This window comes from Pinus tabuliformis, chromosome 9, assembly GCF_031772625.1.
Source record: "Pinus tabuliformis cultivar Carrire ecotype Pingquan chromosome 9, CPIR1, whole genome shotgun sequence".
Taxonomy (NCBI): Eukaryota; Viridiplantae; Streptophyta; class Pinopsida; order Pinales; family Pinaceae; genus Pinus; species Pinus tabuliformis.
This window is the reverse complement of record NC_142307.1, coordinates 42943094-43015182: the sequence shown is the minus strand read 5'-3', so window position 1 is coordinate 43015182 and position 72089 is coordinate 42943094.

Here is a 72089-nt window from a genome sequence, read left to right as displayed (position 1 = left end):
TCTGGTAAGGTTATAATAGGAGAAGAATTCTTTGAGGATTTCTTCTTTCTTTTAGTATTTACTGTACCAATCATGCCATCAGCGGCATGAGACCCCGAAGGAGTAGCAGCGATTTGATTTGACTTAGGAAGATCTGGGATCTTTTCGTGTAACGTACCTGACTGAGTGTAAACTAAGTCAAGGTACTGCGCTTGAGCAATCACTTGCTCCTCAGTAACTACTCCGACCTTAGCTACGTCTTCAGTAATCTTCGGTAACAATGATTTAACAAACCATTCAGCTAAGATTTGGTCTGGGATAAAAACTTTCACTAATCGCCTTCGACGTCTCCATTCATGAATATGATCAGAAATATAAGTGGACATCGATTGTTTTAATGAAGTTAGTAACTCCGTGCCATTATCATATCTGACCGGAAACTGAAAATGAGTTAAGAACGAGGTAGCTAACTGGCTAAAATTAAAAAAAGAGGCCCGTGGTAACTCAATATACCACTTGGCCGCGAGACCAATGAGAGTACGCTGGAAAAGACGTAAGCGGATCGAATCATCCGAGATAGAATTAGAGGCACACCAGAGGTGATAAGTCATCACATGATTCGACGGGTCCTCTCCAGACTTACCTTCGAACTTGGGTATGTCACTGGGCAACTTATTTGGCATTAGCAGCCAAAACGGAAGATAATTTATTGGATCGTTCGTTAGGCGCAACAAGTCTGGTAAATCCAAAGTTGCGATAAACGGTAATTGCCGATTAGGATCCCTAAAACTCTGCGTCACAAGACCAGTCCCAGGAGGAGGATATCCGGGATAACTTGGAATAGGAATCGCATTCGGGATATTGTATCCTCCCGAAAAACCAGGATTAACCGAACCGTACTGGGGTTGCTGAGGTTGTTGATAAGTGTACCCAGGATACGGTTGATACTGGTAAACTGGCTGCTGGACAACAGGCCCATATTGGTACTGCCCCTGGTACGATTGATAAGTGAATTGTGGTTGACTAGTGACAACCGTACTTAAACCAGGTTGTCCTACAGGCATCTGAACCGTAGTTTGAATCGTGGATCCAGACAATGGTAAAGATGTCTGAGGCGTAGTTACAGAGGCAGTAGAAACCGGAGCTGTCGATACTCTAGAAGTAAGTGTGGTAGATTGAAAAGATGTTGCGGTAGTCGCAGCAGTCGTTTGAGATGGAGTACTAGGGGAAATAGGCCCAGACTGAGAAACTACCGAAGGTACAGAAGTTTGAACATTAGACTGGACTAGTTGCTGGGGTGAACCAGAAACTAAGGGTTGTCCAGTTTGAGATGACAACTGTACACTTGGCTACAATACCTGTTGAACTTGCGATGGATCCCACACTATGTTCATTCCGGGGTATTGACCCACAACAGGTTGAGGATATTGAGATCCATAACCGGATTGAGGGTAGGATTGATAATTGAAAGGTACATTTCCCGTACCTTGAACATAAGATTGACCTTGGGGTGGTTGATAACCTTGACTCGAGTACTGACCTTGGGGTAGATAACCTTGAGGTAAGTACTGATACTGGGGTTGACCTTGAGGTATAAATTGATACTGAGGTTGACCTTGGGGTACATATTGAGGCTGGGGTTGACCTTGAGGAATGTATTGCACCACAGGTACATACTATCCTTGAGGTTGCCCCCCAGACGCAATTTGTGTACCTTGAGGTTGCCCCCCAGGCGTTAATTGAGGCTAGCCCCCAGGCGGTAACTGACCACCTTGAGGTTGAGAATTGGGAATTGAACCTGACATCATGTAAATGTCTCCTACACCCAACGGTTTATTACCATTGTTTCCAGTTAATAACCCATGTTCAATGGGTTGAGGAGATGCTCCCACAAAAGTACCAGAAAGTGACTGATACCCAGAGGGAACAGAAGGACCACCGTACAAGAAAGATTCAGGAGATTGAGTAAACATAGACGACTGACCAGACATATTTACAGGAGTATAAATACCTCCAGGTGGATAAGGAGTACGAGGTGGAGAAAAACTTGGCCCTGAGTTGTCCAAATAATTAGTTAACGAAAGATACCAAGTAGTACTTCTAGGTGGACTGTAAAAAATGGATTCACGCTCCCTTAGATCAATAGTAGGTTGATCTTCAGGGATAGGGACGCCTATTTCTTCTTCTGGAGCAAGTTCTTCAATAGCTATCAAACCATAAGGAAGATTTTCAGTGATGACTCTTTCTACCCTAGCTGAATCAGGAGCACTAGAAGTTGGAGTAACAGGTTCAGAGATTTCAGGTTCTTCACCTATATCACTAGTATATGAAAAACTACCAGCAAGCTCGGAAACTGCAATAGCTTCGGGATTATAACATGTTTCTAGACCTTGGTAATCTGGATGGACTACCAACGACGACTCTCCTTCTTCAGGTGAACCTAATTTACTGCCACTAGGATTTACAAGGACTTTCAAACCTTCGTAATGACCCGGGACGTCTTCAGGAGGTTGGCCCCGAAGTCTACGGGACTTCCTCAACAAATCGGCCACGGTTACAATCTCAGGTGACTGGCCCCGAAGTCTACGGGACTGTCTCGGTAATTCAGCCACAGTTAAAAACTTTTAACTATTGCACACGCAAACAAAGTAAAATCTCAAAACAAACCGCCTAAAGTATCTAAAGAACCAAACAAATTCGAATCACACGCCTAAAGAATCTAGGGCGTCAAACCATACACAAAAAGTAGCCTTCCGGACCGAAAACACTAGTTGGTGATGAAGCCCAACATCGTCGAATTCAGTACAGAAGTGGCAGGTGGAACAGTTACCCCGACAACCTGCTTAATGAATAGACCGGCGCAAGTTCCTCCACTTTAACCGTCTCGAGTGAAGTGAACCCCCCGGAAAATCCAAGTGAGTCTAGCCGACGTCTGCTCCAGGTACAGTGGGATCTTCCCTCCACCGTCACCTTGGGTAGAACCCTAAAGATAATGGTCACTAAAGTCACCAACAGCAACAAATACACCTGGGGGAACAGTCTACGACCCGATAGCACGCAAGGGCAGAGTAACAAGCTCAATCCCCTTGTCGGCTCCTTGACAATAATCCAAGGTTTACCGACAAGTGATCCCAGGCTCCTCGACAATAATCCGAGGTTTACCGTTTGTAGTACGTGTGTATCTGGCGTCTTTCCCAATGAAGGAGGATTGATCCCCTCACTGGTTCGGACACGGTCTCGTGCTTCTCCTTTAAGAGGAGCTTTCCCAGAGCATAAATGTAACAGTTGGATTTATCCTACCACAAAAGATGAGCTACTTGTTTGGTTTTGCTGTCTTGGAGAGTTAATTACTCTCCTACTCCAAGACACTAGCCTGATCTATATTGGTGTTTCAGAGCCCTAGTAAATAAAAAGTTACTAAGTAGATTTTACTTTAAGCGTTAATTTTTATGGATTTTATTTAGGACAAAAGGTAGTGGAGATGAAACTGGTGGTGTGTAGACTCGACTCAAATCCACTAAAAAAATGCACCTAAGATGATTTATACTATTTTTCTCTTTTCAATGAATTCCCTAGCTAAGAGAGTTGGAGAATGCAAAATTGATATAAAGACAACTTTCTTGGCAATGAAAATCAAAGAAACAAACTCTTTATCTTTCCCAAAGCATACAACACATGACCACTAATTATTTCACGAAAATTCCTTTCTCTTTTCAAAGACTTCAAATGCTACTAAAACAAACTTTTCTTCAAAAGAGATTTTTGTATTTTTCTTTATATTAACAAAGCATGTAAAACTAAGTTAACAAAAATCAAGTGTAAAAAATCTATGACAATCAAATCAACTCAATTTCACCCAAAAGCAAATCTAAGAGAAATTCACCTAAAAGTAAATCTAATGAGGCAAAATCCTACCAAGTATAATTCCAGGATGTTTTACTCAGTTACAATTCAACCAAGGACTCGTTCATGCAGAATCAAAAACTAGTCCTACTCCTAAGAAGACTGAAAAGACCAGGGAGATCCAAGGTTTTACAACTTCTAAAGCCAAAGTCACTACAAGACCAATGCAAAAATCAAACCCTAAGGCTAGAACTTCTATGAATTTCACTGAAACCCTTGATACTAATGAAACAAGTTTAGATGAAGACTTCTGACAGGTAACCAGTGGATCTGGGCAGCAAAAACAAATTAAAAACAAAATCTAAGAGGAATAAAAGGAAAAATTGAAAATTTCTCAACTTTTGACAGGGTACGCAGGCAGCCTGTTTGCACAGGTGCGTGTACGCTCTGTGTACAATGCTGCAGTGCGTACAAGTACGCACTGTGCTTAACGCAGAGGCTGCGTACTTCTAGCAAAAACCAAGAAAAGTAAAATCTAACTTAACCCTAAGCTATTCCACCCAAATTCACAGTTAATCAGTCACAAACCAAAAAGAAAACGACTTTTCTCAAATCAAAGTATCAATCAAAAGAGAAATCAATCAAATCCATGGATTCCCCAGCGGAGTCACCATTTTGTCATGCGGAAAGAGTCAATTTTGCGGACAAAACCGACCTCCCTAGAAGCTAAGGCTTTCTAGTGACAAACAAGACAATTAAACACTATCTTTCCCTAAATATGTGTTTAGAATACAAGCAATCAGGTGTTTATAACATACCTTTAGTCCAACGCTTTGTAGTAGTCCAGCCTCGCTGATCCGGATGAGCTCCTCCTTCTCTTCGAAACCTGCATTCACTAACAAGAAAACGATTACATAGCACCTGAATAACTCATAAAATAAAACATATTCATCATACAGACCAAGGAGTATATGAAACAAATCATGTATAACAACCTGTTGAGAAAAATGAGCTTAATTGTATTAAGTGGAAACAAAAGAAACCATTACAACCTGTGCCTTGGTGTTGTGCAGGTCCCTCCCAAGGTCCAGCAAGAGTTCTCCTTTACTCTGATCAGCTCACCCACTTCCAAATGAAGCTAAGAAAGGATGGGAATCTCTCCTCTCAAGCTCTATAAGGGAGTCCTAATTCCAGCAGCATCTACCCTTAGGAATGTTCAGCTTTCAACCTCCCCTCCCTCTGGCCCAATGCCTATATTTATAGTGCTTTGGAGGAAGTTAATCAGGTCCACCATCAATGGGATAAGCCCCTCTTTGAATGGGATAGCTCCCCTCTTGATGGGATAAGTTCCTCTTTCATAGGGATACATGAACCATCTGGAGGTGCTCAATACACATCAAACAAACTTCTAGAATGCTCTAGAATCGACCACAAGTAACTTTTTTGAAGTAAAACTCGCGCCTTTTGACCTTTACAGGGGTACGCACCCACCCCTTTACAGACAGAGCATACAAGTACACAGGGAATGTGAACTTGAGGTGCGTACACACAGGTAAGGCTAAGAGAAACTACGTACCCAGAGTTATATAGATTTTTAAAGACTTTCTCTCTTTCTTGGAGTTTGACATGAAGAGCATAGGTATAAGACTTGCCAAGGAGGATAGTATGACAGTTGATGGAGCCATACTAACTGCAAATAGTCATGGTGACAAATTTTAGTGTAACAGGCCTTATGTTATTAAGGAGATTACCGATGGAGGAGGGGTACAACTAGTCAAGTTAAATGGAGAACCCTTCCCAGGAAAGGTGAATGGAAGTCGCTTGAATCCATACACCGGCAGTCTAGCTAGGTGACTAAATGAAAGTATCGCAGTCTTAGCACTCCAGGCAGCTGAAAGAAGGCGCAGGACTATAAACTACACTACCCAAGTTGTGGGGCTACGCGATTGGAAGATGGTGCGAAGCAAGGACATGTCACTGGGTTTGTGACAACACAAAGGGAGTTGTGCTACCCAGGGAGAAATTGCGTAGGTCAACTGGAAAGTGATTGTTAAAATCACTGTTCATGAAAAGATGGCAGAAGTGAGGCCAAATGGAGCGGGCGACCAACATTTAAGATGAAATTTATGGCTTAGATCCTTGAAAATGTGTCGCCATTTCAACATTAATGAACTGATTTTGGGGGGAACGATCGAATTTGAATTCAAATTGTTCTATAAATTACAAGTGGATATCTAGCACGAAACACTTGGCATTTGTAGTATTCAGTTGTTGAGCTCTCAGATGCCTATGGACCTAGAGTTTTTTGCCACTCTCAAACAAACCCTTGCATTTGTGAACTTGCCTGAGACATTGCGAGTACTTATAGAGAGTGTTATGTCATCACCCCCAGAAGTTATCAATACACAACAAGTGGTAGAAGAGCCAGCACAAGAGATGGAGAAATAGGCCGAAGAAGCTGCCCCAGAAGTAGCCAAGAATTGTCAGAGGTCCCTGAATATCTGAGAACGCTGAGACTGAAGCCAACCCCAACCAAGGAGACCATGAAAGATAAGAAGGGCAAGAAGCCTGCCATCCCAGTGTGCGTGTCACTGAGACAAAACCCAACCAAGCCCACTGCCCAGGAGAAAGGCAAGGCTATAAACCTAGAGGCAGAAGAGGAGGATATCGAAGACATCCCCATGGATGATGAGGATGTGGGAGTGGAAATAGAGGAGGTTGAAGCCCAGGGTGCAGACCCTATTACACGGTTTCCGGAGTATGTCCCTCTGTGCAAGCCTAAGTCCAAGGTCCCCAAGGACATTGATGAAAGTAAGACTCCCCTGCAAACCCCATTGCTACCAGATGAGATCACTTTTGATGGTCTGTGTTTGGCACAGGTGCCGATTTTGAAGCTCGAAGACTGGGACTTGGCAGACCATGAGAAGTTCCCGCACCTGATGGCCAAACAGTTGACGCACCGTGTCATAGACACACAAACAGGAATGACTGCACTCGAGCTGCGGAAGTGGCTCAGAGGATTAGAGAAGGCAGGATTACTCAAATTTCTCTAGGTGCCACACTATAAGTGCACCCCTGTGACAGTTTTATTCATCAAGCAATTGTTTTTCTTGGTGCATGATGGGTGTCTTTGGCTAGAGGAGCCAATACCCATCACTGATATGTTGATTCACCACATCACATGCCTGTCATATACAGGAAAAAATCCAACAATGATTTTTGGTGGCAAGGGTGGTGAGCTAGCGCTTGCAAAATCGATGAAAGAGAAGTTTAAATTAGTGAACAAGTCATGCGAGTATGCAATCTCCAGTATTAGCGACCTCCTTGTGAAAGTGGCAACGCAGATCCTTGCAGGAAAGGTGGTGCATAAGTGCCGCGCCGACAAGGTACCGACGCCTATCGTCAGGCTTGCACAACAATGCACGGAAGGGGTTCAATTTAACTGGGGTGGATTACCTTTGCGGCGAGTTCCTGGCCAACTATCGTGAGGTGCAGGAGTAGAGCAAGATGTTTCACTATGCATGGCTCTTACTATTGATTTTTCTTGTAGCGTGGGAGCTACTGGAAGAGAGCCAATTCCCATCGGTCACACTGAACCTTCCTGAAGTAGCGAAGTATGCTTCGCTCTGGGTGACCAAGGACATGGACCGCGTGGGAGACAGCAAGATCTTTTGGATCTTGATGGAAATGAACATCAGGGTGGCTATCAATCGCAAGTTTCCTTTGTCACCAACAGTATATGCTAACCTGCAGAGCTATGTCGAATTCAAAGTAGACTTCCATCGGATCCCATTCAGGGCACGGAGGGACCCTGCGCAAAAGTGGTATGATTTTTTGTACCTAGCCATGGATGATGCCATCAATGCAGTGTTGGATAAATAGCTGGTGGAGTGGCGAACCTCCACGGACTAGGCAGTGGGTGGAAGCAAGTCCGTCACACAAAATAAGAAGGACGAGGCCAAGCTGAAGATGGCATAGTTAGTCGAGAAGAGAAAGAAGGAGGCCGTTGAGAAGGCCATGGTAGAGCAGACATGAAAGGAGGCAGGAAAAAAATAGGAGGCATAGATCAGGGCTCTGACAAAGGCACACAGTTTCCTTCACCTACAACCGAAGAAGAGGACACATAGCAGCACGACGCGGACCCTTGAGAGATGTTTGACCGTATCAAGTGCCTAAGAGAGCCGGAAAATGGAGGGTCTAGAAAGAAGTCCAAGCTGACCAAGACCTCACTGGACCCCATCACACTAACAAAGGGAGACTTATACGACATCGGTGACATAGTCAGAGATGTCACCGCGGAGGCCCTACAACAATTTAAAAAGCAGCAGTAGATTTTCCTAGGGGCCATCCAGATTGGACTGCAAGAATTTTAGGCCCGTGCATCGCAAGTTGATACTTCATCTACTAGCTTAGCTATCGGTACATCAGAGGCTACCAATATGTTGCACATGAAGGCTTCCAGTGCACTAGTGCTATCGGACGAAGCACTGACAACAGAAAATGAGGCTGACAAGCTCACTGTCAGTGCCTTGAATGGAGTAGGTTGAATGGCAGTGCTCCTACGCAAAGCAAGCCACTCCTTGCAAGATGGATTAATTGTCGAGCTAAGGGCCCGCAAGCACAATGTCTGCCAAGTGATCAATGAGTAGATAATAAACAATGAGCATATGGCCTTACAGAGGAATACTTCCATGATCGCCGAGGCTGAGGTGACTAGCCAAAGTAAGAAGATCATAAGGTCGTAGAGGAGGCCTGCAGAATGGTCCCAAAGTTGGCCATTCCAAAGGAGGAGCTAGTCAAGGTCTGCATCCATAAATTGGCCACAAGAGTGCGTGACACTCAGACAGAGATGGCACGGGTTCAGTTGGAGCTGAACTTGTAGATTATAGAGCTCCAGTCGAGGGCTCAGCCTTCAACACCACCGAAAGTAAAGGAAAAACAAGTGGCTTCTGTCATAGAAGCAATCATGGTAGTGGAAAGTACAGTGGTAGACTGCACACAGTTGTTTAAACAGTCATTTGAGGTTCTGACCAGCTTGCAAGAGGACCCAAACATCCAGAGCCTCTAGACGGAAGCGCGTGAACTCCAACAATGCTATGATGAAGTTAAGGTCACAACGCAAACCGTCGCGTTGACACAGAGGTTAGCCAAGCTGCAGGATGCCAAGCAACTGAAAGAACGAGTGGACACAACACTGCATAAGGAAGTAGTGTTGAAGGTGTGACTAAAGTCCTGGCTGGAGGAAGCTTATGTGGCTACAGGGAACATTGAAGGCAGTCTTACGACTCTGCAAGTGAGACAACAACAGCTTCAGGCTGACAATACAGGGGTAGTAACTGAGAAGACTGTCAAAGATGTGAAGTAGGAAGCATCTCAGTTCACAGCCAAAGTTGCGGTCATTAGGGTTGAGCTAGATGAGCTTCGCGCAAAGATCTTCACACCTGCCAAGTGACTCGAGGGCAAGTCACAATGTTCGTGTTGGGGGCCTCTTGGGAGCGGAATCCCCCAAGGGCAGTTTTGGGGCTAAAAGCCCATGTTTTAGTCAAGTGTTTGTAATATTATTGTAAAAACTTCACATTTTGTGGTCGCGGAGCACGAAGATATTATTTGTTGTTGGGTTGTGTTATATTCTTTCCACAACTAGCCCACATAGTTAACCAAGGGGTTAGAGGGGGGGTGTAGCCCCCCCTTCATTGCGCTGATTGTGCAACGGGGGGGTTTGAAGGGGGCGGGTAGCCCCCCTCTACGGGGTCTGGGGCAACACCCCGAGAATTTTTTTTTTGGATGCTATATTAGGTTGGGGGGACCTACCTATGGTTTTGTGCATGGTTTTTGCACACAGTTTTGGACATGATGGTTTTTTGTCCATGGTTTTGGACGTGATGGTTTTCGATCCATGGTATTGGATGCTTTGGCATGTATAAATATGTATTGTAACATTGAAAGAAATATAATGAAAAATCAAGCTGGTATTCTCGGTTTTTGGACCCATGGGAAATTATCTATGTATATGTGTTTTATGTGTTATGCTCTCGCATTGTTTATTTTCTGTTCTTAGAATTCGTATGCAGGTAATTTCTATACGGGGTTAAAACCTACATTTGGTATCAGAGTTGTTTTGGCTTCAAGGGGACGCCTTTTTTGCTGAGGGGTTTCGCTCGGGCTTATGGTAGACCCTGTTCAGTGGGAGATCTATAGGATCGTTTCTGGTGGTGAAAGAAGATGGCGAGCAGTGGAAAGATAGAGATCAAGAAATTTAATGGTTAGAGTTTTGAGTTGTGGAACTCAAGATGGACGATTTGTTGGTGGATAAAGATCAGTGGATCGCGGTAGATCCAGGTACTAAACCGATGGGAGTGTCTGATGAAGAATGGAAAAAGTTGGATCAGAATGCAATGAGCACAATACAATTTTCTGTCTCAGATTCAGTATTGTTGAATATATCAAGGGAAGCTACGATAAAGGCTTTGTGGGACAAGTTAGGGACTTTATACCAATCTAAGTCTCTGGTGAAGAAACTATTCCTATGGAAAAAGCTGTATAACCTGAGCATGAAAGATGGAGACTTAGTGACAGAGCATCTAAATACATCTAATACTGTGGTAAGTCAGTTATTGTCTGTTGATATTAAAATTTCAAATGAAGATAAGTGAATTAGTTTGTTGTGTTCTCTATGAGATTCGTTGGATAGTCTGGTTATTGCAATAGGTAGCAATGCAACTGCCTTGCAGTTTGATGAAATAGTCTCATCCTTGCTAACATAGGAGATGAGACAGAAAAATGTGGAGAGCCAGAATGGTGATGCATTGTCTGTACGAGGACGGTCCCAGAACAGAAACAAAAATAAGTCATCGAGTGGGAGATCTAAATCTAGATGGAGACCTAAATCTCGAGGAAAACCTATAAAGGTGGTGTGCTGGAAATGCGGAAAGGAAGGGCACTAGAAAAGGGACTGTAAATCTAAAGCTCTTGACAAAGGAAAGGGATCTGATGATGCTCCTTCTGTAGAGGTGAAAACCACCTCAGATGAAGGTGGGGATGTGTACTTTGTAGGTTTTAACCTCGTACATAAATTACCTACATACGAATTCTAAAACACAGAAAATAAACAATGCAAGAGCGTAAGACATAAAATACATATATACAGAGATTTCCCCTGGATCCCAAAACTGGGACTACCAGCTTGATTTTTCATTATATTCCTTTCAATGTTACAATACATATTTATACATGTCAAATCATCCAATACCATGGACTGAAAACCAGCGCGTCCAAAACCATGGCCCCTGCTATGACCCCCCTGCTACACAATCGGCACAATGAAGGGGGGGCTCTGCCCCCCCCTCTAACCCCCCGGTTAACAACGTGGGCTAGTCGTGGAAAGAATATAACACAACCCAACATTCTCCCACTTGTTGTTTTCTTTCCACAAGAGGCCACAAGAGAGATTAGTCATTTATCCAGCCCTGCAATGCCCATTGTTTCTCTACACCAAGAGAACTTCTCAGAGCTCACAGATTTTTTTCAATGCATCTGCAGTATTCTTGCCAGCAACACCTTTTTGTCTTCTATCATATCCCTCACAAAGTGATACTGAACATCAATGTGCTTTGTCTTTGAATGATATGCAAGGTTATTTGCCAAGAAAATTTCACTTTGGCTGTCACAGTCTATCCTTATAGCTCCCTGTACTAACCCCATACTTGAACACAATATCTACAACCAAACTGCTTCCTTGCTTTCATGAGTGTTTGCCATGTATTCTACCTCTGTAGTTGATAGTGCCACTACAGATTGTTTCTTACTCATCCAACTGACTGCACCTCCAAATAGGTTAAACACATACCCACTTGTAGATCTTCTCTGATCCAGATCTCCAAACCAATCTGCATCAACAAATCCATGAATATCCAAAACTCTGTCCAATCTTGGTCTTCATTGGTAGCACAAACCATAATCACTAGTGCCATGCAAATACTTGAAAACCCGCTTCATTGTTGTCCAATGCTCCTTCCCTGGTTTTGACATAAACCTACTCAATACTCCCACTGCATGTGCAATGTCTGGTCTAGTACAGACCATCACATACATCAAGCTACTGAATGCACTTGCATATGGAACACAGGACATATCCTCTTCCTCTTCTTGTGTCTTGGGACACTGTTCAGCAGATAACTTTACACCTACATGAATAGGAACCTTCACCAGTTTACTATCCTGCATATTAAACCTTTGCAATATTGTCTCGACATACTTCCTCTGGTTTAACCAGAGCTTCCTCTTTGTCCGATCTCTTTTAGTTTCCATGTCCAAAATATAGTTTGCAGCACCAATATCTTTCATGTCGAATTTGGAGGACAAATGGGGCTTCAAATGCTAGATAATTTCTTTGTCATTTCCAACCAGCAACATGTCATCCACATACATGACCAAATAAATAACACAGTCACCAACTAATTTAAAACACACACAGTGATCTGCTTTGCTTCTGGTGAAGCCAAGTCCCCGTATAAATGTATCAAATTTTTGATACCACATCCTTGGTGACTGTTTTAACCCATACAAAGACTTCTTTAACTTGCATACCAGTGCTTTCTTACCCTTCACCGCAAAGCCTTCAGGTTGCTTCATGTAAATCTCCTCTTCCAGATCCCCATGAAGAAATGTTGTCTTCACATCCATATGTTCTACCTCAAAATCAAAAGCAGCAGCAACAGATAAAAGTAATCTAATAGAAGTTACCTTGGTAACAGGAGAAAAAATATCACCAAAATCAATTCCCGACACCTGGGAATAACCTTTTGCTACCAACTGAGCTTTATATTTCTCCACCTTTCCTTCTGCATTTGTATTCTTCTTGAACACCCATTTGTTGCCAATGGGTTTCCTTCCAGCCGGCAACTCCACCAGATCCCAAGCCTCATTTTTTTGCAAAGATGCCATTTCATCAACCATAGCCTCTCTCCAGAGATTTCCATCCTCTGAATCTATTGCTTCCTTCACAGTTCGAAGATCATCATCAGTAATATATAAAGCAAAATTTGAATAGAAAGTAGATGGACTATACCTTTCTGGCTGCCTTCTTTCTCGAACTGATCTTCTCACACCCGGAGTTTGTGGATCTTCTGATTCATCCTCTACTGTAGAGTCTGATTCTTCCTCCTTTAGCTCAAGCTCTATCTTCTCAGGTTCCTTTGGTTGGACTTCATGTTTAATAACATCTTTCACCTTTCTGAACACCACATCTCGGCTGTACACAACCTTCCTTGTTACTGGGTTCCAAAGCTTATAACCCTTTAAACCATCCTTATACCCAATAAAGATGCACTTTTCAGATTTACCATCCAACTTGGTTCTTTTCTCCTTTGGAACATGTACATATGCATCACATCCAAATACCCTTAGATGTGAAAGAGAGGGTTTCTTACTAGTCCATACCTCTTTTGGAGTCTTATCCTCCAATGCTAATGAAGGTGATCTATTAACTAGGTAACATGTTGTCTCCACTGCCTCTCCCCAGAATTCTTGTCCTAACCCAGCACCACTGAGCATGCTTCTTTCCCTTTCCATCAACGTGTTGTTCATTCTTTCTGCAACTCCATTGTGCTGAGGTGTATATGGAATAGTCTTCTTCCATGCTATACCAGACTTCTTACAAAATTCTTCAAATTCCTTACTACAAAACTCTCCACCGTTATCTATCCTCATCACCTTTATCTTCTTCTCTATCTGGTTTTCCACCAGAGCCTTAAATTCTTTAAACCTGTCAAAGACTTCAGATTTCTTCTTAAGGAAATACATCCATGTATTCCTTGAGAAGTCATATATAAATGATACATAGTACATAGACTTACCCAGTGATGGAACCTTCACAGGTTCAAACACATCACTATGCACAAGCTCTAATAATTGTTTCGCCCTCTTACCACTAGAGGGGAAACTTACTTGATTTTGCTTCCCAAATACACAATTTTCATAGAAATCAAAATCTAGAGAGCTATTACTCATACCTTCTACCATACCTTTACCATGAAGTATTCAAAGGCCCTTCTCTCCAATATGTCCAAGCCTTTGATGCCACAGCATGGTCTTCTCTCCAGAGACCACTAGGTTTTCTGCTCCACTTTCAGGAACCACAGAACTGTTGTACCCATCAACAACAGTGCTACCTTGCAGCTTATATAGAGTTCCAATTCGAACTCCCTACATCAATACCAGTGCCCCCCGAACCATCTTGCAGGTATCCTTCTCGAACACTATTTTTACACCTCCATCATCTAGCTTACTTACAGAAATCATATTTCTTTCTAATGCAGGAATATGTAAAACACCTGGAAGTGTTCTAACCCTTCCACCTTGCAACTTCAACTTACTTTTCCACGACCAACGATTCTAGCCTTCCTATCATCCCCCAAGAAGACATCACCACCATTATATTTCTCATACTCGCAGAACCACTCTCTATGGGGAGTGAAGTGAAAGGATGCACCTGAGTCAATCAACCATGCCTCATGATCTACATGTGTACTAGAAGAAGCCAAGTACACATCCCCACCTTCATATGAGGTGGTTTTCACCTCTGGAGAAGGAGCATCATCAGATCCCTTTCCTTTATTAGGAGATTTAGATTTACAGCCCCTTTTGTAGTGCCCTTCCTTTTCGCATTTCCAGCACACCACCTTTACAGGTTTTCCTGAAGATTTAGATCTCCCTCTAGATTTAGATCTCCCACTCGATGACTTACTTTTGTTTTTGTTCTAGGACCATCCTCGTACAGACAAGGCATCACCATTATGACTCTCCATATTTTTCCATCTCATCTCCTCCATCAGCAAGGATGATACTATTTCATCAAACTGCAAGGCAGTTGCATTACTACCTATTGCAATAACCAGACTATCCCACGAATCTGGCAGAGAGCACAACAAACTGATGCACTTATCTTCATCTGAAATTTTAGTATCAACAGATGCTAATTGACTTACCACAGTATTAAATGTGTTCAGATGCTCTGTCACTGAGTCTCCATCTTTCATCCTCAGGTTATACAACATTTTCCGCAGGAATAGTTTATTCACCAGAAACTTAGATTGGTACAAAGTCCCTAACTTGTCCCACAAAGCCTTCGCCATAGCTTCCCCTAATACATACTGAATCTAAGACACACAATCGTATTGTGCTCTTTACCTTCCGGTCCAATTTCTTCCATTCTTCAGCAGACACTACCATTGGTTTAGTACCTGGATCTACTGCGATCCATTGATCTTGATCCACCAACATATCCTCAATCTTGAGCTTCCACAACTCAAAACTCTGACCATCAAATTTCTCGATCTCTATCTTTCCACTGCTCACCATCTTCTTTCACTACTAGAACTGATCTCGCAGATCTCCAACTGAACAGGGTCTACCACAGGCCCAAACGAAACCCCACAGCAACAAAGGCGTCCCCTTGAAGCCAAAATAGCTCTAATACCAAATGTAGGTTTTAACCCCATACATAAATTACCTGCACACAAATTATAAAACATAGAAAATAAACAATGCGAGATCATAACACATAAAACACATATACACAGAGATTTTCCCCTGGATCCCAAAACTGGGACTACCAGCTTCATTTTTCATTATATTCCTTTCAACGTTACAATACATATTTATACATGCTGAAGCATCCAATACCATGGACCGAAAACCATCGCGTCCAAAACCATGGACCGAAAACCATCGCGTGCAAAACCATGTGCAAAAAACATGCAGAAAACCATAGGTAGATCCACCCAACCTAACATAGGGTCCAAAAGAAAAAATGTCCTAGGTGCTACCCTGGACCACATAGATTGGGGTTACCTATACCCCTCAAACCCCTTGTGACCCCCTCGCTACACAATCCGCGCAAAAAAGGGGGGGCTCCGCCCCCCCTCTAACCCCCTGGTTAACTATGTGAGCTAGTCGTGGAAAGAATATAACACAACCCAACATACTTGGCTTCTTCAAGTACACATGTAGATCATGAGGCATGGTCGATTGACTCAAGTGCATCCTTTCACTTCACTCCCCATAGAGAGTGGTTCTGCGAGTATGAGAAATATGATGGTGGTGATGTCTTCTTAGGGGATGATAGGAAGGATAGAATCATTGGTCATGGAAAAGTAAAGTTGAAGTTGCAAGGTGGAAGGTGGAAGGGTTAGAACACTCCCGAGTGTTTTGGATATTCCTACGTTAGCTAGAAATATGATTTTTGTAAGCAAGCTGGATGATGCAGCTATAAAAATGGTGTTCAAGAAGGATACCTACAAGATGGTTCAGGGATCACTCGTATTGATGTAGGGAGTTCGGATTGGAACTCTATACAAGCTACAAGATAGCACTGTTTTTGATGGGTGCAACAGTCTCGTGGTTCCTGAAAGTGGAGTAGAAAATCTAGTGGTCTCTGGAGAGAAGACCATGTTGTGGCATCAAAGGCTTGGACATATTGGAGAGAAGGGCTGTTGGGTCCCTATAATACTAGTGATTACCACATTACTATTGTAGTTATACCCCTTATTCATATTTTTGCGCCTCTATTGCCCTCATATTGTTATTACTCTGCCCCATAGAATCCCTCTATTGTTATTTTTGTGGCTTTATATTATTATTGATAGGTCGGTTGGATTATATTGTGACTCCTTAGACTCCTATATATAGAAAGGAGGTTTTGTCATTTGAATCATCCAAGAATTGTTCATTTATGTAATGTAAAGGAGGTTCCCCCCTCGAAGAGGCTGAATTCTAAGGCGTTGATCTATCATTTCTATCTTTTCTTGAGCTGGTTTCGAATACTTCACTGTAAAGGTATGGTAAAAGGTATGAGTAATAGCTCTCTAGATTTTGATTTCTATAAAAATTGTGTATATGAGAAGCAGAATCGGGTGATTTTCCCCTCTGATGCTAAGAGGGCGAAACAGATATTAGAGATTGTGCACAGTGATGTGTTTGGAACTGTGAAGGTTCCATCACTGGGTAAGTCTGTGTACTATGTATCATTTATAGATGACTTCTCAAGGAATACATGGATATATTTCCTTAAGTAGAAATCTGAAGTCTTTGACAGGTTTAAAGAATTTAAGGCTCTGGTGAAAAACCAGATAGAGAAGAAGATAAAGGTGTTGAGGACAGATAATGGTGGAGAGTTTTGCAGTAAGGAATTTGAAGAATTCTGTAAGAAGTGTGGTATAGCACAATAGAACATTACTCCATACACACCCAAGAAAAATGGAGTTGCAGAAATAATGAACAAGACATTGATGGAAAGGGCAAGAAGGATGCTCAGTGGTGCCGGGTTAGGATAGGAATTCTGGGTAGAGGCGATGGAGACAACATGTTACTTGGTCAACAAATCACCTTCATCGGCGTTGGAGGATAAGACTCCACAAGAGGTATGGACTGGTGAGAAACCCTCTCTTTCACATCTGAGGGTATTTGGATGTGATGCATATGTACATGTTCCAAAGGAGAAAAGAACCAAGTTGGATAGTAAATCTTAAAAATGCATCTTTATTGGGTATACGGATGGTTAAAGGGTTATAAGATTTGGAACCCAGTAACAAGGAAGGTTGTGGACAATCGATATGTGGTGTTCAGAGAGGTGAAAGGCGTTATTAAACATGAAGTCCAACCAAAGGAACCTAGGAAGATAGAGTTTGAGCTTAAGGAGGAAGAATCAGACTCTACAGCAGAGGAGGAATCAAAAGATGAAGAGCCACAAACTCCGGGTGTGAGAAGATCAGTTCAAGAAGGAAGGCAACCAGAAAGGTATAGTCCATCTACTTTTTGTTCAAATTTTGCTTTATCTATTACTAATGCTGATCCCAAAACTGTGAAGAAAGTAGTAGGTTCAGAGGATGGAAAACTCTGGAAAGAGGCCATGGTTGATGAAATGGCATCTTTGCACAAAAATGAGGCATGGTATCTAGTGGAGTTGCCGGCTGGGAGGAAACCCATTGGCAACAAATGAGTGTTCAAGAAGAACACAAATGCAAAAGGAAAGGGGGAGAAATAAAAAGCTCGTTTGGTAGAAAAAGGTTATTCCTAGGTGTTGGGAATTGATTTTGGTGATATTTTTTCTCCTATTGCCAAGGTAGCTTCTATTAGATTACTTTTATCTGTTGTTGCTTCTTTTTATTTTGAGGTAGAACAGATCGATGTGAAGACAACATTTCTTCACAGGGATCTGGAAGAGGAGATCTACATGAAGCAACCTGAGGGCTTTGCGATGAACGGTAAGAAAGAACTGGTATGCAAGTTAAAGAAGTCTCTGTATGGGTAAAAACAGTCACCAAGGATGTGGTATTAGAAATTTGATACATTTATACGGGGACTTGGCTTCACCAAAAGCAAAGCAGATCATTTTGTGTATTTTAAATTAATTGGTGACCATGTTATTTTTCTGGTCTTGTATGTGTATGATATGTTGCTGGTTGGAAATGAAAAAGAAATTATCCAAGATTTGAAGACGCAATTGTCCTCCAAATTCGACATGAAAGACCTTGGTTTTGCAAACTATATTTTGGGCATGGATATTAAAAGAGATTGGGCAAGGAGGAAGCTTTGGTTAAACCAGAGGAAGTATGTCGAGACAATATTACAGAGGTTTAAAATGCAGGATAGTAAACCGGTGAAGGTTCCTATTCCTGTAGGTGTAAATTTATCTGTTGAACAGTGTCCCAAGACACAAGAAGAGGAAAAGGACATGTCCCGTGTTCCAAATTCAAGTGTAGTCGGTATTCTGATGTATGCAATGGTATATACTAGACCATACATTGAACATGCAATGAGAGTATTGAGTAGGTTTATGTCAAAACCAGGGAAGGAGTATTGGACAGTAGTGAAGCAGGTTTTCAGGTATTTGCGTGGCACTAGTGATTATGGTTTGTGCCACCAAGGAAGACCAGGATTAGATAGAGTGTTGGATATTCATGGCTTTGTTGATGTAGAATGGGATGGAGATTTGGATCAGAGAAGATCTACAAGTGGGTATGTGTTTAACCTATTTGGAGGTGAAGTCAGTTGAAGGACTAAGAAACAATCTGTAGTGGCACTATCAACTACAGAGGCAGAATACATGGCAGCCACTCATGCAAGCAAGGAAGCAGTTTGGTTACAAAGATTGTGTTCAAGTATGGGATTAGTACAGGGAGCTATAAGGATAGATTGTGACAGCCAAAGTGCAATTTTCTTAGCAAAGAACCCTACTTAAAGACAAAGCACATTGATGTTCAGTATCACTTTGTGAGGGATATGCTAGAAGACAAAAAGGTGTTTCTGGTAAGTGTGAACACTTTGAAGAATACTATAGATGCATTGACAAAAACTGTGGGCTATGATAAGTTCTCTTGGTGTAGAGAAACAATGGTCTTTGGAAGGTTGGATAAATGACTAATCTCTCATGTGGAAAGAAAACAATTATGGGAGAATGTTAGGTTGTGTTATATTCTTTCCATGACTAGCCCATGTAGTTAACCAAGGGGTTAGAGGGGGACGGAGGCCCCCCTGTCTGGGTGGTTTGAAGGGGGTGGGTAGTCCCCCTCTACGGGATCCGGGGCAGCGCCCCAAGAAATTTTTTTTTGGACCCTATATTAGGTTGGGCAGACCTACCTATGGTTTTGTGCATTGTTTTTGCACATGGTTTTGGACACAATGGTTTTTGATCCATGGTTTTGGATGCGATGGTTTTTGATCCATGGTATTGGATGCTTCGGCATGTATAAATATGTATTGTAACATTGAAGGAATATAATGAAAAATCAAGCTGGTAGTCCCTGTTTTGGGATCCAATGGAAAATCTCTATGTATATGTGTTTTATGTGTTATGCTCTCACATTGTTTATTTTCTGTTCTTAGAATCCATATGCAGGTAATTTATGTACTAAAACCTACATGTGTCACAAGGATAGTCCACCCTTAGTTTTGTAAAGTAAAGTCGGTTGTAAGAGATCTACCCACGGTCCGCAGACCATGGGATTGTATAAAAAGAGCTAAGCTCTAAGTAGTTAATAGGAAAACACGAGAAATGGAGTCATAGCTTTAGAGCAAGAATTCTAAGTCTTGGGTTGTAGTGTAGGTAGAGGCTTTGCAGTTGAGTGCGCAAAGGCCTAGGGTAGAAGTCCACAACTGAGTGCACGAACCCGTGCAGCTGTGTGCGCAGGGTGAGCAGAGTCTATGATACTTAGAAGATATTAATAAAAGGAGTTATTCTGAAAATGTTTTGTATTTGTTCCATTAATGGGTTTGGATATGTTGTTTATGAATTTCCTTTATTGTATTAATATGATGCATGAATGAATTTCCATACTGCTTCGGGTGAGACTTAGGTCCTCACTCTGCGGGCTGATGCCGAAAGGGCTAGTAGTGTAGGGATTTTTTTGGCTAATTAACATTGAATCTAGGTTAGACCCCCTCAAACCAACATGGATGTCTAGAGATATACGATGATATCACCATACCAGGGGTCAAGAGTGCTAATTAAGAAAAGAGTCTCATCCGGGAGCTGCTCGTCAGCACCAGCAGGAAGAGAAGTGGAGGGAAGGGAGCAAATTAACTCAGCAAAGACCAGTGATTTCTTAGATTTGATAGTAGTGAACACCAAATCAAATTCTTGGAGGATAAAAATCCACTTCAAATACTTTCCCCCCAGCAACTGACGAGTCAGGATGTAGGTCATGGGGTTGCATTCTGAAATCACAGTGGTGGTGCGGAGTAGAATGTAATGCCGAAAGCGTTGGACAACTCGTACAACAGCCAAAGCCAACTTCTCAACATGAGCATAATGTGTTTTGGTGTCGAGGAGGTTGTGACTGAGGTAATAAATAATATGTTCATTTCCTTCGTCATCATCCTATACCATCACCATAGCGATGGTACTAGAGGCTGCAGCTAGAAAAAGGAAGTAATCGCGATGATAGTTTAGGGGATGAAGCAAAGGAGCATTAATGAGGACAACCTTGAGGTCATTAAAAGACTTTTGGGCAGCCTCATCCCAAAAAAATGGGGTTCCTTGCTTGAGCAACCAGGTGAACCCTAAAGCTAGCTCAGCATAGTTCGGTACGAAACGATAGAGGAAATTTTCTTTTCCCTACAGACTCTACAATTGATGCAATGAAGATGGAGGGGGTAAATTAACAATGGCCTCAACTTTAAGAGGATCAAGGCGAGTTCCTTCTTTCGAAATGATAAAGCCAAGGAGTCATCTAGATTCGATGCAAAAGACACATTCATGTGGATTCAGCTGAATGTTGTAGTGTCTACAACGAATAAAATTTTGTCGGAGATGATCATGGCGATCATGTCATTTACGAGAATGAGCGGGGAGATCATCCAATTAAGGTTGAACGATGTTTTGAATGTCATGGAATGCATAAGACATCACTCTCTGAAACGTGGCCCCAACATTCCTAAGACCAAAAGGGAGCATTTTATACACGAAGGTCCCCCATGGACAGATAAAGGTTGTCTTATCTTGATTAGTCGGTGCAATGTTTATCTGGTTGTAACCAGAAAAACCATCCATGAAGGAAAATAATTCACTCCCAGCACATTCATCAATGATCTGGTCAATGAAGGGAGTGGGGTAATTATCCTTAGGATAGGCACGATTGAGATCACAGTAATCAACACAAACGTGAATAGTGCCTTGTTTCTTTGTCATCGATACGATATTCGGCACCCAGCTTGTAAGAGAGATTGGATAAATAAATCCGACTTTCAGAAGTTTTTAAACTTCACCCTTAATGGCAGCCGCTTTTTGAGGATGCACTGAACGAAGCCGTTAGTGAACGAGCTTTGCGTGAGGATAAGTTGGAATCTCGTGCATGACTATACTTGGGTCAATGGCGGGAATTTATTCATATGACCACTCAAAAACATCTGAAAACTATTGGAACAGACAAGTAGAGAGTTTGATCTCTTCTGGAGAACAAGTTACCTCGATATGGACATTTTCAACAACACTAGGTTTGACAGAAATATAAATTGGCATCATTTGGGTAATGTTACCCATGTTCCCTTCCGACCAAACTTCATGAGTCATGATCAGCGTTAGAAGTGGTAGGAATGGGAACTAAGAAGAGAACTCCTCGAGACAAGTAGACATGATCGTCGGGCCAGGCAAGAACGAGGAACATGATGAGTGTCATTCCAAGGTACTTCCTCCAGAGACATCACTTCCATGATACTCTCATCAGACAAAAAATTCTCAGCTAAGGGATCGGGAGATTCCGAGGAACCAAGCCACGGGGATTGAGAATACGCATCGAGAGATGTTCTCGAAACAGGATGATTATAGGATAGCGAAGGCGAAGGCGAAATAATTTCCATATAATAAATTTTAGCGGGAGTTAATGGCATAACATTTCCCCACATATCAACAAGATCTGGTGAAGGAATGATCCAATGATCAGACTTGACCGAAATCATGTTGATAGGGGCAACATGAGGAGGTGGGAGCGGAAAAATTCCCATCAAGGTAGGATCTTTAAAGAGTCCTACCCCCACACTCTCATAAGGAGCACCGATGTGATTGACATATGGAACATTGCCATCCAAGGAGGAAGAGGAAAAGAAGGACAGTTGGTCGACTGTGACTATCTTCCCTTGATGAGGAAAATGAATCAAATGGAAAAGAGAGGAGGCTACAACATGCATGGCATGGGTCCAGCTTTGTCCGAGTAGAATATTGTAGTTAAGATTAGTGTCAACAATCTCTACTTTTATGTGTACTATCTTTCCCTCCAAAGTAATGGCAAGGTTGGGAATGACACCGAATGGTCACGAATCATGTCCATCAAAAGCTTCTAGAGTGTTAGGGGACTAGTTTAGAGTAGGAGAACCAATTGCCTTCCAACAAGCGACATACATGATGTAGGTAGAAGCACCTTCATCGTTGACAATCCTATAAATGATTTTCTCATTTATGATCACCTGAATGAGAAAGGTAATTTCATGAGGTAAATGCAGAATGTGGTTTTCTAGGTCAAAACATATGAGATTAGAGTCAGCTAGATCAATACCCCCAATAGCCAACAGTAACAATTTCCGTTGAGAAGGACAGCTTTGAAGGACCTCAAGAGTATACATAATTAATGGTGCTTGAGCCAAATCTTCAACAATGTTATAATGTTGAGCGGCTTGAGCATTGGGATTGTACAAGGAATTTCGTAGCACACCTCGAGAAGGTGGTTAAATGGCAGAATTAGGATTACGTCACTCTATATGGAGAGGACCAGAAGAAGAAGGGGTACCTTCTTTCTCTTTCCCTGTTGTTGGGGTAGGATTTTGATAATCTTTTGACCTGGTAGCCACGTTAATCGGGGTACTCATCATGAACACTTGTGAACCTGAGGAAGTGGATGAATGAGGTTGGTATACCATTTGAGTCTTCGGGGATGGAAATGTCTCTTTCATGACAGCGAGGTCCCCTTTGAGAAAACAACTAACTTCAGACTATCTGGGACAATCTTTAGTATAGTGATCCTCCTCACAGATGAGGCATGGATACTTAGGTTTCCATTGGGAAGCATCACCAGCAGATGACTTAGGAGGACCCTGTTTTGGGGCATTGGATTTACCCTTGCATTTTCCTTTCTTCTTACATTTAGAGGATTTATTCGCTATGGTAGATTAGATAGCATGAACCTCCGAGGTTTTACCAGGGCCAAATGAATTGTGAGAGGAGTCATTGGAAGCAGTGTTGGAGACTGACTTCTATTTGGAAGAAGATTTTGCAGGGGTCTGAGTCACTAAACCAATTACTCCATCAACAGGAGGTGTAGCCAGAGACTTAGATGTCATCAAATCAGATCATGGTCTAGGAAAATTTGGTAACACATCATATAACGTGTCGGATTGTGAACAGACGAGGTCTAGATACTGGGCATGTGTGATGGTTTGTTCCTCAGTGACACATCCACCCATAGCAATGTCCTCAGCCATTTTGTTGACAAAGGATTTGGTGAACCACTCGGTCAACAACTGATCAACAATATCAAACTTGATCAGATGACACCTACGTCTCCATTCATGGATGTGATCGAAGATGTGAGTCACAGTGTCTTACTTGAGCGACGTTAACAGATGGGTTCCAATTTCATAGTGAAATGACAGTTGGAAATGTGTGAGAAATGCCATGGAGAGAGTGTTAAAGTCATGACAGGTATTTCGAGGTAGCTCGATATACCATTTGGATGCAGCACCTGTAAGGTTTCATTGGAAAAGTTGAAGACAAATGGAATCATCAACGTAGGAATTCGAGGAGCACCAGAAGTGATATCTCATCACGTGGGCTTGCAGATCCTCTTTGGCTTTTAATTCAAACTTCAGACAATTGATCAGAATCTTGTATGGAACTAGAAGCCAGTATGGCAAATGAAGAATCAGGTCATTCGTGAGTCTAGACACATCTGGCAGTTTCAGTGTAGCCAAGAATGGAAATTGGGTATTGAAAGGCCTTTAAGGCCGATAAGGGGGGCCAATTGGAGGGGCCCATCCCTACTGGTAAAGATTTTGCCCCATAGTGGAGGATTTTTTCTATAAGGCATTTGATTTTGCCCCCACTGTAGGTTACCTTGCCCATAAGGAGGATTCTGACCTTGAAAGCCTTGAAACTGTCTGGCTAGAGGCTGTTGATAAGCAACATATGGGTTAAAAGGTTGTTGAGCCTATTGGCCTTGGACAAAGATTTTGCACTTGATGTCCCTTAGCATAAGGGTTTTGGATCTACTACCCCTCGACAAAATGGTTTTGGACATGCTGCCCTTGGACGCAAGGATAATGCACTTGTTTCCCTTGGACATAAGGATTTTGTGCCTGTTGCTACAAGACTTGACCCTGGCCTTTCCCTTGCAAGGGTTAACCTTGTTGATATGAGTATAAGCGTTGCTACTACCCGGTTTGAACTTATTGTTGCAAGGGCTGACCTTGGGGCTGTAAAGGTTTCCCTTGCGGTTGCAGAGGTTGAACTTGTGAAGGCATAGGCTGGGAGGATTGCAGCACATACTGCATTTGCGGCTGCATGGTTTGCTACAATTGTTGCGAGGGTTTCCCCTATGGTTGTTGCAGTTGTCCTTGCTGCGGCATCGTCTGGCCTTGCTGCTGCATGGATGGCCCTTACTGCAACAAAGGTTTCCCTTATTGTTGCATGGATGGACCTTACTATAATGAAGATTTCACTTGCTACTACAGGAGATTTCCTTACTGCTACAAAGGTACTTGAACAGTTCCCAGAATGACACCTTGAAATTTCCCGAACTATGTCTAGCCATACCCATCAGGCATAGCAGACGGACCATGCTAGACATGAGATCCAGGGTAAGGGATGTAGGGTGAATTAACGATCGCTTTTGAACCATATGGAACATAAGGAGGTTGGTACTTTACCTGAGGCATATGAGGCTACTGGTACTAGATGTTACTTGATCCAGATGGACCAACAGGGTTCGATTGTTGGTATTGGACATTGCTCGATCCAGCAAGACCAACAGGGTTTAGAATGAAACCCAAAGAGGGCTGGTTCATTCCAACCATGTGAGCTTGTGAACCAATTACATTGGTTGTACCAGAAATCATAGACACATTCATACTTTTCCCCCCAGGCGGTGGCACAACCTGTCCACTCACTAGAGGGATCGAAGAACTTAGAGCAACATGACTCGAGATCATTGGTTTAACCAGACAGGTTACTTGGATTAACAAAACAAGAGGATTTGGAATTGTGGGTTGCACTGGGACTAAAGTAACTACAAAATTCACCATCTGTTGGGAGGTCAGGTTCTAAATGAATGGACCAATGGTAGGCATAGTGCCAGATGCCCAAATAGAGTTGTGATATGGTGACTAGGTAGTAGGTGTGCTTGAAACCAACTGAGCTAAAGTCATGTAATTATGCAGTCACTCATGATGAACACTGGTCAAAATGCTTCCCATGTAAGGGAAACCTTCAGGAGGGAAAGTATATTCCTGCTCCTCGATTGTGCATGGAGTGGAAACCTCTGAGTGACCCAGAGAGGAGACTGTGATTTCGCGTTCTGATTCCATGGGTGAAAAGAGACGACAATGAACGACCAAAGATGTTCAAGGGGATAATTCCAAAGGAATACCTCACTGATCGTACGGACTATACGAATGCTGAGATGATATCACAATAGGATCGAGCAAAGTATTCGAAGGATAAACAACCAGTTCAAGCTAACCTTCAAAATTCGGCAGACTCTCGATAGTCTAGATAGGATTATCTGGAGAATCCGAGCCAATGTCAGAAAGTGACCCAATATATAAAGGGGGAGGACAAGATGACAAAGGTGGAATACTCAAAACAATTCCAAGCTCAACACCTTGGTCCTCAAGAGACTGTGGCAATTTAGGAAAAGGCTCCTCAGATAATCTTTCAAACAAAGGAGAGGAAGAGGAGTTAGGCGAACCAGTTGATTCAACCACGATGATTTTGTCTCAAATAACCAAAAGAGAGATTGACTTCAAGGCTTTAAAATGTATTTAAAGGTATACTCACGGTGTGGTCTAAAAAGACTAACAGGGATGCTATAAGATCGTGGGCCACAATGTTTTAAGGTGCAAAAACAAACTGGTGTTCTTTCATGTTTTAAGAGTTGAAAAAGAAGCAAAGGTGACTCTATCACTTTCGGTTTGAGACAAGAACGAAAGGACAAGCGCTCGGGTGATATTTTATATTTGGGGAGCCAAAAAGATCAAAATGACCACTGAGGATGATCTAGGCAAAAAGGATTACCAGGTAACCGTGAACTGTAGAATACCTCCTGATGAACCGAGAAGTACAGGCAGGCAATCTCACCGAATGTTGTGTTTGGTGTATCATGTTTACAACGTGGAAGACTTGACTTCCTATGGATAAAATATTGAAACCTAGTGGGTTCTCCCTTTATATACTCGATGGTACGGGGAGCACAAGTCCATACTGGTGGTATCTAGTGCCGAAGCGAACGAAAACTACTAGGTTTAAAGACACTAGAACACGTCTCTAGCCTAGACCTTCTAAAATGTGATCGTTAGGTTGCAAATGTGCCTTAGGTTAATTGAGCACATTTTAGAGTTTATCTTGAAATTATGTCTCGATTTTCAATCCTTATCGATGTGACTCGAAAAAAACCTATATGCAGCTAAATGTGACAAGACCCTTTGAATTCGATGAATTATCTACACTAATGAGAGTAGAAAACATACTCAAATGCAACAAAATAAGCAATCAAAATCAAAATGACCTTTTCATTATTTCACTTTTGAAAACAAAATGATGAAAAACTCTTTCCAATTCCTAATTTTCCTATCAAATTCACTTCAAGTAGTCCTTTCACTAGTAAAGAGAATTCATTTCTTTTTCAATGCAAATGACGATGCAACTCTAGTCTTCAATGATGCTAACTAATGTAACATATTGATTCAACAAAATAGAATTATGTATTTTTCAATGAAATGGCGGAATGAATCTTTCACAAACACTTCATACTTCAAGGAAACATTTCCAGTATAATCAATCACAAGCAAATGCAAAGCACAAAAGAGAATTCCTTTCAAACTAGTGAAGCAAAAACTCAACCAATAACAAGACGAGCAATGTGATCTATGCCTGAAAAGAGACTCTTAAAAAACAAACGAAACTTTTCAAACTTGTTAAATGGAAATCAATGCAATAAAAGGAATAACAACAAAATGCAAATAGCAACTTGACTTGCTGAGCAAACAAAAAAGTGAATGGATGACGACCTAGATGCCCTAGGGTTACGAACCATCCAAGAACTCAAGAAACCAAGTAAAGAAAATGAAAATCAAACAATCATACAAACCAAGCTAAAAGAGCTTTCCAGCCAGGGAGAACATAGTCAAAACAAGTTGAGAGACAGAAATCAGAAAGGCAATACACACTGGCTGTGATCTAGGGTAAACCTTGATCTTCACCTACAATAATCAGCACGATTGCCTAATTGACAACAAGAGCGAGATGTAGAAATTTTGAATAATATAACACTTATTCATAGAGATTATCCTGATTATACACTATTGCGGAATGCATGCATAATACATAACCTCCTCTACCATTGATCATCAATTTGCAGTATTCAGAAACAATCGCATGCACACATTGAAGCATCAATCACACATATCAACATAGTATATCACGGGGAAAGAATACAACTGAAAACCCCCAACTATCTGTATATTATATTGATTGAGAACATGTAACAATACATAGTACAATACTCCTCACAAGTACTCAGCACTATCTCCACCTGTTACACACAAACTAGCTCATATCTGAATCAATCACAGGTTCAAATATCCTCCGCTGCTTGCCTGCCTCCACTGCGCAATCCTGCATGAGAATGGATGAGAATGGCTGAACCAAACTCATATTCCCTTGGCTGAACCATGCAATCCTCATTGGCAATACTCAATCCATTGATTTTGCAAATCTCATGCACAACTATAGTCACAACTGACAGCTGTCTTGCCCTTTCACTCACCTCTAACACGTGTCTCCACTAAACTGTCCATGCAATGAGTTAACTGATGTATTCTTTAGTTGATTTATGAGTTAATAATTAGTGAATTAATTACTAATTAATTCACGTCACTCATCATTAGTGTATTCTGCAGTTAGACTAAATACAACTAGTTCAACTAAGTCAAACTGAACACAACTCCATCAACTCCACCAAACTCAATCACTTGAGTTCTAACTAAAGTCCATCATGCAATAGCTCAACTGACCCATAAGAAAAGCGTATTTCCTTCTGACAATTTCACGTGCCACATCCGTAGCTCAAACTGAAGTGATCCAAGAGGATAAGATAATGTTTATAGTCCAAATATTATTAAGAGCTAATAATATTCGACTGTTCTAGTTTTAGCCTAGCAGTCTAAAAATAGACTCCGCCCATATGTCTAAAAATAGACTTTGCGCCAAAAATAGCCTGCAAGCCCACTTAGTGAAGGCGACTCCTTTCCACTAAGCTCCATCATTTTGTTGCATTTTCAACACTCCCTCTCAACAAGATATTGATTATCTTCAATCCCTATCCTACAACTCTGGAATGTTCTGCATGCAACACATTTGCCCGGTCCACTTGCTCCAACAACACTTGGAACAAAAACACTCCCAACTGACCACTTTGTTGGGCTAGGAACATACTCTGATGCTGAAGCTCTACCTGCTGCTGACAAGTGCTCCCTCTCTGACATTTGTGCTATTGCAACATCTCCATGCATCTCGCACCATTGCACACCTCTCTGTGCCACCTAGCACTCTGAAAAACACTTGTGCCTCTCGCATTGCTACAGCTTGCTAGCTATGCGCTATCCTGGGATTCCCTACACTGTCGCTCTCTCTGCCGCTCCATCCGCATATGTCTCTACCCAATCAGTCAGTTCCTGCTACTCCACATCAGGGCTCCCATAGCAAGGTCTCATCCAAGAGGTTGGGTACCTCAAGGATCCTACCCCTTCTCCTTGGGACAATCAATCCACATCACCCCACCTCCTACCTGGAGGTATGGCTACATGTGATCCCTCAGCCCACCTGGCTCGAAGTTTCCCCCTACTTGAGGTCTCTGCATGAGTAGATGTCTCTACTCAATCTCCTCTCAGCTTCCCTTGTTGTGGCTGCTCCACAACCTCCTGAAGCTACTGCACCAATCATGGCTCCTCCACAGTCGTCTGAGACTTCTTCTGGCTCTGCATTTTGAGAGGTAATATACGCTCTCTCTCAACCACCAAGTCTCCATCAGTTGCCTCATTGCTCAGGGCTTTGCATGCATCTTGAACCTCAAGAGCATACAGGTTCTTGACCCGTGAACCAATCTGCTTCACCTATCTAGTGATGATGTGTCTAAGGAAAACCTTTCCCTTACTGAAGACTACATCACAGCCTCTGTCTTCTAGCATCACGATCGACACCAAGTTTCTCTTTAGTCCTGGTACATACTTGACAACGGTCAAGGTAAGGTGAGCTACATGCTCCCTCTAAAAAATAACCGTGCCTACACCTGAGACACTATACTTCTCATCATTACCCATCACTACGAGTATCTGGAGATCTTTCTCTTCCAAAGTACTGAACAAACTCTTGTCACTGGTCATGTGGAAAGAAGCTCCACTGTCAAGAAACCAACCACTTCCCACCATGGATGAAACCATGCATGCGAAGAGTGTGAAATCCAACTCAAACTGTGAAGCAAGTGCCTCACCTTCAGATCCTTCCCCAGATCCCTTCTTAGATTTCCTCCGTGGACAATTTGCAGCATAATGGCCCACCTCATCACAACGAAAGCATCTCACTTTCAATTTGTCAACCTTCTTCCCATCATCGGAAGAACTGGATTTGGAAAGAGAACCTTCTCCTTCCCCTTCTTTGCTTTGGCAGCCAAAGCGCAATCTTCTTCATCAGATGCCTTTGATGAAGATCCGTCCCTGGTATTCCGCTTGATCTCCTCTTGCGCAAGATTCGACCAAAGTCTTTCCCATCTTCATAATTTCTCTCCACCATTGACAGAGTCCTGATAGGAATGCCAAGTCTTCAGAAGACCAAGGAGAGACAAGCTCACCAAGTCCTCATCATCGACAGTCACCCCCACACTTCGCAGCTCATCCCGGCACTGGGTGAACTTCGTGAGATACTGGGGCATACTGTCTCCATTCTCACACTTAATGTTTCTGAGTTTATCCTTGAGCACCAACTTCCTCTAGTCGCTCTTGCTTTGGAATAAATCTATCAATGCTTTCCACATCAAGTATGGAGAAGCCTTTCCATGCAGGTTGGACACAATGTGATCCTTCATGCCCTCCAACAGAATCCTTCGACACTTTGTTGTCTTCTTTTGCCAAACCTCAACGTGAGCAGCATTAGTAGGCTTTGGGACCTCGGCCTCAATGAACTCCTTCAACCCATTGTCATCTAACATGGCCTCCATCCTGTCTTTCCATGCAATATAATTCAAGCTGCCCTCAAGAGCATACTCTAATTGCAATCCGTTGAAATACATTTCAACTTTGACACCAAGAAAACACTGGTGCAAATTCGAATTCCACTAGCTCAAAACTCAACCGCTTCTGATCTAAAATTCGTGAGAATAAATTATTTCTCGTACATAGATTGACTGTATGAGATTTTACCGGATATCTCACCTTCCAACAGAAGGATGAATCCAGAGGCTACCTGGCCCGATTACAGACTCTGCCTGAAGAAATAAAATGTAAACACTTTCTGAATAATAGATCTGATGATCAACTCTGCTCTGATACCATGTAGAAATTTTGAATAATATAACACTTATTCACAGAGATTATCCTGATTATACACTATTGCAAAATGCATGCATAATACATAACCTCCTCTACCATTGATCATCAATTTGCAGTATTCAAAAACAATCGCATGCGCACATTGAAGCATCAGTCACACATATCAACACAGTATATCATGGGGAAAGCATACAGCTAAAAACACCCAACTATATGTATATTATATTGATTGAGAACATGTAACAATACATAGTACAATACTCCTCACAAGTACTCAGCACTATCTCCACCTGTTACACACAAACTAGCTCAGATTTGAATCAATCACAGGTTCAAATCTCCTCCGCTGCTTGCCTGCCTCCACTGCGCAATCCTGCATGAGAATGGATGAGAATGGCTGATCAAAACTTGTATTTCCCTTGGCTGAACCGTGCAATCCTCATTGGCAATACTCAATCCATTGATTGTGCAAATCTCATGCACAACTATAGTCACAACTGACAGCTGTCTTGCCCTTTCACTCACCTCTAACACTGGTCTCCACTGAACTGTCCATGCACTGAGTTAACTGATGTATTATTTAGTTGATTTATAAGTTAATAATTAGTGAATTAATTAATAATTAATTCACATCACTCATCACTAGTGTATTCTGCAGTTAGACTAAATACAACTAGTTCAACTAAGTCAAACTGAACACAACTCCATCAACTCCTCAATCAACTCCACTAAACTCAATCACTTGAGTTCTTGTTGGGTATACGACCAAAGTCCCACATTGACTAGAAGTGGGGAGGATCATGGGTATATAAGGATGGACAAATATCTCCATTGGTATGAGGCCTTTTGGGGTAAAGCCCAAAAACAAATCCATGAGGGCTTAGGCCCAAAGTGGACAATATCATACCATTGTGGAGATATGTGGTGTCCAGAGTCCTAACAAGTGGTATTATAGCCATGCCCCGAAGTTAGCCAAGTGGATGAATCCTCGGAATGCTGAATAAAGGTGGTGGGCCTCGGTAATATCACGATGGGATCCGGGGATGAGCTCGGTTAGACAGGCAGTGTGCTCTAGATTCTTCATGGACGTGTCCTGGTCCCAACACGGTGAAGAGGAGTTGACCTGGGATAGAGCAAGCTCTCGAGGTAGGTGGTGATTCCATGTAAGGCGTGTGCTTCCAATGCATTGGAGCGGAGAATCCTGGTTGGTAGAGAGTGGACGGATGGATAATCGTTTGAGGGGAGGCTCGATGGTCCTTTGTTCGAGGGGAGGATTGTTGGGTATACGACCAAAGTCCCACATTGACTAGAAGTGGGGAGGATCATGGGTATATAAGGATGGACAAATATCTCCATTGGTATGAGGCCTTTTGGGGTAAAGCCCAAAAACAAATCCATGAGGGCTTAGGCCCAAAGTGGACAATATCATACCATTGTGGAGATATGTGGTGTCCAAAGTCCTAACAAGAGAAGAAGCTTATTGTTGTGTGTGGAGCATGATTGTTCAGAGGTCTTTGTTTCAGCCGGATGTATACCCCCGGATGTTTTCTACACCCCTCCACACGGGGGCGTGCGGGGGGGACTTGTCCCCCCCCACGGGGGTCCGGGGGGCCCCGGCGGTAGCAAAAAATAAATGTAAAATTGCCTTGTAAAAGTATAGTAATTTCTAGTCAATTTGGGCCGTTCATTAGGCAGATGATCTGATGGTAGAACTTATGTTTGTTTAGGGTTTTTTGCCCTAGAAGGCAACCCCTCTCTTTGTATGAGGGTATTGTATTTGAGGTTGTGTGATAGATGTGTATTCAGTGTGAGCGAGAAACAGAGAGGTGAGACTGTGAGATAAAACAGAGGATATTACAGTGGATTTGCTGTAGGTTGTGTCTCTTCATTTTACTGGATAATAGAAAGGAAGGACTGCTGTTCGAGGTGGACGTAGCCCAAACTGGGTGAACCACGTATATCTGTGTCTCTCTTATTTTGTGTGTTTTCTGTGTTTATATTTCTGCAATATTTTATGTGTTCCATTGCTCTGTAATATATAATTTTCTAATAGTTCTAACTGAAGTCCATCATGCAATAGCTCAACTGACCCATAAGAAAATCGGATTTCCTTCTGACAGTTGCATTTGCCACATCCATAGCTCAAACGGAAGTGCTCCAAGAGGATAAGATTATGTTTATAGTCCAAATATTATTAAGAGCTAATAATATTCAACTGTTCTATTTTTAGCCTAGCAGTCTAAAAATAAACTTTGCCCATATGTCTAAAAATAGAAGTCCATATATTTTTACCAACATGACCAATCATCCACAAATAGCATCCTGCAACTCATAGACCATGATCCATATGTCTAAAACTAGACATAATCTAAAAATAGACTTTGCGCCAAAAATAGCCTGCGGGCCCACTTAGTGAAGGCGACTCCTTTCCACTAAGCTCCATCATCTTGTTGCATTTTCTACACCAGAAGGAGATTAGTGCAACTATTTTTGAGAAACTCATGCTGATCGAGGATTCAAGGAATTTTTTTTTTTTTTTCAAAGGCTAAGACCAGACTTGCCACTGTAAATTTCAGGCACAGAATAGTAAACCAGGAAAAGCAGAGAACACTAGAGAGAAATGGTGATCCTAGAAAAGATCAGACAAAACCATAAAATGAAAATCAATCAAACAGAAGGATTGGCTCCCCATTGGAGTCACCAATTTGTGGCCTCTTCCCTCTAGTCTCAAACCAAACCATAACACACTTTCTCCAAAAACATACACTAGAAAGCTACAAGCTATAGATGACTCATTGATCATTCAAACCCACTCCAAAACTAGTTTAGCTTGGGAAAATAGAGTTTATATAGCTTGGATGGATGGGAGATGGTTCCTATCATCATGGGAGAAGGTATTATCTCTTGAGTTTATTCCATCCTAATAGGGGAAAGGATCCCAAACCGACTTCCGCGGCTCCATCCAGCCCAACCATCTACCAGAATTCCATTACAAAGCTTCTAGAGCTCGAAGCTTCAACTCCATATTTAAAAAACTTTCCAAAAGATGATCGGCATGACTAGAAAAGGGCTCAGTCGCTCCATACGACACTAGGGCTAGTTTTAATCTCTACAAATCGGCGCGAGGAGGAAACTGGTCAGTAGCACTGGTCTTGTAAATTGGGATAAAAGTAAGATTCTTGGGAAATGATGCAAGGGGAATTATTATTCTCATGAAGAGGGACATAATAGGAGTTTCTTCATGATGGGAAAGCATGTCAGCTTCACTATAGAGGTCCTCCAGGATCATGGATGGGGAGTACAGGGACAGTGACAAAATGTTGTGTAACAATCTTATAAGGCGTATTCTTATTTCATTTAAGTAATAGATTTGATTATGTCTAGTAGTCATAAGTACATGTAAACAATTGGTTCAACTTTGTGTGTTTCGTAGTTATCAATCAATATCAATATGTGAACTGGTATTCCTTGGTTTATAAATATTTTGTATATTAAACATATATTTATAAGGAGCAACCATGGGGATTTTCCTACCGCATCATCCAATTGGTGTCATTATTATTAGTAGAAATCCTTATTTGTAAGTAACTTAATCTCAGGGGGAGAAGAGATGACGGAGATGATTGTGAAAATACGTAGGAAAAGTGTGAACAATCATACAACTAGTCACAAAAATATCCATTCCATTTGCAATGCAACAATTAATACATAGATGCATTGACAGATGGAAAGTGATGAGCCATTGAATTCTCACAAGAAAAAAAGAATCAAAGTGTATGAAACAACAATGAAAACTTAGTAGCCAATTATTTCCTTTTAAGAGGAGTGTTTTGAACAACCACAATGTATCAAAACAAGGTGAACAACAAAGAGTGATAAGATAGATTTAGGGGAATCATATCAAATATATCTAGTGCTTTAGAGGAGATCAACAACTACAAGAAGCCATAATGACATTTGAGCATTGTTTATTGGAAACCATTGTTATCCTTTGAAATTGACATTAAAAGGGGGAAATTTTTTCTTCCTTGGAGAAATGAAAAGAAAATATAATATCAGGAGGTATCTTTTTTAATGATTTGTTTGTAGGTGGCTTTGGCCAAGACTAGAAATTATTGTAGTTGTAAATGAGATTAGATAACAACATTCAAGTGTCTTACTAGAGAGATGTAGGTGGATATATGAGGCAGGAGTGATATCATCCATTAATGAGAGAGAGAGATAGGGGGAGAAGAAGAAGATCTTTCCCTTTTCCACTGATGTCAAAGGGGAAGAGAGACATAATAAATTGTTCTTGTGTTTGTGGGAGATTACCATTTGTTGTATCCCTAGAGACAGTTCATGGTTGAAGAGGAACCAATGCCTAGGGCGTCCACTTAATATGATAAATCTATTTAAAAATGTTCCCAAAGACAAACCCTTTAGGTTTAATGGGAACTTAATCTTGGAAGCTTTCAAAACTTCTCAGGCTGGCCTTATATCAGTGATCACAGTTTACTTTGAGGTTGTATAATAGTAGGAGCAAATTAAAAGAAAAGGATTTCATATATTTGGATTTACAAATGTAGTAAAGTAATAGCCCTAATATGGTGGATCTTAAACTTCCCCATTCTCCCTATAAAGAAGTACCGATTATAGAGTCCAGGTTGGATTTTTGAGTCTCTCTTTTTTCCCTTATGTTTTCAGTTTGAGTTTGGAGGTCCATAATCCATCCTTATGCATTTGTGAGATTGAACGATTTAGCATTGTGGAAAACAAAGGATGAGAAGTTTGGGAGAGATTTGAAACATCAAGTTCTCAACAGCGGTTTTAATATTTCTATGTTATCATTAATACAAAGTGCATTTCTTTTCCCATGCATCTTGTCTTTGATTATACATATGTAGAATAAGGTTCCTTGATCTCTCATTTAGAGTCATTTGAATATATCATGTTGTATATCTTGATCTCTTTGCTTGTCAATGGTTCAAACTTAATGAACAAAAAAAAATGTATTAAGGTGCACTATCATTGTTTCATCACAATTTACAAGAAATACAAGTGAACTAAGTTGCACTTTCACTTCTTCATCGCAATTTACCAAAATCAAAACTACACTATGTTGCACATAATAAGAGATAAAATTGCACTGTAGCACACTGTCATAGAAGGACAAGTGTGATGGGGCTAATTCACACAAAAAGTGATGAAAAAACCATAACCAAGCTCAAAATCTAGTTTTCTGAAGTCAAATCACAGTCTAAACAAGACAAAAAATGTTTCCTATGAAGGTCTTAAGAGTTTGGACAGATAAAACCACTAAATATGATCCCATTCCCTAGTGGAGTCACCAAGTTATTTTCTAGAAAAATCTCTTCTATGGACAAAAGCGATCTCCCTAGGTTCAGTGGCTTAAACCTAGAAATAAACAAACAAACTACACTAGCTTTCCCTAGAGATATTTGAAATGCAAGAAGAAGACCTACCTAGTGCTCAATGCAAGTTTCCTACTTCTCTTCACCCACTCGCTCCATATCCAGCTTAAACTATTGAAAGAAGAACCTACAACTTAGCCAAGACAAGAAAAGAGATCGATATATACAACATGACATATTCAAATAACTCTAAATAAGAGATCAAGGTGTTAGTGTCAGTATCTTCATCCCTCCATTAGTGATCAAAATTTCTCTTTTTGCATGCATATTAGGTGTCTCATTCAATCAGCTGCACTCCATTAGGTCATGGATCATCTGATGGTAGTGGTTCTTTGTCAATTTTCCTCATGCCTTTCATCTGCCCACCTATTTTCACATGCACAAGTCATCTATTGTCATTTTTATTTCATTTCATTTGCAGAAGTCATTTTAGGGTTTTCAAATCTCATTAGGTCTAGCGTTTTGTCACCATGGTCTTCAAAAGCTCAATAAGAGGTCAGCAGGCACATGAGGATGTTTAATAAGTTCATAAATTCACAAATTCTACTGATAATTTGCTCCATAAAGGGTTTTTACCTCAAAACTTTGTTTTGAGGTGAAAATAGGGTTTTTCCATTCCATATAAAAGTTTCATGTAAATTTAATGTTTTCATATGTAATAAAGCATCATCTGCAGCCCTGGGTCACCTTGCCAAACTCCAGCACTCCAACTACTGCAAAGAGACAAGAAAATCCAAACATTAGTCCATCAAATGACAAAAAGAGAGCCAAACTGCAAAACAGAGTTTTTAAAGAACAAAGTGAAAAGGAACTTTAGAAAAATGGGTTTTTCAAATGAAAAATTAAAAGCCAAGGTGGATATAAAGTTATCTTTGGTATTTGAAAACTTCATTTGCTCAAAGTGAGAGAGAAACAAAGTGAAAATCACGCTTTGAGGCGAATAGAGGAAAGTTGCAGCAAAGTTTTCAAATTTCCCTTAGCGCAACTCACCTGGGTATCGGCACGGCGCACCTGCTTGGCGCAGCGCACCGAGTGCAGAAATTACACTGAACTTTGAACTGGCGTGGCACACCTGGGTGTTGGCATGGCGCACCAGTCTGCCAAGCCACAAATTCATCCAATCGACCATCAAAAGCTCCAAAATCTCTAAATACTATTCCTCCAAGTAAACCCTCCAAATTTTCCATAAAAAGACATTTTATCATCATTGATGGTGTTTTGATAGGTGAAAAATCAAACCCTAATTTTCTTCACAGTTGTATTGCAAAACTGTATCCCTCTCCACTAAATTTCCTTACATTTTCTTCCCCTTTCCCTCTCTCATTGACATTTATCCTACCCTCTATCCCCAAACCCTAAAACCCTAACACCTAATTCCCACTATTCCCCAAACCCTAATCTTCATTCCCAAAACCCTATCACTCCCTAATAACCCTACAACAAGCATCAAAACCTTCCACTCATCAGTCCCATTCATCAAATCCCAAAGAAGAAAACAACAGTCACCTATTCTTGAAATAAAATCTCTTCATACTCATCATTTTGCACCATACAGTGGCAAATATGGAAACAGATTCAGCTTATGAAAGGGATGAGGAAACTATGAGTGATTCCTCTCAAGAGATTCATGCACCAAGAAAACCACATAAGGGAGGAAAACACATCCAGGAGGAGCCCACCACACTCACAAAGTTATTGGCTTGTCCCCTTGCAGTAACATGTTTCAAACATCAGTCTTGCTACCAGTTTTGTGAGATGGTGGAGAGGGTGAAATACCACCATGAACTTGCTAGACTATTTGTCCTTCATCTTCACAATGGCCAGGTGAATTTAGCAGGTGTTTACTTCACTTTAACACCTGAAACTATAGCTAAAGCAGCAGGTATTCCAAATGTAGGTGAACAGTGGAACAAAGGACAACATGTGGGCAAAGAGCATTATGAGCCTTATATCAAGGCTAGTTATCAGAAGCAAATCAGTAGGGTCTTTCCTTTTAGATACCTACAGGACACTTATGCTCCACTGCTCATTATCAAATACTTCAATTGTGAAGGGAGATTTTCTCGCTTGTACACTTATGTTAAACTATTGATACATTTCACTAGAGTGAGGATGATGAACCTCCCCTATTTCATATGCAGAAACATTGAGAAAATGGCTACATTGGTGCAAAGAAAACCTCTTCATCAACAGTTCAATAGCATTTATCATTTTTCATTGATCAAGATTGTGGTTTTGCATCAGCTGAGTTTGTTGAATGTTTCATGGGATACTTTCATTTCACAGGATGTTTTCAAAAGCCCTCAAGTGACCCCATCAGTTTTTCAAGAGGAAGGAGGGCCTTCAAATCAACTAGAGGTTCATGAGACTCAAGCTACAGGTGTGCCAGTATTTGTCACTTATGAAAAGGGGACAAGGAGGCTATTTACAATTGCAAAATGAGTACTATCTCCACCTGGGGTGGAAGGGGTCTCATTTCCTTCATCTGACAATAGACAAATGCTATCTTCACCCAGGGTGAAAGGGGCTTTTCCTTCTTCTTCAGCAGAGCAGGTACAGGATAAAGGGAAACAACCATTGCATGAGGAAGGGCCTTCTGAAGGTCAAGAGAGAGATTTCATTTTGATTCAAGATGATGATACTGATTTGGGCTCCCAAAGCTCAAATCTCAAGGAGATCATCAAAGAACAAGAAGCTGACATCCATGCCTTAGCTCTTAAACTTGAAAGGGATAAGTGGATCATCAATTACCTTGAGAAATGGAACAAGTAGGTGGAGGATAAACAGACAATCATGGAGCTACAAACCATAAGGGAAAACAAGCAAGCAACAAAAAGAAAGAAAGTAAAATTTACACCCCTTGAGCAAGAGATTGATGCTGACCAAGAATCATGGCTAGAGAGGGTAAATATGCACTTGGAGAAGATGTTTGAGAATGCTAATAAGGAGAAAACAATGTTGCGGCACATGGCTTATCACTATTTGGCACGAAACAAAATTTGCAAAACTAGCATAAGGTGCCTAAAAGCCAAGTTGAAGAAGACTTTGCGGAGCACGAAAGAGAAATATAAGCTCAAGATCTTGGCTGAAGCTTCCTTGGACTAGCATAGTACTTTATGCAAATCACTCATGCCAAATTTCAAGAAATTTGGCAAACGTTTTGGCAATTTTGAATTTTTCAAGGAAAAAACAGGTTTTTCTGACAGGTGCGTAGCACCACCTAGCGTTTGCTTTTGATAGGGAGATCCTCTGGAGGAAAATTTTTAATTTTTGGATTCCTCATGAAAAATTATGCATACCCAAAAATTACTAGGAAATTTGGACAAGTTTTGGGTCACCAAAAAGGTCAAAAACACCTCAAAAATGCCCTCTCTGCCACTTTTTGGCCACACAAGAAGCAGTGTTGGGAGAACTAATTTTTGGAGGGGCCAATGGACACCAAATTCGAAAATTACACTTGTCCTAGAAATTAGATAGATAGAATTTTCAAACAAGCCAACTTGGAGCAAATTTGGTGAAGTGGAAGGCCTCCAAATTCAGCTAGGAAAAAGCTCTACGCATAGGATGAAAAAGTGCCAATTTTGCTCAAAAACTTTGTTTTTCGCCTAGTTTTCTTCTAGTTTGACTTTTTCTCTCTTATGGTCAAATTCATGAGCTTACATGATGTAAATTGATGTACTATGATGTAAAAATGAAAAAATGACTTGATAAGGTAGATACATCAGTTGTAGGTGGTTTGGAGTCGAATCAATCAGTTTCCTAGGTTTTAGAGGCAAGCTATTCCACTGCCTATTTTTGTGTTCCTAGTTTAGATATGGTTGAAACCACCCCTCTTCTCATGGATTTGACCCCTGATGGATAGCACAGGTGGTTTGGAGGTCTATATCATGTGTTTTTTCAGTCATTTTCAAAGGTTGGACTCTTGTGAATGCTTTGAGCATTATTGTACATTCATCTCTGCAGTTTGGCAAGGAAATAGACCAGGGTTTGCAGCATTTTGTGGGATTATTGTGGCAAGGTGATTTAGTATTGTTTTTCCTTCTATGGTTCAAGTTATTATGTGTTTATGTGTGCCATCATCTCTCTCTTTTCATCTTAACTAACTGAATCAAGTATAAAGGTGGAATTCATTGATGTTGCAGTGCTCTACCTTAGGGTTTGTTTAGCTTTACATGTTTTCTACTGTTTGAAGAGGATTCCTGATACTTTCATGCCCTCTCCAACTCCTCACCAGTCTTAATACTTTCCATTTCACTTATTTCAAAGTACTAAACCATTTGCCTACCTCTCCCCACAGAAACCTCTGCAAGACTAAGTGCATTCCCCAGACCCAAAACTGCCTTTCACATTTGATCCAGCAAACCAACATAAAATTCAATCAAACTCCTCTGAGCATATACCTAGCCTAAAATTAGTCTTTATATCAGTCATCTCAAGCCTCATTTTCTATATTTTCCTAAGATTGACAAGGAGAGAGCCCTCTCCTGACCTGGTAGGGCTAGCTACCAGGTTAAGCGTGGTTTGATGTTACCCTAGACCTGCCTTTCTCAGCCTGAGGTAGATTTAGGCCCTAACACAAGGAACCTTATTTTACACATGTATACTCAAAGACATGATGTATGGGAAAAACAATGCACTTTGTACTAATGATAAGAGAGAAATACTACAAACCTTGTTGAGACCTTGATGTTGCAAATCTCTCCTAGCGTTCTCATCCTTTCCTTGCCACAATGATAAATCCTTCAATATCAATAATGACAAGGATAGATTATGGACCTCCAAACTTAAATTGACAACATAAGCATATAATTAAAGCCTCGAAAATCCAACCCAGACTCTATAAAAGGTACTTATTTTATAGGGAAAATGAGGAAGTTTTAGATCCACCTTGGAAGGAGGTAAGTTCTATGAGATAAGGGATAAAGCCTCATGTTGGCTTGGTGGGGCCTAACCCAGGTTCAAAGTTAGTTATCCAGACATATCCCTACACTACTCACCCTTTTGGCACCATCCTGTAGAGTGCAGACTGAAGTCTCACCCGAAGTAGTATGGGGGGATGTTGGAACCAAATTTCTGCACCCTGAAATGGTCGTGATGTCATTTTATTCCTTATATTGCTGCTCTTGTGTAGGTTGTTAATTTCTAGGGCCCTATCAGTCTAGCCCTTTATTCCTCCCTTCAGGACCTTTGCGAACGGGTACGATTGGCCTTCGCACAACCTTAACATGCGGTTAAGTTTCTTTTACACTGCTAGGGCAACATAGCGTGCAGGTTCCCAAATTATCTTAAGCATCTTACTTATCTTATTAGACAATCACAATTAGTGCCGCATAAAAAGATATTCTTACTTTTGTTCAATTATGTGATGTAATTACATACATTCGCACATCATATAAGCATTATAACTAAAATTCATACCCAATATGACAAGATGCATTAACAGGAAACAAAGACACAAAATTGGTAAAATGCTTCTCTTTATTGATATCTTCAGACGATTACAGACTCTATCTGACCAACTGCAGGGGTCCGCACACTCAGTCACGGACTTCTACCATAGGCCTCTGCGCACTCAACTAAAGAGCCTCTACCTACGCTATGACCCAAAATTTAGACTTTTCTCCTTATCCTCAAGACTTCATACTTCTTCGAACTTATTGATGACTCCCAAAACTACTTAGAGCTTACTTAGCTCTTTTTATACAATCCCATGGTCCACAGACCATGGATAGATATTTACGGCTAACTTTATTTTACAAATTTAAGGGCGGACAACCCCTTATGACTCCTAACACCTTCGTGCTCCACAACCACAAAATGTGGAGACTTTACAACTTTATTACAAACATCGACCCAAAACATGGGCTTTTATCCCTAAAACTATCCTTGGCAGATCCCATTCCCAACAGGCCCCAAATACAAAAATTGTTACTCGCCCTTGAGTCACTCGGCAGGCGCGAAGATCTTAGCGTGAAGACCTCCTAGCTCGACCCATATGACCACAACCTCAACATTGCACTATGTGGTCGCCTACTTTGCGTCTTCAACCATATGCTCGGTCACTACTCCTGAATTGTCGGCTTGAATCTTTTCCTAAGTTGCTTGCAGAGTTGCAAAATTTCCTTCAATAGAGGTTGTGACCGTGTAAGCCTCATCCATCGAGGGTTTCATTCGCGCCTTTAGCACTACTTTCTTGTGCAACGCTACATCCACCTGTTCTTTCAGCTACTTGCCCTCTTGCATCTTTATCAGTCTCTGTGTGAGCACGATGGTTTGTGTTGTGCCTTTGAATTCATCATACTGCTATCGCAGCTCGCGTGCTTCTGCCTCTAGTTGTTGTACATTAGGGTCCTCCTGCAAGCTTGTCAGGACCTCGAACGACTACTCAAAAAGTTGTGTGCAGTCTACTACTTGTTATAGACATTTTTGGGCCCTACAACCCCAAGCATGAAATTTCCATAAACCAAGGGCTCCTAAGTCCCTAAAAGTGTTTTTCTAACCCCTAAAGGAACAAGGTCAACAGATTACAGCTTCTCCCAGAAGTTCTCCATGAAAAACTGCTCAGAGTTGGTCAAAACATGATCATTTCAGCTGCTCCACTAGCTAAGTGCATTGCATCTCACCTAAATACACTGTGTGGGTGCGTTGCATTTCAAAAATCCCTTCTGTGGGGTGTGATGGGTGAGAAATGACAAATGGCAGTGTCATTCCGCGAGGTCGAGAGGCAATGGAAGCTTCCAGAAACTTCTCCTGTGACACTTGCCTCACTGAATTCGACCAAGGATGAGTAAGAGACCATCAATCTCCAAGTGGAAGCAAGAACTATCAGAGGGAGGAAACTAATCAAATCACAAGCTGACTCATCCCCCTTACAGATATCTATATATGGATCCCTCATCCCAGAGATCCAGAGGCTGGAATTTTGCATATTGTAAGGAATTGTTGTTGGTTTCTTGAGACAAACATCAGATTGTTGGGTGATCTAAGCTTTGTTTGAGGTGAAGAGGGGCTTCTTTGCTGGGAGGTTGATGCTGGCTCAGAACAACTGGTTGTAACTCCTCTTGGTTCTTTTCTTGTTTATCAATAAAAGATATTCAAGTTTTCCTCCATGCTTTTGTGTCATTGATGCTTGCTACATTTGTATGGTCAATTTACATCTGATCCTAGATTGTTTATGATTATAGATCCATTTCTTTGTATAGTGATATGCTTCTGTGATCTTAAAGGTACTTTGTGAAGCTGGGCGTGCAAGGGAGCAGGTAGCTGAAGACTATCAAAGAAGAGAGGAATCAAATCAGGAGATTAGCGCAAGACAGAGGTTGGTCTTTCTGTTCCTCTCTATCTATAATTCATAAAGGAAAAACGAAAGTAGCTTTTCTCTATTTGTTTCTAAGGCAGCTGTCACACCTTAGTGGGATAGAGCAGTTCTATATAGACACTTTTCCCTATAAAAAAATGGCGACTCCGCTGGGGAGATAATTAGTTTGTTTGTTTATCATTCTTTGTTGTCTATTTTATAAACTTACAGGTAGCATTCGAACTGCATTTGCCATAACAAATGCAAAGTAGATAACTGCTACTTCAATCCATCTACTGGATCTGTTTATGATTTAAACAACTGATTCACAAACTATCTGATTGCCCTTGTGATAGCTCTTAGATCCTCCTTAGATCTACCCCTGATTGTTGCATTACTGATTGCTTTTTGCTTGGCCAAAACCCAAGAACTGAACTGCAAACTATGACCCGGAACCTGAACAGAGTCTCATTTCTGGCCCAGTGCAGGTACTGTTCAGAGAATATGAATTTCAGCGCACTTCCCGAGTGGACAAGCTGCGCTACATTTCAAATTCTCTGTGTTACAGGTGCGCTGATCAGACTAGCTCTGTGCAGTTTTGGTTTTTGTGATTCATTCTTTCCAGTTCTATTCCTGAATTTTGCTGCCTGTGATCAGTATATGTCTGTTTGAAACCCCTTTTCCTTGATGTTATTCCGCCTCCTTTGTACAAAAGAACTGTAAATGTTTTCGTGTGTTTGTTGAGTCATTTTCAGTTCTCCTTTACAAAAGTAGCATAATCGTACTGTCGTCCTTTGATTTGAAACTGTCGCAAGTGTCGATTTCAATCATAGGAAGGAGTTTGATTGCTGTTGATGGTCGATTATCCTGTTACTATTGTTTTTGGTCTGAATTTGTAATTTTCTAGTGTCAAGAACAAGTATTCATTTCAAAATCGTAAGGTGTTGTAATCGTCTCCATTTTTGATTTCGAAAGGAAACTTGTTGATATTTGTCGCTTGAAAAGAAATTCAGATTTGTGCATCAACTTTCTTTTTAGCATTCACATACTAAGAAAGTGGAAAACAAATACATGCATGTGCATTTGCATATAGACAGTCTGATTGGCTTGATTTAGGAAAGTGCATTTAGAGTGTGCTCTTTGTGAAAAGATTCCGTCTTTCTTTCCTTAGTAGCTAGGATTTTCATTGCACAAAGAAGATAAAAAGTTTGTTTATCATCTTATATTGCATTTTAGGAATTACATCTACATCTCGCAGTGAACCTGAAAGGCAAACTTCATAAACAAGATCAACTTAAAATAAATTCAATGAATCTAACAACGCTTTGGAACTTAACGCACAACATTTAGAAGTCTAGGCTAGAGACGTATTCTGGCGTCGTAAAGCCTGGTAACTGTTGCTCTCACTGATGGTTGGGTGATTCCTCCACTTTGAGACGATAAGTGCCAGTACGGACTTGTGCTCCCACATACCGTCGAGTATATTTTGGGAGACCCCAATAGGCTTAATCCTTTATCCATAGGAAGCCGTGTCTGCCGCCCTATCGATCGCAATGCATTGAACACAACATTCGGGAAGATTGACTACCGTACCATAAAAATTATTCTGCAGTTTTGCGATTGGTTTGGTAATCTCTCTACCTAGATTTCCAGAGCAGTCCCTTTCGTTCCTTTTCAGACTCTTTAACAGAAAAGGTCCATCTGAGCACTCGTCACTTCAGGCTCATTAAAAATCGAAGGCGACTAGAGTCATCTTTTGTTTTTTCTCGGCTCTCAAAAATTGAAAAAACAAGTTGTGTCAAAGCGTCTAAAATTCATTTAATTAGGAAACATACTTCCCTTTAATTTTTAGTTGATCGAGTAATCTGCAATGGTGGAAGAAAGTCAATCGAAATCGCTAGAAAATCTTTTGGATAGACTAGATATGTTTGAACAACCGTCGACATCCAGGACTGTGTCATCCGACGTAGTAGTAGTAGAGCCTCATGCTGCTACTCCAATGATGTTCGCTGGTATACCATTTGTCCCGGCAAGTTATCAACAACAAGCCGGAGTCCAATCAGGGACTGTTTCGACGACATGGTCAGTTCCTATTTCTTCATCCGGATTATCATCTGGTATTTCTTATGTTGAAACTCAACAAATTGATCCAATGTGTCTTCAAAGGCCAATCTACCCTTTAAATACTGGATTGCCACCATATGGAGGGCAGTATGCCTTTTCATTGTTCCCTCCTGGAGAACAACCATGTGGGAGTTTACAACAAAGTTCAGGTCAGACTGGAATTACATCCAGCGGTTGGGTACCAATACTGCCTCAACAACCAAGGGTTGTATATTGAATGCAACCAGTCCACCCTGTGTTGAATATTTCCACTATACCTGCTATGGTGACTGCGTCGCAAGTACAAGCACTACCTGTTGTATGTCAACCCCAAGTTTCTCAGGTTGCAATACAACAGCCTCTTGTCTCAACGACTCAATCACAACCTCAGGTTAGTGCCTCCTTATCCGGAGCGACTCAGGCTCAAACAAGTACTATGGCTTCTCATATTGGTCAATCATCTAGTACTGGGCAACAGCCAATGGTCCAACAACCATGGCTGATTCAATCTCAACAACCACCATTCCAGCAATCATATCAAGGACCTGAGCAACAAGTCTTTGTAAGTAATGGGCAACCACATTTCCAAAGTGGTTATCAACAACCATATTATAATGGTTATGCCCATCAACCTTATCAAAGTTGCCAGCATTAAATACATTATGCTGGTATGCAAAGACCCACTGCTCAGGCGATTCCATCTTATCCTGGGTATGCTTTGCCTAACCTGAATCAACAGTTGCCCTTTGTAGCAACTCTAGAATTACCAGATCTAAACCGGCTGACGAATGATCCAATTGCTTATGCCCCTTGGTGGCCAGTGATTCCGCATAAACTTCTGTAAGATATTCCTAAATTTAATGGAAATCCGGGTGAAGACCCGTCGAATCATGTGATGACATTTCATCTGTGGTGTTTATCAAACACCCTAAACGATGATTCGATTAGGTTTCGCCTTTTCCAGAGGATGTTAACTGGTCCGATAGCAAAATGGTATATCGAATTACCTAGAGCTTCGTTTGACAACTTCAGTACCCTAACCACAACCTTTTTAACCCATTTTCAGTTACCGATAAGGTACGAAACGGGAACAGAACTCCTTACCAATTTCAAGCAAACAACAGCCACTCAGATATCCGATCATATACATGAGTGGCGACGTCGTCATAGAATGGTAAAAACGTATGTTCCTGATCAGCTTTTAGCTGAATGGTTTATTAAGTCATTATTGCCTTCCATCACGGAAGATGTGGCAAAAGGGGGAGTCGTCACCGAAGAGCAAGTTATCGCTCGTGTAAAATATTTAGACTTGGTTTACACTCAGTCTGGCACGCTCTACGATAAAATACCTGACGCTCCTAGACCAGAATTCTCAGTCTCTCCTCCTCCTAAATCAAATAATGACTCTCATGTCGGCAATGGTGTGATTGGCGCAACAGACACGAGATCGACAAAGGCTACATCTAAAAAGGCCCGTAAGGTTTCTAGTCAAAATGAAAATGAGGAACTTCTTGCCTCGGAAGTAAATGTCGTGTCGATCGACAAGGGAAAACAACTGAAGCAACCAGGGGGCAAGAAGAAAAAGAAAGGGAGAAAAAAGAAGCAGGATGAGTCATCTCCTGGAAAACCTTCTGTAAACCCTTTTGGGCAAAGGAAACCCCCTACGGGGTGTCATATATGTGATGAGGATCATCGGACGAGAGATTGTCCACATAAAGCTGAAGTTATGAAACTCTTTAAGAGTTCAAAAATATCAGGAGTATTGACTGATCCGTTTCCAAACCCGGGAACCAAACTGGTTGCTAATCAAAATGCCTCCCGATCCCAGGTGCTTATGTTGTCTATCTCAAAGCAACTAAATGATGCTTTGACAAGGAATAAAGATTACGAGAATCCATAGCTGTCGAATAACAAGGCTAATGAACAACCTAGTAGTTCGACAACAACTTTGACCGAAGTTGTGCCACCCATCATTCCTGAACCAATGATAAAGTCGCAAAAGGGAGTAGTACACAAATCGGCATTTAATCCTCGTGCAAAAGTAGCACAGAATTATAATATAATAGAGGACCTGGCCCAATTGTCATCTGCTATGTCGACACTTGAGGTACCGCAAAATTTCCCCTCCCAAAAGCAAGCTTTATTATCAGCAATAGGTTGGATTGGCCCAATGTATTCCAATCTTATGGCCTTTGATCATAAGGGATATGACCCTCAGTTACCAGCTCAACTAGCTTTCCTTATTCAAGTGAAATCCCTCAACAAAACTGTTCATCGAACAATTATTGATGAGGGGGCATCTACATGTATTATGTCGATGAGTTGCTGGAAAAATTTAGGCTCACCACCCTTGTCGAGATCGTCAACGACTTTAAAAGCATTTGATGGACGATCATACACTCCATACGGGATTTTAAGTAACTTGCAAGTTGAACTGGGGGGAAAAACAGTAGAAATTGATGTTGAAGTAATCGATGGAAACCTAGATTACAACATCCTATTGGGAAGGCCCTGGATATATGCCATGGCCGTAGTTATGTCGACCTACTTCAGGAAGATTTCATTTCCCTTTCAAGGAGGAATTACAATCGTCGACCAACAAACATTTCTCCCCAATAGTTCACAAGTTACGGGAAGCATTCCAATGATCCATGGAAGCAATCATTCACTTCAAAATATTGGAGTAGGCCTCCTAAAAGACCCTGCCTTAATGGGTACTTTTTCCCTACCGCCTCCAAGTAATCTGGTGGAAGTGGCCACAGTGGAAACCTACAATATGAAATCTTCTATATCTAATGGATTTAGAAGATTCGTAAATATTTTGTCAGCATGGATCATCGTTGTTAGGACTCCGAATTGACCACTTTTGACCTTGTATTTTTGCTATAATATTACCCTCTTCAGTCCATAAGTTGAAAGCTTTGATTATATAATGACCTAATCATTCCAAGGTATGAAGTAACTCTCCTCATTACTATATGTTTAATCATTCATTACATATTCATGTTAGCTTTATAATAAATCTTTGGAGAAGTTAACCAAGTTGCTAAGTAACCATTGAACTGTCTAAAGTCTGCAGAAATTATAGTTCGTAGTTGCTGCAACACCAGAAACAGCAACTACGTAGTTGTTGCAACACCAGAAACAACAACTACACAGTTGCTGCAACACCAGCAACAGCAACTATCTAAAGCAGGGAAAACGTTATTTTGCAACAACTGGAACACCAGAAATGACAAGCGGAAACAACAACTATCAGAAGATTGGCAGAGTTCCATGTTGACACAACACGATCAGCAATTGTCCAGAAAGGGTAAAACACAGTTACAGTTGCTGAAACACCAGGAACAGCATGAGTTTACTAAATCAGCAACAATGGTGAAGCGGCACAGGATAGTACGAGGATTCCAAGAAGATGGTTGAGGTTTGTTTACCAGCTGTGTAACAGTAAGAGACCAAAGAAAGAATACACCGTCATACTGTTGTAACGACATCCTGTAACAAGGATGGATTTCTTATTTTTGACAAAAAGGTTAAACTGAATGAACCATGACGGTCTATTGTAATAGATGTCTCCTCTATAAAGAGGAGACATCTACATTAGAACAGGGGGGAAAGAAAGAAAGAAAGTTGTAAGGGAAATTTTGAAAGTTTGAATCTTTATTGTAACTGGACATTTTGGCAGATGAATAAAAGGTTGTTCTGAGCATCTAATTCATCATCTGTGTTCTGGGGAATCTTGTGAGAGGGACAGGGCCCACCTTCTTCACAAGATTCACCCATTTATTTTCTGTTAGTGTGTGAGTGTGTTTGAATTCTGTAGCATTACCTCTGATAATTTCCTTTTGTTGATACTCTGTTTTGTTAATTGCTTGATATTGTAAAAGAATACTTCACCGGTGATTAGGAATTGCAGTGTGTATTAGCAATCTGGTTACAGGGGCAGGTGTTGAACATCCTTACCCTAAGGATAGGGTCTTGATCCTCTGCTAACAGAGCAGCCATTATTTTTCTTTGCAGATTTGTGTTCTTAGTTAACTGCTTTCATTTCATCTCTCTAATACATTTTAACTGTTATAACATAGAGTAAGGAGTTTGACAGAAAATAGAATTGTGTATACTACAACTTTTAATGCTTTTAGAGTTAAGTACATACAGTACGAGGTCACCTTTGAAATAAAAGGACTTTCCCGGGTTGACAATTTAATGTGGTACTCGACTGTTTAATCAATAAACAATTCAAGTAGCCAACAATCGCCATTTTAGAAATATTGTAGCAATCAATTTTCTTGGCTTGGGGGGCAAACCCAAATCAACGCTCATCGAGTGTTTGGATACATAGGTCTAAGGAATATGGTACCTCTTCAGATCCTTGGTCGCATGTACATTCTACAGACAAAGGAATCAATCATTCAATGATGTTAGGAGAGGCACCATGGGAAGATCACCACCATCATTCCCATCTCCCGGATTACAACCAAGACTATTCCAGCAACTTTAATCATCCATCAGTTTTTGATTTTGTATCAAATACTATAAATACGGTGGATTTCGAGGATGGTTCTTATCTCGTGTCGACCTCGTTAAAAAATGAAAAAAGGAGTCATGAGGATAGTTCTTTTACTGTGTCAACCTCATTAAAAAATGAAACAAATCCCCTTTCCAAATCTCAAAGGTAAACCTTCATTCCAACCACCGAGTTGAGTGCAATGAAGCTTGGGGGGCATGCACCTCGATTTGCGTTATTGTGCTGGGGGCATGCAAACTTATCATGAGCAGTGTTGCTGCAGGGTTCAAGCTCATTAAAAAATAAACCTGCCACGAGCAGTGTTTGCAGGGTTCAAGCTCATTAAAAAATAAACCCGCATCGAGCAGTTTTAGCACATAGTTCAAGCTCGTTAAAAAATAAACATAAGCCATGAGCAAATATTTCCCCCCGCATTTAAGCTCGTTAAAAAATGAACTATTCACCGGTAAATAACCATCGTGAATGTAGTACTTCAGCCATTAAAGCCTTGGTCATGTTTGCACCGTCACCTCCACTTTTGCATTGGCCGATCATTCACCCTCATTTGATTGTTTACCCATTTTGAGGAACAGCTGCGAAGAGTGAGTTCACTAGCCATCCTTGTAACGCTGTCGTGATTGGAAAATTCCAAACCTTTCCTGGAATCAGCTGCTACCCATTTTATCACTCGTTCCTCAAAAGACGAGTCTCCTTTAAGCTCTTTTCAACTGACTCGTAAATATGAAAAGATTGCCGAGCCATTGGCCTTTCCAGCTCGTTAAAGGGACAGGAAGTGCTATCCCTCCTCTAGATTTTTATCTTTTTGGACCTGAGGGATTATTACACAAAAAGATCGAGCGCTTGTTTTGTTCGGCTCGTTAAAAGTATCGAAAATTCATCCCTTCTGTATTGTTTTATACTTTTTCGGACTTAAGGGATTAGATGACGAAAAAGGAATTTTGGAGTTACCTTTACGTTCCTTTTCAGACTCTCTAAAATTGAAAAGGACCGAGTTATCTTTGTCGTTAAACTCATTAAAAGTATAATAGCGACAAAATTGTCTATAGACGAGAACGAGTTTCACTATCGCTAGGCTCGTTAAAACATAGCGATGGGTTTACCCGAAGGGAAAATTATAGAACAAGCATATGTTATCCTCCTCAAGCTTGACAAAAATAAAGAGGTACTGGTCAGCAATGACTGGGGAAAATTGGGAAGAAAACTTGAAGAAACTTTGTTGGTAGCAAGTCGCTCTTGAACATGACACTTCCACTCCGCGTCCGAGTCGAGTTGGGTTGTTTCATTCACCGGTCACATCACCATGGTCCCATCATACCATCCACATTTGGGGTAATGCTACCAATCCATCACATCAGTGTCACCGATATGTTCAAGAGAAGTCATTCAGAGAATTCACCTGTGTCTCACCCACTACCATACATTTATACTCCATTCTTTCATGACCACCACCCTGAACCTTATATCACCAGATCGTTTTCACCTCCATTAAAATCGTTTTCTCTGTTCTATGTCATTGATGTGGGATTCATTAAGGCCCTCTTGTGACGGATCACTTCTTGTCGATATCAGCTCATTATCCAAGAAGTTGATCTAGGAACACCCCATTCAGTACTTTGAAGCTTGCATGCCTCAATGGCAAGTTTCTCACTTCCGGCGACAGGTTTACATCAATGGCCTTCGACTGAAAGATTTTGCGTGGTGTTCAACGCCAAGTCCTTTATTCACACCACGTGAATTGTACTGCAATACCTTGAGGGTCATTATCATTATCGGTGATTCCTCTCGGGCTTGTTAACAGTTTACATCATTGGCTGGTAATCAAGCGATGTATTTCCATGTTCGACTTTAGAACATTTCTCACATGGATCGACTTGTACTTCGAGTGAAGATCGAATGAGATTGAAGACCCCGATCTAGTTTCATCCATCCGGGCTGCGACATATATTTAGGGAAATAAAGACATCAAATGTACATCATTGCTGCACAGATAATCATCCAATCAAAAGGAGGATGACTCTATCAGAATCATCAGTCTACACTCAGACGATTGTCTGTCCTATGTACATGAAAATGAATTTATAAAGCTGAGCATGGGAATTCCCGCCTCAGCTAGATCATGAAAATATTATGAAGATAATGTATTGTATTGTATCTTATTACAGGTCTCCTCCCAGCATTGAAAGAACTTTGGATCCTCATAATAAAGCATTTCACCCGACATCAAAAGATTAACGACCTCATGCTTTAGGGGGCAACTGTTATAGACATTTTTGGGCCCTACAACCCCAAGCATGAAATTTCCATAAACCAAGGGCTCCTAAGTCCCTAAAAGTGTTTTTCTAACCCCTAAAGGAACAAGGTCAACAGATTACAACTTCTCCCAGAAGTTCTCCATGAAAACCTGCTCAGAGTTGGTCAAAACATGATCATTTCAGCTGCTCCACTAGCTAAGTGCCTTGCATCTCACCTAAATACACTGTGTGGGTGCGTTGCATTTCAAAAATCCCTTCTGTGGGGTGTGATGGGTGAGAAATGACAAATGGCAGTGTCATTCCGCGAGGTGGAGAGGCAATGGAAGCTTCCAGAAACTTCTCCTGTGACACTTGCCTCACTGAATTCGACCAAGGATGAGTAAGAGACCATCAATCTCCAAGTGGAAGCAAGAACTATCAGAGGGAGGAAACTAATCAAATCACAAGCTGACTCATCCCCCTTACAGATATCTATATATGGATCCCTCATCCCAGAGATCCAGAGGATGGAATTTTACATATTGTAAGGAATTGTTGTTGGTTTCTTGAGACAAACATCAGATTGTTGGGTGATCTAAGCTTTGTTTGAGGTGAAGAGGGGCTTCTTTGCTGGGAGGTTGATGCTGGCTCAGAACAACTGGTTGTAACTCCTCTTGGTTCTTTTCTTGTTTATCAATAAAAGATATTCAAGTTTTCCTCCATGCTTTTGTGTCATTGATGCTTGCTACATTTGTATAGTCAATTTACATCTGATCCTAGATTGTTTATGATTATAGATCCATGTCTTTGTATAGTGCTATGCTTCTGTGATCTTACAGGTACTTTGTGAAGCTGGGCGTGCAAGGGAGCAGGTAGCTGAAGACTATCAAAGAAGAGAGGAATCAAATCAGGAGATTAGCGCAAGACAGAGGTTGGTCTTTCTGTTCCTCTCTATCTATAATTCATAAAGGAAAAACGAAAGTAGCTTTTCTCTGTTTGTTTCTAAGGCAGCTGTCACACCTTAGTGGGATAGAGCAGTTCTATATAGACACTTTTCCCTGTAACACTACTGCACTGTCAACTGCTACTACTACTTTTGTGACAGTGGTAGCCCACTGCTCCTTTACTTCTGGTGGAATTGAAGGCTAGGCCTTCAAGTATAACTCTGTGATTTGCAGGTTCAACTCCAACTGAACCCTCGCCATTTCTGAAAGAGCATCGTGCATCCCCGTGGCCAGCACGCGGACGCGCACCTCGACTGGTTCTTCCTCAGGAATGACCTACTCTGGGACCATTTGGAATGCCTCCTTAATGACCTTCATTATACGCTTGTTCTAGTTGGTCACCTTGGTCATAGCGGCAATGGCAAAGTCTCACTATAGTGCCATCTACTCATTTTTAATTTGTTTTTCACTAATCACCTAGAGGATGCAATGCTCACGGGCCCTCAGCTCCACAATCACTCCATCCTGCAAGAGGTGGAGTGCTTCACTAGGGAGTGCTGCCAGATTCAACCCTACTCCCTTCAGGGTGCTGACAGTGGGCCGCTCAGCTTCATTCTCTATGGTCAATGCTCCATCAGGCAACACTATCACACTGGAGGCATTCATGCATAACATCTCGGTAGCTTTTGAAGTGCTGATAGTAAGGTTGGTAGACACCATGCTAGCCTATGACACATGGGTTTGCAGCTCCTCCAAACCTGTCTAGACAGCCCCCAAGATTATTTAGTGTTGTTGCTCAAACTATTGTAAGGCCTCCACGGTGACATCTCGCACCTTGTAACCAATGTCATGTAAATCGCCCTCTATGAGGGTGATTGGGTCCAGTGATATCTTAGTAGCCTTGGATTTCTTCCTGGACCCTCCTTTCTCTTACTCCCTTGGACGCTTGATGTGGGTAGAAGATGCATGTGGGTCCACGTCGTGCTATTCTATCTGCTTGTTCATCTCCTCCTTTGTCTCAAGTGAAGGTGGCCTTGCGCTTTTGTCAGAGCCCCACTCTGTTCCCCCTGTTTGCTTCATTGTCTGCTGAGTGGCATAGCGCTTTGCTTAGGCCTTGTTAGTGGCCTCCTTCTTTCTCTTTTCATCCAGTTGCGTCATCTTTAGCTTGGCCTCCTCCTTCTTTCTCTGCGCGACGGACTTGCTTCCTCCCACTGCCAAGTCTACTGTGGTGCGCAATTCTTCTGACCATCAATCAAGCATTGCATCAATGGTGTCATCTGCTACTAGGTAAGGCAAGTCATACCATTTTTGTGCAAGGTCCTTCTATGCCCTAATGGCCACATGGTGAAAATATTCTTTGAACTATGCGTAGCCCTGCAGGTTGGCAAATACTGTAGGCGACAACCGCGGTTTGCAATTGATGGCCATGTGGATGTTCATCTCCATCAAGATCCAAAAGATCTTGTTGTCCTTGATTTGTTTCACATCCTTGGTCGCCCACAACAAAGCATACTTCGCTGCTTCTGGTAGGTCTATCACGATCGAAGGGAATTGGTTGTCCTCTGGTAGCTCCCATGCTACCAGCACAATCGACAACAAGAGCCACGCGTAGTGGAACATCTTGCTGAGCTCCTATGCTTCACAGCAGTTTGCAAGGAACTCACCGCAGAGATAGTCTGCCCAATTGAACTGAACTCCTTCGGCACACTAGGCTACTAGCGCGACGACAGGCACCGACACCTCATCGGCACGACACTTCCTCATCACCTTCCCTGCTAGAATCTACGTAGCCACCTTTACAACAGGGTCACAGATGTTGGATATGGCATATCCACACAGCTTCTTTACCAACTTAAACTTTTCTTTCATGGCCTCCACGAGGGCCTTCTCACCACCTTTTCCGCCAAATATCATGCCCAGATTTTCTCTAGTGTAGGGAAACTGTGTGATCCTGTGGCTCAACTTGTCAGTGATGGCGTTATGAAACCAGCTCAAGAAAAGATAGAAAAGATAGATCAACGCCTTAGAATTCAGCCTCTTCGAGGGGGCAACCTCATTTACATTACATAAATGAACAATTCTTCGATGATACAAATGACAAAACCTCCTTTCTATATATAGGAGTCTAAGGAGTCACAATATAATCCAGCCGACCTAACAATAATAATATAAAGCCACAAAAATAAAAATAGAGGGATTCTATGGGGCACAAAAATAACAACATGGGGGTAATAGGGGCACAACAATATAAATAAGGGGTATAAATACAATAGTAATGGGGTAATCACTAGTATTATAGGGACCCAACATGCCCCTCTCCTTCAAAAAAGTGTTGTCCTCAACGCTTGAGTAGTTATGGATACTTCTGCATAAAATTCTCATCCTCCCATGTGGAATCTTCAGCGGATAAGTTCTTCCACTTGATAAGATACTCTGAAATTGATCGATTTCGTAGCTGTCAAGTTCTTGTTTCTGTGACTGCTTCCGGTTCCAATATAATTTTTCCTTCCTCGTCAATTTCTGGAAATATTGTTTGAACTGGGAGCTTGTCGCCTATAACCTTCTTTAAACATGAAACATGGAAAACTGGGTGCAATCGAGAAGCTACAGGAAGCTCCAATTTGTATGCCATAGTACCAATCTTTTACACCTTGTACGGACCATAATACTTTGGTGATAATTTATTATCCTTCTTAGCTTGCTTTAGGGACATTTGCTTATATGGTTGTAGCCGTAGGAATACCCAATCACCTACATCAAAACTTCTTTCACTGCGATGTTGATCTGCCTGTTGTTTCATTCTATTTTGTGCCAACACGAGGTTATCCTTTAAGAGTTGGAGGACTTGTTGTTGATGTTCGATGTGATGTTCCACTACCTGAACCTTAGAATTTTCTCTTAAATATGATGTGATGGATGGTGGTTGATACCCATAAAGTGCCATAAATGGGGTCATTTTTGTTGTTGTATGGAAGGAAGTGTTATACCACCATTCAGCCAGAGGCAACCATTTGACCCATTGTGTCTGTTTATCAGATACAAAGCAACGAAGATATCCTTCCAAACATTTGTTTACTATCTCAGTTTTCCCATCAGATTGAGGATGATAAGATGAGCTATGAGCTAACTGAGTACCAAGACAAGAAAATAATTCTGTCCAAAAATTTCCAGTGAAAATGGGATCTCTGTCACTTACAATAATCTTTGGGTTTCCATGTAGCTTTTGAATTGTTTCCATAGAAACTGTACTGGCTTTAAATGGATGTGATAATGCAAAAAAGTGTGCATACTTGGTAAGTCTGTCAACTACCACCATGATGACACTCTTTCCCTCAGACTTGGGTAAACCTGTGATAAAATCCATTGAAACCTCCTCCCAACGTTGGCTTGGAATGGATAAAGGTTGTAATAGACCCGGTGTCTTAATTGTTTCAACTTTATTTTGTTGGAAAACCAAACATTCCGCCACAAACTTTTGAATATCTGATTTAAGGCCATCCCAAAAAAATTCCTTCTTAACCCTGTGGTAAGTTTTTAAAAATCCTGAGTGCCCTCCTAAGGGAGAAGTGTGCAATTCCATAAGAATCTTTTGTTTTAGCTGGGAATTCTTACAGAGGTATAAGCGATCTTTGTACCATAACGAATCATTTTGCCAGCTAAATGTATCAGACGTACTGGAATCTTGTTGTAGCTTTCGAATAAGTGCCCACACTTCTTCATCATTCTTCCATTCCTCCCTTGCTTCATTTATCCAATCTGGTTGGATAATAGAAATGGCGCACAACAATGCTTCCACATCCTCATCCTTTCTTGAGAGTGCATCTGCCACCACATTTTGCTTCCCTTTTTTGTAGATGATTTCAAAGTCATAACCCAACATCTTTGTGACCCACTTTTGTTGCTCTTCAGAGGATAATCTTTGTTCTAAAAAGTATTTAAGGCTATCATCCGTTTTTACCTTGAAGTGTCTTCCCATTAGGTAGGGTCGCCATTTCTTAAGTGCATGGAGTATTGCCAACATTTCCTTCTCATAAATAGCTTTGTTTAAAAACTTTCCCTTGATTGGACGACTTTCAAAAGCAATGGGTCTTTCATCTTGCATTAGAACAGCACCAATTCCATTTCCTGAAGCATCACATTCCACAATAAAGGTTTTTGTGAAGTCCGGTGTAGCTAAGACCGGTGCTTGGCACATTGCCTCTTTAAGATGTTCAAAGGCCTTTGTTGCTTCTGGAGTCCATGAAAATGCATCTTTCTTCAATAATGTTGTTAGAGGTGCTGCTATTCTCCCATAATTCTTAACAAACTTGCGATAATACCCTGTCAACCCAAGAAATCCTCGCAGATGCTTTATGGATGTGGGGATTTTCCATTCCTTAATGGCTTTAATTTTGCTAGGGTCTACCTTAACTCCTTCATGAGATACAATATGACCCAAATATTCCACCTCCTGGTCTCCAAAGAAACATTTGGATCTTTTTGCATATAATTGTTTCTCCTCCAATAGTTGTAGCACCCTGTCAACATGTTCAACATGATCCTTCCAAGACTTGTTGTAGATTAGTATATCATCAAAAAATACTAACACAAATTTTCTAAGGAATGGTTTGAAAATTGAATTCATCAAACCTTGAAATGTTGAAGGTGCATTGGTAAGGCCAAAAGGCATGACCAAAAATTCATAATGACCCTCATGAGTTCTAAATGTCGTTTTTGGAATGTCTTCAATCTTCATTCTGATTTGATGATATCTCGAACGAAGATCCAACTTGGTGAAGTAAATTGATCCATGCAATTCATCCAGTAATTCATCAATGACAGGAATGGGGAACTTATCTTTAATAGTGAGCTTGTTGAGCTCCCTATAATCCGGACACATGCGCCATGATCCATCCTTCTTGTGCACCAATACTACTGGAGCAGAGAAAGAACTTTGACTTGGTTGAATTATACCAGCCTCTAGCATTTCTGCAACCATACGTTCAATTTCACTTTTTGGACATAGGGATATCTGTACGGCCTGATGTTTGGAGGAACACTTCCTGGAATCAGATGAATAGCATGATCATGATCACGCATAGGTGGGAGACCTTTGGGAGTCTCAAATACCTTGGAATGATTGTCCAGGACTTTTTGGAGATCTGGAGAAATAGATGATTTCGATGTGGAAACATCTAGCGAACATAATTGTGCAATTACACCTCTTTGCTCCTTTTTTAGAAGCTTTGTCATACCATTAGAGCTGATTATCTTTCCTGGTTTCCCTGCAATACCCCTTAATTCAACTTCCTTTCCTTTCGTAGAAAATTTGATGAAAAGTTCTTGAAAATTAAAAGCTATTGTACCCAAGGATTGTAGCCATTGGACTCCTAGTACAACATCAACACCTCCCATTGGAATGGAAAGCATTGGGCTAGTCAATACATATTCTCCCATGGATAGCTTGATATTATGGCACCTTCCAGAGAAATTTATTGTTCCTCCATTTGCAATCATCACTTGACACTCTGGTGCTGGATATAGGAAGCAATTCAATTCTTTTGCTACCCTACAATGAATAAAATTGTGGGTGCTTCCTGAATCAATCAACACTATTACCTTTTTCTTCTTGATTTGTCCTTCTATCTTGATGGTTTGAGGAGTGGTAATTCCCACCAATGCATTACAAGATATGGTCGGATTTATTTGTTCTTCATCTAGGCTTTGTTCCTGGAGTATATCTTCTTCTTTTGACCTTTCTTGCTCCTTTTCTTCTTCCTCTTCACAATCTATGTAGAATAATTTCTTCTCAGCACACTTATGACCTTTAGTGTATTTGCTATCACAACTGTAACAAAGCCCTTTTGCTCTTTTTTCTTCCAATTTTTGTGGTGTCAACCTTATAGGTTGTGGAAGACTAGGGGCAACAACACTTCCGTCTTTATAGTTGTGAGTGGTATGCTTCCTGGTTGCCATAATTTTGCTTTCCATTTTTCTTGCTAACCTGAATGCCTTCTCTAATGAATCAGGTTCCCAAAGGTGAACATCATGTTGGATATTATCCTTTAAAGACCCTATGAACACATCAATCCTATGCTCCTCTGGAATATCTTTTACCCTTATGTTCAATTTTTGGAACTCCTCAATGTGCTCCATTATTGAACCCTTTTGTTTGAGACTTATCAATTGGCTAAAAAAAGTGTTTCTTTTTGTATCTTCATAATGTGCTATCAATTCTTCCATAAAAATTGCCCAAGTGATAAATTGTTTACGAGAGCAAAGCCATTGATACCATACAAACTGATTTGGTTCCAAATATACAGTTGCCATACGTACCTTTTGTGTGTTTTGCACATTATTGAGATCGAAGAACTGCTCCATCTGTAATATCCATGTGGCGGGATCCTTGCCATCAAACTTCCTCATATCGATTTTTGGAATATGGTGGGTCTTCAATCCAACATTAGAGTCTATGGAATCATGATTAACATTACTTTTGTTCACATCATGAGTTTCCTTTACAACCTTTTCACCATTAGTAAGTATTTCTTGTAGAAATTTTGTCAAATCTGTCTTCAAATCTGCCATGTCTATCTTCAAATCTGTCTTAAAATATGCCATGTCTCTCTTCAAATCTGTCTTTGAATCACCCATATTAGCTTCCATGCCCTTTATCTTAGATTCCACGCCATTTATCTTAGATTCCATGCCATTTATCTTAGCTTCTGTTAGCTTTTGTGAGCGTGACATTTGTTGCACTTGTTCTTGTAATTTTGATATATCATGTAGCATTTCTTCCTCTTCTTCATGAGTCATGCTAGAGCTTTCAGGTTCCTTACTAGGTGTTTGCATTTTCTTTCCTCGGGGCATCAGTTACCAATAATAATGCTTTACTAAGCCCTTTGAATTCCGTTAAACCAAGCTTACACAAAAATTTAAAAAAAACTACACACCTTTTTTCACTTTATAGAAGCCTGATATTGAATCTGATGTATCTCTGTAATTTCGAATCATCCAGTTCTAAAATTGTGACCTGTAGTAGCCTTCTGCATCCTCTTTCCAATGCCACAAGTCTGACCCAAATTGGATTCTCCAAGGAAGAGTTATGTGAAATCTCCCACAATGACTTGCTTTTAGACTAGTTAAGTAGAGCGAACTTGTATGACATGCCACGAGTCACTGTTTCAACCTTTGGATCTGAAACACACATACAAGAAACTATAGTCCATCCTCTTTCTTTACCTTCTTATGAAATTTCAATCCGATCCCCAGAGAGAAAGTTATGATGATTTTCCCCAGGTCACCTGTTTTGAATGTAATTCAGGAGTCTGCAAAAAGACCAACTTCCTCAGATCATATCTCCACAAATATCGCGCGAAAAGCTCTTAAATTCAGATCCAAGGTTCAGCACGATTTCTTCTCAAATAGTTTTTTTTGCAACTTCTGAAACGTCACAGAAAAAAAGTTATAGCGAAAATGCCACGATGACCTGTTTGGAGCAGCGAAACCCTAGAATCCAAAGCTCTGATACCAAATGTTATGAAACCAGCTCAAGAAAAGATAGAAAAGATAGATCAACGCCTTAGAATTCAGCCTCTTCGAGGGGTCAACCTCCTTTACATTACATAAATGAACAATTCTTCGATGATACAAATGACAAAACCTCCTTTCTATATATAGGAGTCTAAGGAGTCACAATATAATCCAGCCGACCTAACAATAATAATATAAAGCCACAAAAATAACAATAGAGGGATTCTATGGGGCACAGAAATAACAACATGGGGGTAATAGGGGCACAACAATATAAATAAGGGGTATAACTACAATAGTAATGGGGTAATCACTAGTACTATAGGGACCCAACAGATGGGTATTGGCTCCTCCATCCATAGAAACCCATCATGCACCAAGCATAGTAGCCGCTTAATGACCAATATTGTAATCGGGGTGTGGTTGTAGTGAAGCACCAATATCAGGTTTATTAAGCCTGCCTTGTCTACTCCTCTCAGCCACTTCTGCAGCTCCAATGTGGTCATTTTGATGGTTGTATCAATAATGTGATGCATCAGCTAGTCGATCACCAAGTGTAGGAAATTCTCATGGTCAGCCAAGTCACAGTCTTCAAGTTTTAGTAGATGAACCCGCCCTAAGTGCGGTCCTTCAAAAATAATTTCATCCAGCAGCAGAGGGGTTTGCAAGAGGACCTTGCTCTCATTGATATATTTCAGGACCTTGGTCTTGCCTTTGCGTGGAGGGACGTATTCAGGCAACCGAGTGATAGGGTCAGCACCCTAGGCTTCAACTTCCTCCACGTCTACCCCCACATCCTCATCATCCATCGAGATGTCTTCAATTTCTTCCTCCTCTGGCTCTACATTGATGGCTTTTCCCTTCTCCTGTGTGGTGGGCTTCGGTGGGTTTCTTCTCGGTGATGTGCGCACTAGTATCGCAAGTTGCTTGCCCTTCTTATCCTTCATGCTTCCCTTGGTTGGGGTGGGCTTTGGTATCAATGTCCTTGGTGATTTGGGGACTTTTGCTAATACTTCGGCAACCTCAGGAGCAACTTCTTCGGCCTCCATATCAATTTTCGGCACCGACTCCTCTGCTTCGATATCTATAGCTTCTGTGGGTGACGACCTGATGTTCTGCAAGAACTCCTGTGTCTCCTTCGATAATGCGTCAAATTCTGAACTGGCTATTAGAACTTCAAAGTGCTTGTGGTTCATGTGCGCCTAAGAACTCAACCACTCAATTCTCGAAATGCCAAGTTTTTTTCGCTAGACAACCACCTGTAAGTTATAGGGAATTTTGAATTCAAATTTGACCATTCCCCCAAATTCGGTTCATTAATGCCAGATTGGTGGCAGATTTTCAAGGATAATATCTATAAATTATGTCTTAAATGTCAGTCGCCCGCTCCATTTGGCCACATTTCTACCGGAAAATCATGAACAGTGACTTTAATGGTCACTTTTCGACCGACCTACATGATTTCTCCCTAGGTAGCGCAACTCCCTTAGCGCTGCCGCGAGCCCTGTGACACTTCCTTGCTTCGCATAATCCTCCAATTGCGCAGCTCCCCAACCCAGGAAGTGTAGTTTATAGTCTCGTGCCTCCTTTCAGTTACCTGTAATGCTAAGACTGTGCTACCTTCATATAGTCACATGGCCAGACGGTCGGTATATGGCTTCAAGCAACTACCATTCACCTTTCCTTGGAAGGGATCTCCATTCAATTTGACCAACTGAATCACTCCTCCTTCGGTAATATCCTTAATGACATAGGGCCCTAACCAATGCAATCTAAATTTTCCTGGAAATTTATCAAACCTGCTGTCATATAACAAAACCAGGTCATTTACCTTAAAGGTGCGTAGCTTAATGTGCTGATCATGCCATGCTTTTTCGTGCTACCTTTGGACCTATTGGTGAAATCCAACTAGAAATCTCTCTTCCTCGAGCTTAGCCAACTACATGAACCTCTCTTCCAAGGCTCCGCAATCCGTCAAACCTGTGAGTGTCGCTATGCACAAACTAGGCACAATGTATTCCATGGGAATTACTACTTCAACACAATATACAAGCCTAAAGGGTGTTTGTCTAGTTAACTTCTTGCATGTCATCTGATAGGCCCATAGTACTGCGGGTATGCGCATGTCCCAATCACTTCACTAAGCATTGTAAACCTTGGTTAATGTATTCTCCAGCAATTTATTGAATTCTTACACCATCCCATTAGCCTATGGGTGATAAGGCATGCTCTTCTGGTGATATACCTGAAATTCCTCCATCAGTGCGCTAATCGTTTCATTTAGAAAGTGCATACCACGATCACTCATCAAAATATTTGGACACCCAAATCACATTAGTACATACTCAAAGAGGAACTTTTCAGCAGTCGCACCTGTACAATCCCTTACATGCTGTGGCTCTGCCCATCGAGTCAGATATTTCATCGCGGTGATAATTTACCTTGCTCTTGTCTTTCCTTGGGGCTAAATGGGTCCCACAAAATCTATCGCCCATTTCTCAAAGGGTTGTAAGGTCGTCTGTGGATTTAGAGGTAGCACATCCCTCCGTGATGGCCTGCTAGTCCTTTGACACACATCAAATGTTTTGCAGTAAAATTTTGAATCCTGATGGAGGGTTGGCCACCACAACCCTGCGCGTAGAATCTTCTGCATGGTTGCTCTCCCTACATAATTTCCTCCCACAAGGCCCCCATAAGCATCTATGAGGATACTTCTTCTTTCAAACTCCGATACATATCGTCGCAATATTTCGTCAGACCCCATTTTGTACAGATGCCCAGTAATGACAAAAAAATCTATCGCGCACACCACTAACTCCTTCTACTGGATGGTGTATCCTTCTGGGGCAGTTCCTGCCATTAGGAAGTGTGTGATATCCTCAAAATTACCATCTGTGACGCGTATTTCAAATGGCTGCATGTCAGGCAATCCCTCCTCCAAGTTAGTTGTCTCTTCCCTTGTTTCGATGCACGACAGATGGTCTAGTCCCGAATTCAGTCATCCAGGTTTCACAATAACTTCAAAATAATACTCCTGGAAAAATAACAACCTGCTACATATTCTCCCCCCCAACATAGGATTATTGACCAGGTATTTCAATGCAAAATGATTCATATACATCTTAAAGTGGCCACCCAGCAAGTAGTGTCTAAACTTTTGGAGCGCGTATACCATGGCTAACCCTTCGTGCTCGGTGGTGGAATAGTTATTCTCCGCCTTCGATAACCTTCAACTTGCAAATCCTATAGGATGGTCCAAGTCTCCTCCACTAGCCTCTGTCAGTATTGTTCCTAGCACTATACATGACGCATCGACATGTACATGAAACTCCTTCTTCCAATCCAGGAAGACTAGAATCAGTGCGATGACCATCTTTTCTTTCAATACATCGAATCTCTTCTTACAGTCCTCGTTCCAGTAGAATGTGACATCCTTTTTCAACAATTTTTCAATAGGCGTGATGATCTGGGCATAGCCTTTGATAAACTTTCTATAATATCATGTATGTCTTAGGGTAGCGCACAACTATTTCACACTCCTCGGCGCTTCCAAGTTAAGTATCACGGTGATCTTTGCAGGATCTACCATCAGTCCCTGTCTACAAACCACATGACCCAGCAGGGTCCCAAAAGGAACACAAAACAAGCACTTCTTCAGATTGAGCATGATCTAGTATCTTCAACAAGTATCTAGCATCAGGTGTAAACTAGTGACATGGTGTTTCATTAGCCCAAACATGGTCCAGTCATCAAGTACACTTCCAGGAACTTATGAATAAATTCGTTCAATGTCGCAATGACTACACGTGAAAGAATTGCAAGTGCATTCTTCAATACAAAAGGCATTACAGTGTACTGAAAACACCCCCACTCAGTCACGAAGGTTGTCTTGCTCCTATCTTCCAGCACGATTTTGATCTGATGGTACCCATAGAACCCATTAGTGAAGGAATAAGCTTCCTAGCCACCTACATTTTCCAACATTTCATCAGTGAACAGAGTCGGGAAAGGATCATGTACACAAGCATCATTCAACTTCCTGAGATCTATGCATATCCTTATTTCATCCTTCTGCTTCTTCTCTTGTACCACCATTGGTCTTGCCCAATCAAATTCTTCCACAGGCTCAATGATGCCTGCTGCGAGGATCTTATTTGGCTCTAAGCATACCTTCTCCTTATACTTCGGATTGAGATAATAGGGTCTTTTATTAACCGGCTTTATGTCAGGCTTCAACGTGATCTTCATAACACCTAGGTCCCTGATTATCCCTTTTAGATCCATAAACTTGGTAGGGAACAAATCCTTGTATTCACAGAGCAATTTAGCGACCTTATGCACTGTCACGTCATCCCAGTAGTCTCTAATCTTTGCGAATTTGAGCTCTGCCTCCTTACCAATATTTACCTGTTTCATTTTTAGTGGCGTTGTTATATCAGGATTCTCAATCTGTGGTCCTTTAACCTCGCGATGACCTTCTGTTTCAGGGATGTTAACTTTTCGCGGATCCTCATCTTCTTCTTTAGTAGTTACATTATAGAATTCCAGTGCATGACTCATCTGAGTAGTCCAATTGAGTTGAATAAGGTCCAAGGGATCGTGCAGTATCCTAAAGATTGTTGTTTTTACTTCTTGTAGTGCCTCATCAATACAGTCAAACCCATCTTCAAAGTTGAATTTCATTATGAATCCCTCGTGCAAAATATCCCATTTACCTTTACCATGGCGAAGCTCTGTTTCTAAGTACCAGTTCATTGGGATGACATCCAAGGTGTGACAAAACAAGTGCACCCATTTAGATTGGGGCTTCTCTCCATAAGTCTAAGCCCATTTGGCCAAGTGCATGTGTAGATCATCCTGCCCATCATATTTGTCTGTCATTCGTACCTTTGGCTTCCCAAAGTGTGTTCTCATCATCCTCCTACATTCGTGCCAATCATCAAAGCTACCCTCGTGCATACCCCACCACCTTGCGGGTGTAGCGCGTAGTGCCCAATCCAAAGCCTAGAAGCACTGCTGCTCTGGTACCTCCCTCTTGAATGCATCCAAAAATATATCTACATAATTCAAGCCATCATAAGTGGGCAGATTTCTTACCTTTGGTGACACACAGCACATCGACCGGGTCATCATGTTACAACTCAGTGTGGTTACTTCATGTAACCGATTCTGCCAACACTGTAATTCTTCATCAGAGTCCAAGGTGCAGGAACTCTCGCGATCCCATGTAATTTGTCCATCCGCTGTTGGATTCACCTAATATTGGTCTCGCAATGTTATCTTATAGATACAGTCTAGATCCTCATCACTCCCATAATCGCGGACTGGTTCAGTATAGCGCGATCCTTCAGCGGGATCTAGGGGTACTATTATGCAGAGCGATTTCTTCTCAAATATCATATTTTTCTTCTTTAGGTTGATTATCCTGTTCATATCGGTAGCCCAATCAATGCCAAGGAGCACAGGGTAGGGGTTGCTATCATCCACAATTTCTATTACTTCAAATTCATCCAACGCACTCGTGCCTTCAATATCTACAGCCACCCCTTGTAGCCGCCCCATGGGGACGATCTTCTACTGATTTTCCATCCTTAACTAAATTGAAGACCACTGCAATGCAGGTCTTCCAATCCGTTACCAAGTTTGTTTTGGTAGGACATTTGTGTCTGACCCCAGATCCAAAATAACCTGATCCATCTCATACTCTCCTATCTGCGCGTCCAGTCTCATCTTCCATCTTGTCCTTGCTTTATGCTTACCAATATTTCGTACCACACGTGGTTTACCCAGAGTGTTTTCGACACATCTATTTATAAGCTCTTGTAATCCCTTCACAGCCTTGTTGTCGCACAGCAACTTCATGTAGGTCTCTAAGAAGGTTGTAAGCATAGAAGGGTCCAGTTTCTAATCAGGCTTATCCTTGCTTCCTAAGGTGGAGGCATCAACAAAGCTCTTCTTTGCTTCCATGAATTTTTTGCGTGCGTGCTCAAAATCGAATTCAGCCTCCTTCGCTGAAGCTTTGTGAACCCATGCACTCTCTTCGGGTTATTTCCCCTTATCATCCCCTATTTCAACTCCACTTTGGAGGATTATATTCACATTCAAATCCTCTTCACGAGGCTCAGACCTCATCATCTGCAGGTTCTGAGTCGGTTGAGGTGGTAGTGCCCCTTTGTCGCATATTCTCGCTATCAGCGTAGGACAATCCTCCATTTCATGGTCAAACAGGGTGCAATATTTGCACGACAGACGCATTAGGTTAGTGCAATCATGGGCATAGTGTCCTGGTCTTCTGCAATTGTAGCAGATTAGCTGTCCCCGACCTCTGCTAGGTCCTCCTCCGCCTTGGGCTAGTCCGCACCCCTAAAAGCTTGTTCACACCATCCATGTGCTTTGGTTAGGGGTCCATGTTCCTACCTAAACCCTATAGGTAGGTGTTTTTTCCATCATCAATTCATAACTTCTTCAGTTGTGCTCATCATGCCCTACCGACCTACAGAAGTTGCAGAACAGTTGTTGTGGTGTTTGTGCAAACTTCTGCAGCAAATGACAGTTATCCGTCGTATGTTTTCCTACTACCTGACATATAGCGCACCATAATGCAGGCATCGCGCTTGGTCCTACTTGAGCTTTCGGCCTCAAAGGCATCAGTCCTCCTCCTGTAATATAGTTTGAAAATATCAAGAAATGGTCTTTGACATGCCCCTGACCCTTACATTTCAGGCACCATACCTCTTCACACACCTCCAGTCGAACTGTCCTATCTTGCTTCAAGCTTTGCATTTCAATGCAAAGATTTTGCAACTACACATGAATCTATTGAACCCCCAGATTTAGATCCTGCATCAGAGTTTCATGTAGTCTCATTTCAATCTCCAAGGCCTCTTCTTGAGTTGTTATCTTCTGTTGTGATAGCGCAACCCTTAGGTGTGGCAAGAGAGAAGCCACAAACCATTTGCGGTGTTGTCCATCTATTAAGTTCATATTAGCTTCATAGATTTTACACTTCAATCTCTGATCTAGTTCCCAAGGTGTCTCATCTAGTTTCATCATGATTTTTTCGAACCCCACAATCGAATGTGCCTCAGATTTAGGCCTACTGAATTCTTTAATCAGCACGGTTTGGATGTCCGCCACTCCAGCATTTGGGTTATCATTAGAGTACTTGGTGTACCAGGTTAGTGCATGATCCTATAGAGCACTAACTAGTGTCGCCTTCTTCATGTTATCATCTGTAGCACCTTGAGCTTCCCATACAACTTTCGTGATGAACTAAAATTGCTCTGGGTCCTCATTTCCCAAGCCATTAAACAAAGGAAGCTTTATTGAATGTGCCATACTGAAATGCGGTGAAGGCGGTGGTAGTATGGGTGATGTCACAAGTGATGGTGGTGAAGTTGGAGGTGGTGTGGGTGCAGGTGGCAGTTGTGGGAATCCTAGTCTTATTAACTGAATTTCACTTTGCGGAGAATCCTGTGCTACTCCCTCTCCGTCACCCAATGGAGATGAAACCAATGGACTATATTCGGGACCCTTTCCTCCTTCATTCATGTAAGTTTTTCTGCTTTGCGTAGCTCTGAACATCAAGGTAGCTGCATAACCCATTTTTCACACAATAACATCTTAATCAGGTATTCAAAGACTTCAAGTACTTACCTCGCGGTCCTTTGAAAAATTCGTACTTCGCCTCATTGTAGCTGACTGAGGTATCAGCCACGAATTCAGTCACAAATCCTCTTATGATGCATTCAAGCCAATGATTGATAGCGCAGGTGATCTTATCCTTAGAGGCTTCAAGTCTTTGAACTAACTCCGGGGTCCAAACAACAGGACCGTCAAGTCTCCACCTTCCTAGGCTATCTGCTAGCTTCACGATCCACTCGTATGGCTCAACCATAAAGGAACATAAAAAGATGTCATGGATTTCTGAATATAGGAATCTGTCTAGCCACTATTCCTTTGTCAGTCGTGGATTTTTGTTCTCCTGCGCCGCGAATTCGTGGATTTTCTTATCCAACTGGTCTTCAATCTCTTTCTTAGTTGGATTCCATTGATACGACACCACACATCTCTTATGCAGATTCTAGTCTCGACAATGGAACCATTTGTTGGCTTGGTGGGGCATGACCAAAGTTCAACGTTAGTTAGCCAGGAAAATCCCTACACTACTGGCCCTTTCGGCATCAGTCCGCGAAGTGTGGACCGAAGTCTCCCCGAAAGTAGTATGGGGGGATGCTGGAACCAAATTTCCACACCCTGAAATGGTCGTGATGTTGGTTTATTTCTTCTATTCCTTCTCTCGTGTAGGTTGTTAAGTTCTAGGGCCTTGTCAGTCTAGCCTTTTATTCCGCCCTTTAGTACCTCCGCGAAGGGGTACGATTGGCCTTCGCGCAGCCCTAACCTACAGTTAAGGTGCTTTCACACTGCTAGAGCAGCATAGTGTGCAGATTCCCAAATTATCTTAAGTGTCTTACTTATCTTATTAAACAATCACAGTGAGCGCCGCGTAAACAAATATTCTTACTTGCTTCAATTATCCAACGTAATTACATACATTCACGCATCATATAAGAATTATAAATGAAATTCATACCCAATATGACAAGATGCATTAACAAGAAACAAAGACACAAAATTTTTAAAATGCTTCTCTTTATTGGTATCTTCAGACGATTTCAGACTCTATCCTCCCTACGCACACAGCTGCAGACTTCTACCTTAGGCCTCTGCGCACTCAACTGCAAAGCCTCTACCTATGCTATGGCCTGAAACTTAGACTTTTCTCCTATTCCTCAAGACTTCATACCTCTTATAACTTATTGATGACTCCCAAAACTACTTAGAGCTTACTTACTTAGCTCTTTTTATACAATCTCATGGTCTGTAGACCATGGGTAGATATTTACAGCTGACTTTACTTTATAAATTTAAGGGCGAATAGCCCTTTATGACTCATGACACCTTCACGCTGAGCGACCACAAAATTCAGAGACTTTACAACTTCATTACAAACTTTGACCCAAAACATGGGCTTTTAACCCCAAAACTATCCTTGGGGGATCTCGTTCCCAACACCTCATTAGTAGGAATTCGATATCATATTCAACAAAAAATGGATGAATCAACTCCCGAAGCTTCGAAATTATGTTTTATTTTCCCGCATTTCCAAGTGTCACACATTTGGTAAAGGAAACTTGTGTTGACCAACACAAGGTGCACGTATGCAACATTCACCATCGCATATTTTCGTGAAGCTAAGTGTGATGGAGTCTTCAAATATGGTTTTGAGCTAATGTAATCTGGGATTTTTATAACATTTGGAAATAGTTTTTCTTTTGGCCTTGCAATGGATTGATGCAAAGTGTAATGGATGAGAAGAGATTTGGGTTTGGGTCATTTTGACTAAGTGCGACAAAATGACCTCTAACACTTGGATTTGTTAGGCATCAAGGGATAAAAAAAAATTGTGTGAACCACTATTAAATTATACAATATTATCATTGTTATTGTAACCACACTGGTGATTGAACTAGAAAACCTTCTAAATTGAGAACCGATAAAAAAAATGGAACAAAAAACTAGTAGACCAAAAACATATAAAATATTCGAATTTTAAATGAAATCACATATATTCCTATGCATATATATGAATCCACATGTTAAGAAAGAGGCTTTGGATTCCCTTTGGCGTCAAAACAAAATCATGCTATAAGATACCTACATATAATTAAAATCGTTTCCAATATTTGAATCTTCATCATCAATATCACACTTTAAGAATTAAAAAAAGATAGATAAAGTTTCACATGTCAAATCACAATTTGTTTGAGTGATGAGTACATTTTTACTAGGGCCATGATAAAGGAGTTGAACAGTCAATTCCACTAACACCAAGGTACTTAAAGGGATTGATTATCTTGATCAAATGCTAGTTCCATACCCTCATATATGACAAAATCTAATGGAAATGTTGCAAACCGCCCAATCATGAAGTCATCAAAACTGTTAAACCTATTCGATTTTGAATGAGATATAAAATTCTACTTTCACCATACAAAATCCAATGAAGTCAAAACCACTCTCAAACATCCTTATTCAATTAAAGGTAATGTTAACAATTAAGTAAAATGATGCCTTTTACCTTAATAATTTAACTTTGCCATTAATTGCATAGAAATAGTAGGGCCATATGCTTGAATATGAGATGTTGAAATTCCTTGTAGATTCAAACTGCTAATTGTAATTTACCTAACAATAGACTTGAATTTACTCTACTCATCAGCGGAAATAATTAAACGATCGCGAAATCATGAAGCATACAAAAGAAATAATTTAATTAACACAATACATAATGATTTCATGGGGAAACCCACGGCCAAAAAACTCTACTATTTGTATATTGCATTAGTCAGAAAATATGAGAATATTACAATGCTTTTCTTGAGGTTGACCAACCTATGCTCTATCTCTATCTATCTCACAGCTTCCTAGACAAGCCCAAGCCAATACTTAACCAAAGTTTGGCTTGCCTAAGTCCCTATTTCCTTGTGTTGTTTCATTAGGAATTAACCCCCTATTAATTAAGGAAATTACTCAATTGGAATTGTGCAAACCTCATAGGCCTTCCTCTAACTACATGCACCACCTGTAAAATTTGGATGATTATACAACTGATAGTAAATTGTCCCTGAACTCTAATCTCAACTAGGTAACTCTCAGATATGGCATGCATGAGTTATTTATGAGTGAATCATCTGTTATATGGTTGAGCACATGAAGCATCACCCTATTGTCTGACCTCCTACTAGTTCCTCCATCAGTTGGAACTAGTTTCACTGACTTTAACTCAGTTAAACTGAATTAATTAATTACAACTCAAAATAAACTCAATCAAGGCTCCTATAATGTAGGAGACACTCTACATAACTCAAGTTA